We start from the raw sequence: 70,463 nt of genomic DNA on the forward strand, positions 1-70,463 counted from the left end.
TAAAGACATCGGGAAGAAGGGGAAAAAAGATCATTCTTATCTGGCTGCCTTCTTAGAGTCCCTCAGTCAAATTTTAACGTAGGAGCAATAAAAATATTCTATTATTTCCTGCTGGTCGGCAAAAGGAAGCTGTCCTGCAGAATCTGTTTCCTGGCCATCAGAAAACACTGGCATGGAAACACATCTAAGTTTGCACAAGAGAGGATTGATTAGTATTAATCTTTTTGCAGCTCACTAGTGTTGCCTAAATCCTTCTCTGAGTGTTGAGGAGTATTTCATTGAGTTGAAGTATAGAAATAAAATGTTAAAAAGTTGAATGTCTTTAATTACCAGTCTATTTTCCTGAACATAATTATCCATTAATTTAACTTCTATTCCTTGTGCCAGAGATATGTCAGCATGGACTCAGTCCTCACTTCAGCAAAACGTCTGTTTTCTTAAGTGGTCATTTTGCCTGAGGAGGGTCTAAAGGATTGTATCCTTGAAATTGTTTATCTGTGCTGATTACAGTAGGGAAACAAAAAATATCCATAAAATCAGAAGTTAATCTTAGCCAGGAAATAAGTAATATTGAGTCACTAAACCTGGCAAAGGTGGCTGTTTAACAGAAGCTGTTCTGAGCCAGTTCCTGTATATACTCCACTGAAGCATAGCCATGGCATTTAATTTAGGTACAAGAGCCAAATTAAACATTTAATTGGCTTTTCTTTTACAATGTTGCCTTAATTTTGGCTATACATTACTATAGGTACTGCTACAGATACTATTAAACCACGTATGAAGCCCAGACAGTGCTGGCTTCTGTGGGAAAAGAGCACCATTTTAATGTTATTCTTTCTGCTGTAATAAAAAATAATAACAACAAAAAAAATATCCTTATAGTATACGTCCACACTGAGAACTTACAGAATTTTTGTTTCTTTTCTACATCCAAGGGTGGGAAGTCATACAATATTTGGTTAATTCTCATTGTGGTGAAAATGCTTTTGGGAACATAATTTTCTATCGGGCAATAGACTTTGAAATCTGTTCTAACATTTTATTCTTGGATGTGTAAACAAATTCTGAGAAGCAGTCCTACTAAACCTTTCATTCCTCTGTCATCCTGCTAATGCATCACAGAGAAGTTATTCTCAGCTTTCACTGAAGCCATTGTATTTCTAATCCACTTCAGTCTGGGAAAATAACACCCTGCTTTAATTAAGAGAGCAACGAATGTAAACCGACTTCAGAGAAGAGCTAGACTCTTCCCCCCCCCAAAAAAAAAAATTAAAAAAAAAAAAAAATCATATGCTGATTGACGTGCAACAGAAATCCCTTATACCTGTCCTGGACGACATATTAGTGCTGACTTGCTATGAGAGGATGAGAGTCTGACTTCACGGGTGCATCTCCATTGAAGTTCACCATGATTTACACTCACATTCCGGAGAAGAGAATCTAGTCCCTGGTTTATCCACTGCTGTTCAGCTATTTTAAAAGACAATACATTTTACTAATCTATATCTCAGTAGCACGAAAAAGATTTTCTGTAAAGTGCATCCACAGGGTTTGCTCTGTTTCTGCAATTTCTGTTTGCTTTCCCTGAAGATCTCATAGTATTACATAAAAAACACTCTTCCTGGAATGTCTTTGGAGGATAGGAAAGAGTATGCACATACACTAATTCTCTGAATCCCTATTTGCAACAGGGTAGCTGCACATTTTGTGAGATGAGAAGCTGAAGAAAACATGACACCTAGTAAGGAAAGCTTAAGCAAACCTCAGACAGGCAGAATTCAAGCAGAGCATGGCTGGACCTCTGAAGTTGCTTTCCCTCGTCTTAAAAAATAAACACGCAGAAGTGGTCATGATAGCTGTTTCAAGTTTCTCCTGCAAGATGCTTCCAGGAGGTCACTGTTTCTTTTAGCCCCATGAGTTTGGTCCAGAAGCATTATGGGCAGCAAGGGCTGTAAACTGAAGCTGGCGCAGATCATGTACAGGTCACTTATTAGGGATCAGGGTGCAACAAGAGGCACTCTGTGGAAGGGGGAGTGGGTGTTCCTTGATATATTTACAGATACCATTCTCAGGTGTGGCCCCTCTCATCAGAGATGGATGTTGCCTGAGGAGGTAATTCAGGAAGGAAGCCTGGAAGCATGTGGGTGTGAGTCCTGCCCCAGGGAAAAAGGGGAATTGTTTATTCCAGCAGCAGGAAAAGAGCTGGCTCTCCATTAGGGTTAGGCCATTTATTTCCAACAAATAGATTATTCACTGAAAAACCCGATTTTTGTTGGCCTGAAAAATATCCTTGGATTCAACCCACATCTTCAGAGCTATTTAAGCTGTTTGTTTTTTCTGTCCTCAGAAGCAGACATGTATAAATTTGTTTCCTCAGGCCTAGGTGTGAGTTTGTGGATGGAGATGTCCTCCCCAGTCACCCAGTGATTTGAACCTTCGTCGAATCTGTGCAAAGCTCAGCTTCAGCTCTACCTTCTGCCTGAGGAGATTGGAACGTGTCAGTCCCATCAACCTGGTAGTTGACTCCACCACCATGCTCTAGGGCAGGGATTTCTACAGCACATACCAACCATAGCACAGAGGCTGCTTCACCATGACAGTGAATCTGGCCCAACAGTACATGCCCAGAGAAAGGGGGTTTGGGGTATGTATGCAAACAAAATCTCTGGGAGCAGCAAGGAAGGTGCTCCTGGTAAATCTCTGCTCTTAAGAAGGGATCCCACCACAAATACTGGCCGAGAGAGGATGGCTTCAGCCTTTGGGTATTCACTTAAGAGCCAAGGCATTTGTAGTCCAGGCTTTGTGCTGGTGGCTTTTTAAGTTGCTTCATACAAAATGAAATGGTGACATCAGGACCATCATGAGTGTTCCCCTCTGGCTTGGGAGCCAGGCACACTGTTGGGGCAGCAGGTCCCATCCCCTGCATATAAGGAAGACACAGTGAGCTGGGCGGCAAGGCAGAAGTAGGCTGCTCTCTGTCTCACCTCCTCCATCACGGCTCTGTAGGCTTCTTCAGTCTTGTCCATAGCTTTCATTTTCATAAAGAAGCCTCAAATGAAGCCACAATACTCTTTCATTGATGTGAAACAACTTTATACAGAAATGAAGCCTTACGGCATTTTATTTTTGGTTGATGGGGTTCAAATTGAAAAAGAGTTTTGTTTTAGTTCTAAAGTCTGAACTGTCTAATTTGGTGGCCTGTATTTAATTTCATTTGCTTCAGTGGCCAAACTGAAAAAAAAATCATGTTATACCCCTAACCACTGTATGAATTTATTTCCACTAAATGAGCCTTACCCAGACTCCACCATTTTTGTGCCTGGGTGTGCTATGCCAGCAGTCAACTGACTGAGCTTGTGTAAGAGTATTTTTCTGTAAGCATGTAAGATCTGCCCCCCCGATTTTTGGCTGCTGCTTGGTTTCTTGGCTGGATGTTAAGGTATTGTTGAGTTCTGCCTTACTGTTTCTTTCAGATATTGCTGACGTAACTATCCTAGTGTCACCAGAAGAATGCAAGCATGAGTCCCCTCAATTTAAAAGAGAGGAAAAGTTTCAAATACAATCTTTTGACCTTTAAAGCATACTACAAAGACTGTCTATTTCCTAAGGCTTTTGGGGAAGAATTGAGCAAATGAATGGGACAGGATATATTTTACTGCTTTGAATTACTAGCTGGCTAAGTTAATTTAATTTTGTTTCATGTGAGCTCTGTTGTGTTGGACTTGTATTTTAAATAACTGGTAATGTGCCGAAAGCTATGGATAGTCATTGTCCTTTGTATTTTAATTGTACTAAATAAAATGAGAACAATGGGAGCAAAAAAACCTAGAGGTGAGTCATAAATAAGTATTATTTGGTTTCTAACAGACGTGTTTTAGTTTCCCAGTTATAATGGGAGACATAAGTAAGGCATTTAAACATGTCCTGAGCAACTAAGAGACAAATAACCCGGGGTTCATTACTGTCTGAAATAAAGACTTTTTTTTTTTCCTGAGCAACTCATAAAAATTGAATTTTAATGTTCAGATTATATTTATTTGTTAATAGTATAGGCAAAAGAACTAATGACAAATGGAGACAAACATCTCCAATGGAAACTGTTGATATGTGACAGCTGGTCAGCTGAACACAGAGTTATGCTTTGAGCCAGCTGAGAGAAGCAAGAAAGATCATACCATATTTGACACTAACAGGAAAACAGAGAACAATGTTAGTGAATCTTCAATGGAGAACTTGGGTTTGAAATTCTACATTGAACCAAAGAGCCTTTCATGACTGGTATAGTGCAATGATTGCAGTAAACCAGCACCATTAATTTCCTTTAAGCTTTGCGTACAAAGCCAAATAGATTGTGGGGGTGGGTTTTAAGTGTTTTCTGAAGGAGAAAATACTGACACTTCCACCTGTCAATAATACCATTTTGTGGGCAAATTTCATCTGTTCCCATCTGCCATATTCCTATCTCCCAGCAGCCTAGAAGCATTAGGGGATGCTCCGTCTCCCTCAGATGTACCATTACCCACAGCCAGCTTGCCCTGACCTCTGTAAAAATCCTGTCAAGTCTGACAACAGCCTGCAGTATTGGCATCTTATCCTGTGTTTGTTGTACTTCTTTCTCTCAGTAATTTTTTGCCCAGATCATTTACTTCATTGAATCCCATCCAAGCTGGTATGATTTCATAGAGATCAGTTTTGCTGCATTGGCACGGAGGGTCCATACACATAATGGTTGCTCCATCACCTATGGAGGAAGGCCTCTAGAAATCCGTGTCTAGCACCTCTGACAGACTGCTTTGCACTTCCCTAGTGATTCTGATAGCAAACTTTCACATTATTTGTGGTCTTAAATTATTTGTGAATAGAATATGAGGACAAACAACTTATTGTGTGGCAGGAAATACACAGTCTGCATAAATGCCCTGAAGTTTTCTGTTGGTTCTTTTCATCTGGAGCACCTGTACACTGCTAAACAGCATATAAATCTTAAGCTATTTGCATTTTACTCCCAAAGTCTTCTACTGAGTCTATGTTTTATTTTTCTAAACATTTTATAAGCTGCCTGGAGGCTTCTATGTGCTGGCAGACATAATTTTTGGTTGAAATAATCTCACATTTCATAAAACAAAAAAAAAAGTTCCCCATTGATATTCTAAGAATGAATTTTTGTCTTTGTGACATGGCTCATCAAACAAATGGTTCCAATTCTCCAGATTTAATGCTAGACAGATGTTGCGTTAGACAGATATTACCACATTTTCTGGAATTCTACATGTTAGAGGATATATTTTTGCAAGCTGTACTGCACATCAGACAAAAAAACCTTGTCCAAAAAGATGTAAAATAACACTTGTGAAGCCTTAGTATTCCAAAATCAGAGATGCTATTGCACACTCCTGGCCAAAGTCAAATGAGAAGGCAAGCAGCACACTGGAGCAGTTGGGATTTAAGGTCCTCATTACGAGCTCAGAACTGTGAGTTCATTAGCACTCTGGCCCCAGTCCAGCAAAGCACTTAGACTGGGAAAGTCTATAGGAGTTTGTGTTTAATTCCTTCAAACCTATTCTGAAAATCTTAGCCTTAAGCATTTACTGCTGTAGGTGTATCCATGTGTCTAAATTAAGCAGGTTGCTGGCAGGGAGCTTGAAGTTTTATCACCGCATAGCTTCAAGTCCCATTCACCAGGCTTCTCGTGCGGTGGGGGGTGCCAGCAATGCTGACATTTTCCTGAAAGGCAGAAGGTCTCTTCAGGTTCAGCGAGGTGGCAGAGCCTGATGACAAGCACTGAGCACTAAGTGACTGTGCGAGGGAAGCAGAGAAGCTAGAAAGCCAGGCAAGTGAGGAGAGGGAATGAAAGCCAGGACTCACCCTCCGAGCTGCACATAACTTCCTGGCTGTCCTGATAGGTTTTTGAGGCAAGCAGTGTAGCTTCTAAAGATCACTCACACTCTCCAAGACAAGGATGCAATTTCTTTGTTTCTAACTCTTTTTTTTTGGTCTTAAATCATCCCTTATTTCATTGCTGTTTCCTCACATGGATGGAGCTCATCAACTCTGATGCCTTCTAAACTACAACCTGTTGCCCCCACATGCCACATGGTGACCAGTGCTCAATGAAATGGGAATTTTGCCTTCTAAACTACAACCTGTTGCCCCCACATGCCACATGGTGACCAGTGCTCAATGAAATGGGAATTTTGAAGCTCTCACATCTCCCCACAGTTGTTTGTTTGATGGGTGGGGATAAAGCCAGGATTGGTTAAGATTATGTCTGGTTACAGGCTATAGTTCTACACATGGAAGTGGGTCTTCTGCTTGTGAGTGTAGATGCACCCTGAGCGCACAGGCAAGTGCTCCTCTTTGGTGCAGTGCAATGCATGCATTGCTGTGGGTCCTTTTAATAGTTTCCCACTTATGAAATGGAAAGAAAATCCTAGATGGTATTTTTAGAGAAGGTAGCTTGGATATCACTATGTTACATTGCACTCCACTGAAGCTAATATATTCCTCTTCTCCCTAAGACTAATTCAGATATAATTCTGAGCTAGCAGAGATGCATAGCATCCAACACTTGAGTTAGCTCTTTCACAGGTAGCTCAGGTATCTCTACGTGGTGCTGAATTATGCTAGTGAGACATATTCTGAGATCCGAAGCAATACTTTTAAAATAAATTCAAAGCACGGAAACTACAATATGTAGATGCTATAAAGTGAGGCACATAGCTGTTGAATTTTGTCTAGATAATTTGATCCATACCCAGTTCAATTTTAATAAACTAATATCTATTTCCGAATTAGTCTCTTTGTGGCTTACAAAATCTGATCTAAGCTGCAAGATCTGTCTTCGTGAAACTAAAAATTAAATAAGAAATACCCACAGGAAACTTGCAGGTTTTTGCTAACATCTTAATTAAATCCCACATGTTGAGGAAAATTAATTGAAGATTTTTACCATTTTCCCCACTAACTTTTCTGACTCCAGGGATTCAAATAAATAGAGTTTACAAATTCATCCACTGTTCTGCTTTAAAACTTCATGGAACTTCGCTTTTTAGTAGGAAGTTAATTAGGAATAGTTCTTATTGTACCTTTAATGTGGGTAAGACTCCTGAGGCACTGTAAACATTAATTAAGCCCCATAGTACCCTCTGAAGTAGATAGTACTTACCCACAGTTATACTGAAAATAAAGCCTCCCCACCTCACCTGAACTGTTAATACACTCTATTCCAATATCACTAAACCTACTTTAAATACTGAGAAGCAAATATGTTGAAAAAAAGAGGGAAAAGAGCACTACAAAATATTTTCCTATTGGAGACCATTTTTGAAGGCCATGGAGGCTATTTCGTGCAATGTTATTTGCAACCTACTGTTATTTAGGTCTTGAGCATTCAAAAATTTGTTACCTGTAACATGACATTTTACATGTCTGTGTAAAATACAGCTATACTTCAAAAAAGGAGTTTGGATCTTTTTCAGTTCACCTGCCAAAAGTTATTTTGGATGGTCTAGACGAGGGGTCCTCAAACTTTTTAACCAGGGGGCCGGCGCGCGGATGCAGCGGCAGGCAGTCACCTGCGGCTGCTTGGTTTCCCCCCCCAACCCCCGGTGGGGGGGGGCGGGGGGAGTTCTGTAAATACCGGGGGCCAGATTGAGGACCCTGGGGGGTCGTATCCAGCCCGTGGGCCATAGTTTGAGGACCCCTGGTCTAGACATTTTCAGTCAATAGCTTGCAAGCTGAATGTTTCTGGGAATTGAATGTGTTCGGACCATTCAGGGATTCTCTGAAGACCTGAGTACAATTGTACCCATGTCTCTTCTGCTAATAAACATCAGTAGAAACAGGGATGTAAAGGTTAATACATCTTCATCACATAAATATTGTACTGCCATACTGGTGCAGCAGTGCTGTTGTAACACGATACAATCGGCAAATTGCAGTGGCTGTGAGACTTTCATATGGTTCTGGTGTATGAAAGCCATTAGTGTCAGCTGCAACTTGTAGGGCTTGTGAGCCTTAGGGAACAGCAAATAGTGCAGCTGATGCCTTCAAGTATTGTAAACTGCTGCACTATCAACTCCAGTGCTGCATTCCCCTGATAAGGAAAATAGATCCAGAACTGAGTAATCACTTTAAACTCCCACCTTTTCCATCCTAAAAGTTGCTTCCCTTAAATTTCATTGATTTAAGGCATCTCTTAGACAGTAGCCCACAAAGCATTTGTTAAAATGCCTGGTATACCTATATGCTTCAGGTAAGTGCCTTTGCTCCTCACAGAACTGATAGTTTTTGTGCTCCTTTAGGATTTCTGTAGCTTCAAAGACCAGCCTGGCTGAGCAATGGGCCTGCTCCAAACCCATTAACAAAAAAGGAAAGATTCCTTTTGCCTTCAGTGGGTTCTCAGCCCATGTTCTGTTTTGAAGCAGTAACTCCACCTAGACTTACAGGCTGCACCTATTACAGTAAATCACATTCACTTATACGAATTATAAATTTTATTCAAACATCATAGCTTTGGCCAGGATACTCTGAAGTTTATGGGACTACAAGCATAACCATAAACTGGATCAGATCACAGGTCCAGAAGCCTGTATCCAAGACTGTCAAATGGAAGATGCTTAAGAAAAAGCATAAAAACAGGGCAAGCATATAATGAAACTACCCTGGCCCAGTCTTGCAGCTTCAGTGATTTGTGGTGCAGGTGCTTCCTGAGCCAGCAGTAGTTTCTTTCTATTTAATAGTGCGAGATGGATTTTTCATCCATGAATTCATCCAATTTCTTTGTGAACTTGTATAAGCTGCTGTCATCTGCAGTGGCCTGTGGTCATAAGTGAATGAGGACTATCGCCTTTTGTTCAATTTGAATTCACTGCCTAGCTTCACCCGGTCCTTTAGTTTTGTTTGACACCCTGTAGATCTTGCACTGGAAGAGACAGTGAATTTTTTGCTGTTAGCCTCCTGCATCTTACCACTGCTTTTGGAGAGCTTTTGGAAAGAAAACAGAGCCATTGCCCTGCTCTAATTGCTGTGCTGTGCTGCAGGGCTTTGGACGCGTTGCTGCCTCCTTGGAGAGGGCAGGTAAGAGCTGACATTGCCCACCCTCCAGGACCCTCTCTCTGACCCATCACCAGGTGTGTGGGGACAGGGGTGCCCATCCTTGAGTGCTGTGGTGCACTACCAGCAGCTGCAGCTGGTGGGACCTGGCTCCTGGACCTGGCATCACCACCACTGGCGCTGGTGCCTCAGGTAAGAAACCCAGACTCCCCCCGAGATACTCCATTTCCCAAGCTGCTGTGCTTTTTCCAAAGGGGAAAGCTCTTAATCATCATCATTGGACAAAATCTGGCATAAGTACTAAGGCTTGGCAGAGGTTTTCATGAAATGCATTTTTCCCAAAAGCTCTGAAGGTGATAGGCTTCCATCAGCAAGGGATAAGCAATGCTTGGCACAGTGTCCTTGCCGTGACCTCTGATACAGCTGCAGGAGGTTTTGCACTCTGACTAGGAAAAGGTAACCGATGTACATTTTTCACCCACATCAGCATTCTTCCCTTTCTGCGTGTGTACTGCTTAGCCACAGAAAATGACAAAAAATCCCCAGCGTGAGAGGATTTAGCGAAAGTAACACTAGCAATAGTCTTTTATCTATCTGACTGAAAGTTAATCCATATATGCAAGAATCTGATGCTTCAGCTTACTGCGAGAGACAGACACATAATAGAATCTCTTGAGCGTTATCGCTTCACGATAACAGAGCTTTGTCATCTTTTGTCTGACTCTGGCCTATACAAGCCTTTTGGCGAGGTTAAAATTCCCAGCACAAACTGCACGAATCTACCTCAAAGCTGTTGTAGAAAAATGTATTAGATACTGACAAAAAAATTCTAAACAGGCTCTGAGGTCTGTCTCAGGGAGCCATGCTCATTAATTATTTGAAAGTAATGCTACGCATAGGCTGAAAAATCAAGAATCTAGGTAAGGATGGGGCTTTGCGCTAATAATATATATATTTGTAGAATTGTTGGCTCTTTCTCTCTTCTTTCATTGTAAACCTCATATTTCTTTTTTTTGTGACACTGGCTAGTTGTAGTTCATCCCAAATTTCTGATCCCTGTCTTTCATTTTTGAATCTTGGACCCTGCCAAATCCATACACACAAAGTGAAATCTGGTGAGATTTACAGTAGTCCATAGTTTAAGAAAGACACAACTGCAAAAGACAATAAGCCACTGAAGATACTCTGTAGCAAAAGGAGAACACCTTGCTGAGCTTGGGGGCAGACAGAGACCTAGTGAAAGGGTTTATTCTAGTTATTGCTACACCTTTGGAAGATGCACTGTGAAAAGATAGAGACTTCACGGTGTGGTCTGAAAACACAGAAAACCAAATTCCTGCCATTTTCTGAAATTTCTGTAAGGTGATGGGCCCATTTAGCCTATCTTGGAAAATAAGAGATTGGAGGGAGAAGGGTGGCCAAAAGCTTTCCCTTTTCTTGTCCCTAGTTCAGCATAAACTGAGCAGGCTAGAAGGAGAAAATATCAGTGGTTTGTAACTCAGCTGTACTGGAGATTTCTGTCATAAACTACACTCTACTAGTTTCATTTTGGCTATTTCTGCCAAACCCTACATTTTTAGCAGTGCTAAAAAGGAATACAGGAAGTCTTAACCAGAGGATTTTGTCAAGGAAGATGCACGTACAGATTTTTACAATCTAGATCAGCAACTCTGGTTAGTTTGAAAGTAGCTCTCTGCTGGTTCAAAAACATGAAATTTTCAGTTAATCTGATCTGAGTTTCAGATTTGCAGTGTGATCATCTCCCAAAGAACAATGGTGGCACTAGGTGTCACCTGTGGCCTGGCAGCAGCCATGTAGGCCTCTGGAGCACACCTGATTGTGGAACAAATTAAGAAGATCTGGAGACCTGAAGGTGTGGTGCTGATGGGCTGGTGTGACCTTTTCCATGACGCATGACACTTGCCAGAAAAACATACTCACTAATTTCTCCACTGTGCTCAGAACTCCCCTTTGGAGCTCTGTCATTTAGGAGAATGGATGGTCTTTGTCTGCAGGAATTTACTCATCCCTGCAGACGTTAGTTTAGTAGATAATCACTCTGGCAGCTAAAGTTCAGTCTTATTTCTAGACTGAATTTTATCAACATTCAGCTTCTAGGCACTGGATTTTATTATAGCTTTCTTTCCTACTAGATTGAAGACCCATCATCCATCAGATTCTACTGGGATATATTACTAAAATTAAGCCTGCTCCAATATTTGGCTCATACCTGATTTCAGCCTGCAAGCCTTACCACGAAGATTGCAGGACTCTGGCAGTAACAGCTTGCTCCTGTCTCACTTGCTCTTGCAGAGTCTTGTCAGCAAGGCCTGCCTCCTATACCAAGAAGTACAACCTTGAAGGATGGATTTTTCATAACTACTTCTACATTAACTTAATTTTTCTAGAACTTTTCTGTAACCCAGATGCTGATGCTGTTGTTACCTCCTTGCTGTCCCACACAGCACTAATAGTTCTTTTCTATCACTAATAGTTTAAGACATTCTGATTTCAGGTTAGCAGATATGTCATAAAATACAGGAGCTGCCTAAGTTGCCTGAATCAAACAGTCCCCAGTATGTATTTCTATTAGCTGAGACAAAACTAATTGGCTTTTCTGCATATCTGCGCTCTTACACTCACATCAGGTGTGCCCACAGTGCGCTTTGTGGGAGGCAGTTTCCAAAGCAGCATGTATCAAGCTATCTTTAGTGCCACACTGGCTGCAGCATCGTTCAATGACTATTAAACCATTTATCTCAGTATCCAAAGAGCGGCAATAAAAAAATCAGGTACCCAAAATGGGTGCCAGGAAATAGCTGGAGAAAATTCAATCTGAAAAGTGGAAAGAGACACTTTAGAGCAGAAACACTAAGGAGAGAGGCAACAAAGATACTGGGTGGTTATAAAACTTCTTTGAGTACCATTCCTTAAGGCAAATACTCTCTGGGAACCAGACTTGTGTCTGGAATATTTGGCCGATGTCCAGCTCTATATGTACAGAAGATATGGCCATTGATTCCCAGTCATATATTACACATCATGCTTTATCTTTAGAAAGTGGAACAGAATTTCTTTAATTCCACATGTGGGGGGAATTCTAATCATGTATTATGAAACCCTATTAATAATACTTGTAAGAGAGAGACAAAATAAAATAAATATCAGTGCTGAGTTTAGCAACACAGAACAGGATCAGTAGTACAAAACTGGATCATCGACTTCTTCATTGCTTTCTTTTGATTGCTGCTACAGCATATCCTGCCTGGGACAGATACGGTTGCTGTCCTTATCTACTTCAGATCTTACATATATCATCTTAGTAGCCTCTCCCTCACTTTTCAGCGCTGATCCTACTTTCCTCCGATGACACTTACAGTAACGGTGCATTATAATGCTCCAGCCATGCAGGCTATCACACAGAATTAAGGGGAAGTAAAAGGTCTTTTGGATCCCTAATATTTGCTGGAGGCCTGCCCTCTTTCTAGGAAAGTTTTTTTTTTTTCCTTTTTAAAAAAGACAGAATATCTTTTTCATAATATTTTTCTTTTCTTTCTTCTTAAATGTTAATGATGGAGAAACAGCCCATTCTTATAAAAATAAATAAAGGCCCAAAACCTGATCTTAACTATCAGCTTGTGTCACTGTGTCATGAATTTGATCTTGGACAGAGTTGGTAATGTTTCAAAATAAAGTAACTGATGATACATATTTTGATCTTGCATTTTTAAAAGGAATTGAAGCATCTGTCTCGAAAGGGTCTTTTGGCAAGTACAATTAATTTTTCAAATATTAACAATGAGTGCAGCTGGCACTTCTCCAACGTGAATAAAATTTCTGAACATCCTTCATTGCCATTCGTCTTGAACATTCTTCAGGAAGGCTTGGCCTTCCTCTCTAACCCTGCTCTTCAAATATATATTTTTAAGTGTTAAGTGAAGACAGAGGACACATTTCTGGAGATGTAGGAGGGGAGATTTATATTCTGATGGTTTAGTGAAAGACATTGATGGGTTTGTTAGTTCTTATTTCAGTAGCTTTTATGGACAGTACACACTACTAAACAGAATCCGAGATAATAGGGGATACCTAGTATTTTCACCTTCATAGATTTGCTATTTTCTCTTTGCTCACTTCAGGTCTCATACGGTGTTTCTCATCTTGTTGAAGTTGTTTCTGTCCTTACAAACCTCAGTGATTCAGTTAATAATGCAGTGGTCAACATTAACATGTATATAATTACCATTTGCAAGTATTTAAAGTTGTCATGGTACCTTAGCATAGATAATACCATGGTAACTCTAATCAGGCAGAAGGCAAAATTTTATATACCTTAATGGCGATGACTATTATTGGCATTTTAATAATATTTTTTATTTGTAGGTATTTACAGACATGAACTGGTTAATCTGTACAATAGCTTTTTGAGATCAGTATCAGAATCTCACATGGGCTCAGTCCAACGTTATATACTTGGGGGCTGGGGGGAGCTGGAAGAAAAATACCAGAAAATTAAAGATGTTTTTAAAAAGTGATTGATTAGAGCATTAATAAGGAGCACTGTAAGCTGCAAGCTAAAAAATCATTAGTCTGGTTCAAAATTCCTGCAACTAGCATAGGAATCACGGTATTCATGAGAGTAATTGTGCGTGTTTTATTTCCCTCTGGGCTCTTTAGCTATTAGGGTACACTTGGGTCTTGCTTCTTGTTTCTCTTCCCTACCAAGAAAGCTTGTAGCTTTACTTTGCAAGTAGAAGCTGAAAGTCTCGCCCACACATGCTGTAAGGAGTTGATGCTACAAGAAAAACAGCTAATATCACAGGTCTCACATAAAGCCGCAAGAGCTGGCAACAGTGAGCAAAGCAAGGAGGCTCCCTTTTGCATATTAGCTCCATTTGACAGAAGGACAAAGTTGCGGACGTGCCCTCACATTAGCCAAAACCACTCCTTTCCTCTGCCTGCCCTGTCCTGGAGGTGAAGCACTGAAGATACTTCTTGTCACAATAAAATACTGTTGTTCCCTTGCTCTCTACATCTTCCTCAGCTGTTAAGGTCTCATACCCTTTTGGATAGGAATGCCACCATTGCAGCACACCTATCTCTACAGAAGAAATTATTTCGAATAAAACAGAGGGCAGGCAACATGCCTCCAGTTGTTTTCCCCTCAGACCATGCCTAAACAGACTGACATTCTCCTAAAAGTTTTTGCTGATTCAGCCATAAATTTCTTTCTGTAGCAACTGGAAATGCAATGCTAAATAAAGAGAAACAAAACATTGAAACTGACATAAACAATAGCTGTGATACAAATACAAATGCAGTGAAAGGCACATATTTAGGAAGGGATGAAACTTATTCAGATGAGACTAATTTATAGAGTGGCTCATGAAATATTCAGCAATATTCAAAACAAAGTTTCTGTAGTGAGAGATAAGAAAACAGTGTAACAGGATACTGTTGAAATTCTGTTCTTTACAGCGGGAATAATAAGTAGCATCACTAATTTCTGATAGTTGTATCCCAAGAAGAGTCAGAATGTCTTCTCGATGTTTTTAACACTTATAACAAACAGCATAAGGAAAATAAAATAATCAAGCTTTTCTTCCTGAATATTGATTTTAAAGAAGCCTTCTTCAAAGAGGGATTTATTAATGCTGCGAGTGCTCTAGACTGACATCACTACAAAGAGAAAATTCTTTGCTCAGGTGCTTGGTACAGCTGTAACTTACAGCCTTTGCCCTCTTCTGCTGCACAGTGCTCCCCTGGTGTCACCAGAGCTGGTGTCCTGTGGAGGAGCAGCAGAATAGTGGGGCAAGAGAGGGGTTAGAAGACTTACAAAAGTCAGGACATACGTGGGGGTGTAGCGCTTCAAAGCCAGCTCCAGGATGTTTTTTGTTTTACATGAGACTACCACTGCCTAACCCCACCCAGTTCTGACACAGGTCTGCCTCTCCCATCCACCCCAGCTCCTGAGCAAGTATGTGACCTGCCAGCTTGTATCCCCAGGCTCAAACCCTTACTGACTAGGAGCTGGAAGATTCTACCAGGGAGACAGTCACGGTTTACCCATCATGTTCTTCAGGTCTTCCCAGCTCATCTACTGCTGGCCAATGTGTGTGATAGAGACACAGGGTTCAAGACAGACAGCTCAGGTGGTGGTGGGCTCCTTTGGGCTTTTCCCTAGGGCACTGTGCCTCCTGCCAGCCACCCCTGGACAACACAAAGGCTGGCTGGTCCCCTGGGGCACCCTGTGCTCAGGTGTTGGGCACATTTGCCAGGAGGGTGGCCATGTGTGGTTCCCCTTCTGAAGCAGAGCCCAGGACCAGTTGCCTGGCTCCACTCCCCAGCCTGTGGCAGGGATCTTGCTACAGCATCACACTATGGCATGCTCATCAAGGTCCTCTGAAGAAGGTCACAAAGACTAGCTTTTGGAAGCTAGGGACACTTGGAAATTGCTGCTCGTTACTTATATCCACAGATGAAGATAAAAACTTGGGAGAACTCCCTTGAAGAGTTCATGAGCTCCTCTGAAGACAGGAGAAGTGGAAGAAGCTGAACATGGTGGGATATGTTTTCTGAAGTGTTCTCCTTGCATAAAGCATATTTAGATGCAATGAATCAGCCCTTTCCTTGCCTCCAATAACCCTGACACAACATGCCTGAAGTATCGGTGAGGTAGACTGGATTCCACCCTCTGCTTTACTGTGTAAACACTTTGACTTGGCTGGCCAAGTCCTATTACTCATTGCCACTGATGACACGAGAAAGAAAACCAAAGTCTGTCAGTGTTTGCAGGATGGAGTCATTAGAGTGGGAGTGAACACATTATTTGCATGAATTTATATTCTTCCTGAGAAAATGGCATGGATAGATTAAGTGTTGCAATTTACTGTAGATCTGCCACATTAGTTTAGTGTGTCTCTACAGTGCTGTCAAACTGTTACAGTTTTATTGATCCAGATTATTTTTTTCTCCATTAATTTGAGGATTAAAGAGAAAAGGTTTGGGTTATGTGATGATTAATCACAGGTTAGATGTTTGCAGTTCGAGTTAATAGAGAGGATTAAAAAAATTGTGTCTTATATCCCAGTGCAGTATTTCAATTTGAACAGGTTTTATTCCAAGCCATTATTTCCACCTGTTCCCCATTGAAAGTGGAGATGTTAGTTTTTCTTTTTAAAGCTGATAATGCTGTTGTAATTGCAATATGCCAGCACTGTGTATATTATTTGATCATAACATGCCTTAGTATATCCTTCCTTAGCTAGAAGATAGAAAGTACCGGGAGTGTTTTCTGGACTTGGAAAGAATGTGTCCTAAATCATGTAGCTAACTGAAAGAAACTGGAGAAGATAATCAGGTTGTTTAACATCCTACTTTATTGAAATGCTCTTGGTACTGCTATGTTTTTAATTTCAGGGGGAGGCTAGATGCCGCATGACTTTTGATGATCCCTGCTTTGATTTGGGTGGGTTATGTCCTTGGGAAGTGTAATTACATATCTGATATGGATCTTTTCAAATGAGGTAATTCATAAGCTCCTTTAGATCCTGCAAAGCTGCCAGAGATGTCTAAAATTACCCTTTCTTTTTTCTGATCAAGAACATAATAATGTGCAGGCTATTTTGTATACAGACCATTGTCTTCTTCCTTCTGAAGAACCGGATGATGTATTCTAAGAAAATCTTACTTGACAATCACGGTGGTTTATGCATCAGGTTTTAGAAAACTGTAAAGCTTTCTTCCTTAACAGGAAAAACACTGGGAAAATTAAGGCTTATGATAGTTCTGTTTTGGATACAAATACATGTTAAAAGTACTCTAAAACTGCCTTTAAAAAAATCTTCAATTTCTTTTGCTGATAAGAACTTTTCAATCTCATTTAAGTGTTGGCCAAATTGTGATTTTCTTACACAGCAACAAATGGTTTTTCACCATTTGTCCTACTAATACCTACAGGATTACTCATGGTATAAAGCTTCATTCAGTGTATGGGTATCTCAGTCCTGCCTGTGGTGTTATCTGATTTCACACCTTGAGGTCTTTTCTTAGCCTACTCATCTTTGTCTTCCTTTGCCTTCCTTTTTTTTCCCTCTCTCTCTTTACTTGGGAACACATCTAGCTGGGGACATTCAGCAGGTGGATAGTCTGAAACTTGGGTGATTAGTATGGCATTTGTCAGATTTTGTCTTCGATTCTTTTGTTATTTAAAACTAGCAAATGCTCTCTCATTCCTTAAGGGGGGAGTGGGAATCATTTGAATTTGGTCTTAAATGGATAAACTCCAGCTCCAATTAGAGTATTAAAATAAAAGTTTAAATTTTAACTATTAGTTTGTTATGACAGGTGGGTTCATAACTGTAAGAAAAATGAGTGCCCTATGTGTTGGATTTACATGGCTGATTGACAGAGCGCAGTGTCTGCTCTGAAGTTAGAGACCAAACTGAGATTTCCGCCCACAGGGATCCCGTGGCATCTGCCAGAGAGAAGTCCCTGCTTTTGGGTTGCTCTCATGAATCTCTGATCACCCTTAATCTACAGCATGGCTTAGCGTCGACTCAGTCAAAGAAGCACACTGACTGCCAACATTTTCTTTTGCTGCACTATAAAATCCCATGAGAATAATTTTTGGCTGCTATTTCAGACCTCGTGGGCCAAAGGATCAGAGTACCTCCCCCTCCACGTCCTTCCCCCAGCGTGAACTTCACTGTAGTTCCCTGTTTCACTGTCCAGCTTTTCTAGTAACAGTGTCTCTGGGTGGTGGCAGCAGCGCAAGATTCATGTATATCTTCCAAGTTTGCTGCAGTGGCTTAACAGGCTGCCACCAGGGCTACTTTGACATCCAAGTTGTGTTTCGGCATCCCATATGTTCTCCATCTCCTGGCTCCAGCAGCTATATAAATACCATGCAGTTGTTCCTGGGAAAAGTCTGGCAGATTGAAAACTCAGAAGATAATGAGGCGAGGACTCCTGCTCTCCAGTGGGCTCAGCCAGCCCCCTGAAGGCTGCACACTTGCAGCTCTGTCTTGACTTTGGGGTATACACGATGTCTTGTCAATCAGCTGAGGCAGTTGTCTGTATTTGTGTTACACACACACCTGCCACGACTAGCAAATAATGGAATCTATTCTTGTTTCAAGCGCTCCTATTGTTCTGACAGGGGCTAGTCGATACACATTAACATCCCAGAGGACACTATCAGTGTCAGATCTTTGGGGCACAGTCTGCTTTTTTGTTAAACAAGATGACACACAGTGCAAGCTGACCCTCAGGCATGGCAGGAGGCTGTTTGTCAAAGCCACTGTGGTTTGCACAGTGAGCTGTGGTGTTGGTGGTCTTCCTTGGGTGTCAGCATGAACCCTGGCCTCTCGGAGCACAGCTGCCCTGGATATTTTCCCCGCTCCTTTCCACCTCTGTCTTTTTCTTCTCCATTGACTGACAAGTAGGTGGAGGAACCCCCTGGTATCAACACAGGCTGGGAGATGAAAGGATTGAGAGCAGCCCTGCGGAGAAGGAATTGGGAGTACTGGTGGGTGAAAAATTGGACATTAGTCAGCAATGTGCGTTTGCAGCCCAGAAAACCAAGCCTATCCTGGGCTGCAGCCAAAGAAGTGTGGCCAGCAGGTCAAGGGAGGCCTTTCAGTACCTACAGGGGGCTTATAAGAAAGATGGGGACTGACTTTTTAGCAGGGCCTGTTGCAACAGGACAAGGACTAATGGTTTTAAACTAAAAAAAGGTAGATTCAGACTAGATATAAGGAAGAAATTTTTTATGATGAAGGTGGTGAAAGACTGGAACATGTTTCCGAGAGAGGTGGTACATGCCCCATCCCTGGAAACATTCAAGGTCAGGTTGGACGGGGCTCTGAGCAACCTGGTCTAGTTGAAGATGTCCCTGCTTATTGCAGGGGCCTGGGCTAGGCGACCTTTAAAGGTCCCTTCCAACTCAAGCTATTCTATGATTGTATTCCAAAAGAGACCAGTGCTTGTGTTGGTGTCTGGTATATAACGGTATTTCATGCTGGCCAGAGACAGCTTAGAAGTTCCATGCAAGACATTAAGAGGAAGAGTCCTGACTTATTTATTTATTTATATGTTTTTAATTCATCCATTTTTAACATAATCAAAGGGAGAAAGAGGAATCCCTGAAGAGGAGAGCTGAGACTGCCAAAGTCAAATCTCAGTGTGAAATTACCCCCAAAAAAAGAAGATTACGGAGACGATTTAGTTTGGCTAAGGTGGGCAACAACATTTGAGGAGCAGGAATACTGTCCTCCTTGACCTGTTTCACCACACAAAATAATCTTTCTTGTCTGTTTAGGAAGAAAAGGGTACCACACACACTGACAGCAGTGCCATCTTGGGAGACCTTTGAGTTCTGACAAGATGCTATATAGGGAACTTTTGAAGGTGCCATATGGGGAACATACCTGTAGGAGAGGCATGAGCACACAATGCCTCCAATAAGGACCTGGGAATTAGGCATTCCTGGCCTCTGCATAGCCCCTCCATCACGATGGCATCTGCATCTTCTAAATGTACATAAATATTGACTAGTTCTCAGAAGAATTACAGTTTCATGTGATTTTCCAACACTGCATTAATAAACAACTTGTAATCCAGTTAGACAAACTGTTAGTACTGCCAGTCGAATCACTCACATGGCAGCAGCATTGTAACAGATTCTAACACAGCAAAATTCTTTACACAAGATCAACAATCTAATTTATACACAGATCTAACTGCTTTTATGGAAACATACTAAGTGTATCTGACCATCCAGGTTATTTTATGATTTTCTGATGCTATTGTTTTTTTTTTTTTTAAAAATAGGGAATATAATGCTTTTTATTTGGTTGACATTTTGCCCCTTCTGTCAGTAAAACACCCCTGCCAATCCACAAGCAGTGGTAAAGCACATCCAAGTCTAAACTGAAGATGCAACACAAAATCCACTCCAGGATGAAATACATAATTATAAAATTATATGAAAAGTGAATTCATAATGTTTGTAAATTTTTTTTCTCTTGTAAATGTTATACTATGCTAGTATCTTGTCTGCAATACATGGAGGAATTACCTGTTCTAAATACATCTCCTATGGTATCAGCTGTCTCAGCTGGTTGAGGACAATGACTTGAAGCCTTTCTCAATCTAAATTCCAACTGAGTTCAAAAGCATCTGGTTGAAACTTGTCTTGTGAACATTTGGTTGTATGTTCATCAGAGGATATGTGCAAACTACCTAACTTAGATAAGAGACTCCCTACTTTCCTAAGTCCTAGGTAGCGGGCAGAGACTTAGCTCCTATAGATTGTGAAAGCCTAACAGCAATTCTGAATTGCTGCTGACCTGATCCTGCCTCTTGGTAAAAGGATAAGCCTAGGAGACAAAAAATTAGATGCTTAAAATTCAGTATAACTAGTAGCCTTGCAATGTGTTCACCCCTTCTAAAACACCTTGCAAAACCAAAGGACAAATTCTGTAGCTTCCAGCAACATGGAAGCTGCAGAATTTCAGCTTGTGCTTCAGTGGCCATGATCAGTGACTCAGGGTGGACTTCAGAGCCAGTAACAGCTCTTGGCTGTGCAGGGGATGAAAAGCCTGCCAAGGGGTATCTCTATTGCATGATCCAGAGTATGCATGCTGCGCATAACATGATGATAATCACACTGACACACACACACACACCCCAGTAAGACTGTATTTGTTTGAATTAGCATGTCTTTTAAATACATCTCTCTGCCTCCTGAAGTCAAATTTGAGAGTTCACTGTTCATGATCATAATGTGATTTTCTCTGGTCTCCAAGCAAGTGTTTCTGTGCTAGTCTGTTGCAAGATATGCTGAGATACGAATATGAAACGTTCCAGACCAGTAAGATTGACTGAAGAAGCATGATCAAGGTCATAGAAATCACTCCAGGAGGTCTGAGTTGAACATCTGACAAAGCATTACAAAAAGTGTGTTTTTTCCAGGAAACACAGCAGAAGAATTTAGATTAAGTTGCTGAACTGGAAATCAAAGGTCCCAGTGATCCCTCAACCTTGGGAAGTCTTGTTGAGACGTGATAAAAACAAGAACAAATCTATTAACCTTCAAACAAGGGTAGTCTATGGTTTAAGAGGGGTTGCTGCATGGATAACTGAATGTACACCATGGTGGCTAGTACTAATAGGAGGTAGCTGAAAAAGCTCCTCAGGCTGACAGTAAATTAGCATTTGACACTCCCATATCTGCAGGTAGAGGAAAAAAATGACTCATACCATGTCTGCTGCTCTGTGGAGGGATATGGTTTTGGCTTGGGCTCACCTGAACTCTGTAGGTTCCAAGCGAACAAATGCGAGCAAACTTCATGAAAGCCTCCATTATAGGTGTGTGGCTTTGAGATTTTCTGGAGCCTTGAGACTCCAACTTGGAATGGCTAATTGACAGTTGCCAAAAAATTTCAAAGCAGTATGCTGACTGCATCAGAAATCACCCGCTAAAGAACACTGGTGTCAAAAGAGGAACAGCTAACTTTGATAGAAAGCAGCAAGTTAACAGAAGATACCTTGGTGGGCAGAAAAGAAGAAAAAGTCCTAAAAGGTGTTATAAGAAGCCTTGTTTACAGGAAGAGAGAGGACAGTGGGAAAAGCATCAGACAACTCAGAAGAGAAGGGATCCTTCAAGTCCCCAAGAAAAAATTTGCCTTTTCCCCCTTTTGCTCAAAATTGTGGGCAGCAGCTGACAGCATCGGATCTGCCTGGGAACTCAAGCCAGGAAACTAAGAGACAACCAAGAAATTTTGAAATGCTGTATTTTAATAAAGTTGAAGAAGTTTAAGTCAGGAGAACTTTAATTTTACTCATGGTATAAACAGCAGAGGCCCAATTGCCATATTCACTGAACATTGTTACTCAGCTTTGGTCTGGAATCGTGCAGTGAGCTGAAGCCATGGCAGAAAAAAATACCAGAATTCCAAGTGTGTTCAGCCTAGTGCTGTCTGTGCTACTTGAAGCTCATTGTGCATGCCGTTCAGCCCAGCTAGCCAGTGTCAACAGGAATTTCTCTGGGGACTGTAGGCAGAAGGAATCTGGGGATTTGTTGGGGACACAAGCCCAAAGAGGTCTGCTAAGCAGTGGTCAACTGAACAAATTTCTGCCACTGGACATGGCTACAACATTGTCCACTGTCCTTGTTTCACCATCCTGTGGCTGCAGATGCACATTATGCAGAGATATATATGGTGTCTGCAGGGAGATAAAAATGAGATAACACTACATGACACCAGAATGAGCTCTTGCTAGCACGGCAGTGCTTATCAGGAAGGGCTTGGGTGGTTGCTTTGGTAAATAGGAGTGTATTTCTTATCTAAGCTAGTAAAAACCTAAAGGTAAACATTATCATGTTGGCAAATACATAACAAACAGTGGCAAGATAGCTTAGTTTGTTTGTAAGACTGATGAATGTAGCACAGACATAAGCAATTTACCCTGTACTGCACCTGTACTAAGAGGGATTCTAAACAAGTGTTTTCTAATACACAGCTTGCCCAGAAGATGCCTTCCAGAATGACAGGCTTGCAAAATGCTAGAAGTGACTATCCCGCTGAGGATTTTTACCTCTTAGAAGCATGGATGATCTTCTATCACAGATTTGTTCCCTACCTGGATATCCTGTAATTCTAGTTGTTTTAAAATGTTTTCTTGATAATTATTTTCTTTTTCTTTGCTAGATATTTACCTGTGAGCGTGCACCACCCCAAAGGGTTTCTGTGCTGATCTGTGTCCGGGCAGCTCCGGCTCCAGTGGCAGAAGCGATGCTGGGAGGAGCGGGGGCTCGCTGCACTCTGCAGCAAAGGCTCCCCTCACCCCTGCTGCCCGTTTGTGGCCTCGTGCAAGGGCCTCTCCCCCTTTGCCCACCTTCCTTCAGCATCTGGCTTGTCTGTTCGAAATGATCTTTCTCTGGGGGGAGTTTCTTGGTGTTGCTGAGAAGTAGTAACGAAAATGTGTTACGGATAGCATTGGTTGAATCTGACAATAAGCAAGGTTCACTTTTGCTCAGCCTTAGATTTTCCCCTTGGCTTTAACTGTTCCATTTTCATACAAAAATAATCTTTTCAGAAAAGTGGATTACTCGTGCAATTGAATTACAAGGACTAGGGTCTGGCTTTCAGTTCATCGCTTAGTCTCGAAGATATTTTACTGTCTGCTGGAAAAAATATTCTTTTTCAAATGGTACTTACTTTCAGGCTCTTTGACTGAAAGAGCACCCACAGTTAATCATCTTATAATTCATAAGGTGCTTTCTTCATAGCTTTTGTACTCCTAAAAAAAATAGAAAGCTCACTTTTGTACAAAGTCAGGTTCTGTTACCTTAAGTCAAGTGGTATTTTGGAACTTGCCTGCATTTTTTTAAAGATAGCTTATAATACCTAAAATTATCTAAATTATCTAAATGAAAACCCTCAAATTTGTCAGGATCTGGAGAGCCAGCCAAGCAGTGATCACTGGATAGGGAAATAAAAGGCTTAAATTTACTTTAGATTATAGATAGGAGCATATTTATAAGCTTGCATAAAAATGGCTTTGGTAAGGGAAGAAAGTCAGTGAAGTTGATTCTTGTGGGTTTTGATCCTGTAACATGCAATTCTCTGTGATCAGGATCAGCCACTTAATGAGATGGAGCATTCCAGGACAAAGCAAGAGTAATTGAAAAAATGCCTTGGGCAGAGCACATCCGCGTTTGTTTTTAGTAGTAAGGAGTTTTGGTGGCCAGCTTATGAATTAGCAGTTATTGGAGACCTACTTTCACTTTGCACTAGAGTCCATCATTTCATTCTTAACAGTTTATACTTCTGATTTAACAGTTCTTTACAATTAATCCCTTGACTCTGCAAATTCTTCTTCAGCTTTCTTGCCTAGTATAACATAAAATTGTCCTTGGGATTTGAACACTTTTGAGACAGAGTTAAACATTGATGATCCAAAGATGTTCAGAGCTGAAATTCCCATTTATTTTAATACAGAGCTAAACCCCAGCTTTGGGATCATTGCAGCAGAAAGGAGCTTATAGGTCAGAATGCATGTGCATGTGTGTGTGCATGAGTGTGTAAATACCTCATAGAAAAAAAAAGGGGGAACTTTCAAAACAGAATACAGACACAGAAAAGTAGTCTCATACAAAAAGCACAGTAAATTGTGTTAGGAAATTACAGATAGTACACCAGACAGGAGGCCAAAAACAGGGGGGAACACCCCTCTCCCTCCAATCACCTCAAGTTTCATCAGCCTATATAAAACAAAGTAATCTGTAGATTCATATAAAAATTAATCCAGAAAACATACTGAAAAAAAAACAACCAGAAAGCAAACCTGTCCATCTCTGGATCTTAATATTGCTCATAGAGCAAAGAATCCTGCACATGAGTTACAGAAGAAAAGCATTGTTATTCAATAGACAAATTCTTATAAGTATTAATGAAATTTCTAAGTTAGGGTTACTTCATAAGACTCAAAACAGACCCTTAATATTAGGTGAAATTCAGGAATACATGTCTAAAATAGTTAAATCCTTTTTTGTTATTAGTTTTCTGATAAAAAAGTAGGTTTTATAAACATGAATGTTTTATGGGGACTTTGGATGGAAATATAATAATGTGGAATACAATAGAAAAGCAAAATTATTTTCTTTTTTAAAAAGTGAATACTGAAGTGTTACTTTTTTATTTAAAAAATGTCATGTAGCACTATGATATATGTTGTGGCAACATAGGAAAGAAAATCAGAATTAATACTTGTCAGGGGTGATAGGTGAGTTGAAAGTAAAACTTCTGTCTGTTAAATGGCACTTCATGATTTCATCACTTCCTTCATTATGCAATTGCTATCACCTGGTGCTTTGGAACAGCCTTTACTCATTAGTCAACAAATAATTATTAGCTACACATAATTTTGATGGTATATTGTAAACTTTCACCATATTCAAAGGACAGTCAGTTTCAAACAATGAAAACTTACAAAATAACCACCATCAGCTTTAAAAGACAGTATGTTTGTTAATATACTCACTGGGGTCCAGGTAATTCTTGTGTAATTTCAGATGTACACTGAAGTGTTATAGATTTATTAGAATATTTTTTAGCATAAACTACCATCACCATAGGGGTTTTTTTTCGTGTAGTTATTAATGCTTTCTAAATTTTCAGGTTCAAAAATTGCCTCCTGAATGAAGTGAGGTTGAAAATCTGGCACATAAGCACTGGAAAAAAATTTTGGACAGAATAGTGCTTGATTTGGCAGCTCCCTGACCTCGCATAGATCCAGCGCTAGATTTCCTGAAATATTTCATCTTGTTGAAAGTCACATTTTAGGCATGCACTGGTGCAGTCTGCAATTCATGCATTTATGTTATCTATAATGTATTAACTATGTATATATACTGCATATAAAGAAACAGAAACTGTTACCAATTTGCTCTGCAAACATTACAGCCAGAGATATATCGATTTGTGCAGAAGTATGGGTGTGCAGAGAGAAGCTAGGGGTTTTTTTCCCAAATTTTGGCTCTGTGATTCTTGTACCCCAGCCTCAGCTCTGCAACAGGCCCCTAAAGGATAAGGAGGGAAGTGGATAAAACCCATACGCCTCATCACACCCTAATTTAAGAAAAGTAAACAGAGAGTAGCAACTAGGAAATGTAAACTAGACCTACAGTATATGACAGCGACCGCTGCCTTTAGTTTCCCTACCCAGGGTGTGCTGACGAGAGGCTGATCCAGCACTTGCCCATGCCCAATTTCTTTCCAGACTAGGTTTTTTTTGTATTTCAGCAGCAAGTTTCTGTGTTGCTCCATATTTGCACCATGTCACAAAGGCGAGTATTGTGTCTTCCCGCCATTAACTGCTGCATTTTACAAACTCTGTTTATTTCAAACAGCATTCTTCACATTCTTGCATAAGCAATGCAGGCCTCGGGAAGAGAAAGATGCTTTTATTATTGTTTGTTCATGGTTATGTTAAAATTATAGGGTCTTATCTCAAAAGCTTAAAGAATTTCCTATATCTGAGGTTATTCAGTCAAACAGAAATTTAAGCCTGAACTTCTCTGAATCTTCCCAGGCTCTACATAAATTTAATCCTGAATCTCATACATGCTTAGAAGAATTGAGTGTGTAAATAAGTGTAAGATCAGAAAAGGAGTCGTTTCCTTCAGACCTGTGCCCTGGACCATGCAAGTGTGTTTTGGTATTCAAGTAAACGTCATTCAGAAAGAATCCAGTTAACAGATTTTTAGGAGTTGGGAACAACCTTATCCCTTAATGACTGACTACATTTTTGTTGTCAGTAGTAAATATTTATATGCGTTTTGTCACAATATCAACCCAAGACCAGCTGAGAGGTTAATGTTTTAGTTATCCCAATGGAAAGCTGCCATGCCTACTGACACAAGATACTAAAACCCTTGGGTACTGAAGCAATAGTTTAAGTTTAAGCTCATCTTAAGTCAAGAGTGACTCTACTGAAGCTACACACGTGATTGATTACCTTGCTGAGCTGGAGTAATTACAGTAATTAATGGTGACATTATACAACTCTTTCAGATCATCAGCTTTATGGACAAAAAGTATAAAGAAGCACCCTGAAAAAAGATCTAATTTTGTTGCTTATGTGATGGCAATTTAATTTCCTTAGCCAATTATTGGGCTTTGTAAGGATAAATATACCCTTAACATATAGTCGGATTTTTGAATCCAGCAGCATGGCAACACATGCGGTGACCAATGCCATCCCTTTTGTAGGAAGCTATTTCCATGTTGTAAGCAGCTAAGATGAAAGCAACCCATAACTCATTGAGGTAGCGCTGCAGACAGACTCAGGTTAACTACAAAGGGCAGCTCAGCACGTCACCCATGGACTCCTGAAATCCTTCAGCTGCCTGTCTGCAGCTGGAGAGGCTTTGTAAACTACGGATAAAAATAGAGATAGACAGTATTCCCAGAACACTCTGTAATGCTTGAAAAGCACTTCAATAATGCTAGGAGGAGAAAAAAAAATATTTTCACCAAAATTGTTTCTGGACAATTATCTCGCACAGTTTGCTGGTTGTAAGCTATCTCTACTCCCTCCTCTTCAAACAATCTCTTCTGATACAATATAAATAGTGCCATTTATTTCATAGACCCAGTACAAAACACAAATCCAAGTCATTATAGTTTGAATCTCATTCAGAATAGTGTTACATGATAAGTTTGCTTAACACAAGAAATATGATGCCAGCTTTAGCATAGTTTAGCTATATTCCCATTCAATGCAGCATATGTGAACCATACATCAAACTTTCTGTGAGGCTTTGTAGAAAATGCTTACAAACATACAATTCTTTAGCTAAGCATATTTACTATTACTATTTTATCAATAAATGAAATGCCATTTCCTTAAGAAAAAGTAGGTTTTGTCAAGTATCTGATGACAAAATTTTCCGGTTGCTCCTGCAAGATAAGTCTCTCCTGCTGTTGTCACTTTTAATTTAGAGCAAAGTTGCGTGGGTTTAGCTCCAACTGCATATTCACTCAGGCTTATTGCACCACCGAGCAGTGAGTCATGACTGGGGCTGATAAAGGCAGATGCCATACTTTTCTTTCTGTGCTGAGATTAGTTTACATTTTAATTATGTTTTGATGGTATATGTGGCCTTTCATTAGCGTTACAGGGCTGCAACATCACCCGAAGGTGGAACCAGCGCACACTTTCCATCACATGTGGGTTTCCTTTGATACTGCCCTGGCAGCGCTATGAAGGAGTTGCATTCTGCATGCAGGTTGTAAAGGAGCAATCCTGTTGGGCTCCACTGGGCTCTGCGTCTGACAGCCTCCTGGTACTTCCTCCTTCCCATTAAGGCATAAAGGGATGAAAAATGCAATCTAAGCGTCTGCACAGGTTATTCATATGCACACCGTGCTGTGGATAGATGCTGGAGTAGTCACTCGCCCCAGCTGCTGAGTGGTGTTGGGTCATCAGGTGCAAGAACTGGTAGAAACTTGCTGATATTATCACCAGGAAAACAAGACGTGCAGCAGAGCTGGTGCGATGGGGAGAGCTATTTGCTGTTACAGACAAGCAACAGTACTTTTTCCTCTAGATCCACAGAGAAGAGAGGTGTGGTGGCCAGAAATCTTTCCCTCCCTTGAGCTCTCCTAGTGCAATGTGCCGCCTTATTTTTTCTGGGGGTTGCTTTAATCTTAAATGATCACGGAGGTCCAGCTCCACCTAGTCATCCTCACAGACTGCTGCAAAGAGCTCTAAAAGCAGCTTAGGATTGTTTTTAGAGAGAGGAATTGTTGGCAGTGTATATAGATTCCAGCTTTACAAATCTCAACTAGCTTAATTAATAAAACCCATTCAAAAGTCTTGTTCTGTTTTCCACATGTTCAATGTAAATATCTGTACCCTCTTACTTGTATGGGATTTTCCTGCTGAATAATGCTATTTTCCATCTTCCAATAAACTTGTTAAATACATAAAACATAGATATTTTTGGTAAGGCTCAGGGATTCAGATGGAGATACAACATGAGGCACAACATTATTTTCTGCATTACAGAAATTTCGTTATGCTACAATTTAAACTGCATTTGATTAGACTGGATTTAGAGCCAAATAATGCAAGTTAAAAATCCATTTTGTAAAACTCATATTCAACACATCACTCACTGCATTTTGCTCTTATGAAATAATCTGCCATCTGTTGGATGCGTTATTAATAACTTTGGATTTGGGGTGTGATTTTTAACAATCAGTGGCAGTGAGTAAAATCACAACAGAAATTCCCCAATGCAACCTAAAGTACAATCTAGACAATGGAAATCTGCATCTAACATTTGTCAAGTTGGACACGGGCCTTCTATTGTCTGGCTGTCTGCACACAGTTTGTGCTAGGCAGGATTCAAAGCCTGCTTGTTACCAACCGGACTATCTGCAGAACAGATTCTTTTTAAACTGTGCCTTAAAATTTAAATAAGAAATGTGGCTGAACTGGAAGCAACAGCATATTTGCAAGAAAGTTTTGTAATGATGCAAATTGTGGCCCTTTTAAAAGTACAAGGGTTGTCATTTAAAATAAAAAACCTGTATGTTCAAAAACAGCAAATGGTTTTCATTCTGAGAATCAACTGATAAGTTAGATAAGAGAAATTACACAAACACCTTCTGCTCTCCTGAAATCCTGTAGACGAGCTAATGCAGAAGAGCTACAACAGTCTGTCATGGAAAATGCAACAGGTCAGTGCACTGGAGGCTATACCATGGAACATCTCACGCTCATGAACTTTGAAAGGCTAAGTGGGAGGGAGGAGGATGCTGGAAAGAACAAATCTTTAAAATAATGATGATATATGTGTTAAGAGAAAAATATTTGGAATACCTCTAAGGAAAATAGGAGCTGCATGCTTTTCTTCAGATGTGAAAAAAAGAAAAAAGGTTGAACAGTAGCCCCCTAAAAATGGAGAAGAATTACTGTAAAGGGAGCACATAATGCTGAAGGAGGAAAGTATCTGCAGGAAAAATCTGTACAATCACAGAAATAAACCCCCAGAAAATTAACATGTGCCTTTACTTGGACTTGACGCTTGAGACAACAACAAACTCAAAATTAACACGGGAAATCAAAGGCAATCCTGTTGCCTAATGAGAAAAAAATGCGCAAATGAATGACCACTCAGGTATCAGGAAAACCAAGGAAGATTTTCATCTGTTATTTATGCAAGAGTTATGAACCAATAACAAATGATTTTTTTATGCTCTAAAAAAAAGGCTTGTACACTTTTTTCTATACCCACTGTCCCCACAGAGAAAACACAGCTAACCCTACTGACAAAATGGGAAGAGAGCCTGCTTCAAAATAACCTGTTGACATATGGAGAATGATGGAAACAAATGCTGCTGAGAAGTAAGCAGAAGGAACATCTGAAATGAATCATTTGAAAGCTGAGCATATGTAGGTGGATCTGGCCAAATTATACTTTGCTAAAGGGGAAAAAAAACAACCTTTGGGAAAATAAAGGAGAAAGCAGAATGAGATAATTGTTAGGAAAGATAGTACTGTAATACTTATGGGGAATGGGAATACTTCAGTTTACAAAGCAAAAGGCAGAATAAAATCCTCATTTGGGCAAAAAATCTGCTAACCCTCTTGATTTAATTGCAATTCTATTAGGTATTTTTTAAGCTTAGGTAGCCTGTTTACAATATGTATAGACTTATAAAAGGATTTACAGATACACATTTTTTGCCAAAAATGTAAATTCAAAACATATTGTGTTGTATGCAGGAATCATTTAGTCACCTGTGCCATTAGCTTGACTAGGTGATTGTTCGCACAATGCTATAGCAGTTCCTGGTTGCATGTCACGAGTGACTGCCAGGACGGCTGAAACCCCCAGTGCCTTCAGCATCAGCACAGCAGTTCTGTATTTGGCTACAGATAAAAATATTTCCTTTCTGCAGTAACCCCTGCAATAAATTGCAAGAAAACTGACCTAATTTTAGTTTCTAAAAATTCTTCTTAAGTTATTCTGAGGAAAACAGTATTGGCTGGGTATATATAGACATGGATATATTAATATGTAGTTTTGTGGGTTTTTTTCTCTGTGCAATATTTACTCACAAGGTATCAGCTAATATGAAATTTATTAGAAGGCAAGACACAGGATTTTGTAATGATTTCATTCAGTGTAACTGAACTGTATAATTTTTTCATGAAGTTTTACATAGAGATTAGGTCAATTTCAAATGAACTATGCAGAATAATTTATTGAGTTGAAGCAGCAAATCAGTGCAAATGACACAAATACAGAACCTTCTAAGAACCCAGTTTGAATCATTGCATCTGGTTTCCAGAATAGTATACTCTGAGAATAAGGTTCTTATACTGTTATTTCACAAAAGTTCTCTGAAATTAGTTTAGTAAATTCCTTTCATATTGGGTCTAAACATTTATAATGCCTGTAATGTCTCCAGGAAAGCCATGGTCATATTAATCAATGTAATTTCAAATAGGTTCTGCTTATATCAGGTATATGAAATCTGCCCAAAAAAAGTGGACTAACAAGTCAAAAATGAATATTATTTCATTCATCTTTTGAAACATTGGTTGGAAAGTGGCTGCCACTTGTTAATAAAAAAATAATCTTGTTAATAAGAAGTCCTCCAAAAGATATGAAAAAAGACATGCAATTTAAAAGTTATCCAAAATATAATTATTTTTTACTCTTGCAGTCGAGATATACAGGCAGCATATGACACCAAACAAAACTGACTGGAATGAATGGAATTAACTCTCATTTTCCAAACATGAAGCATCTGCTACAGCCCTGATCTTTTCTGACATCTTGAAATGTAGAATTTTTATCTAGTGGACTCTTGAACTCTGCTATCTGCCAAGAAGAAACTTGGCCCTTTGAGTTTTCTTTCATTCTAGAATAAGATCTCTAGATGTTATCTAGGTAGAATCATATCCCTATCCACCCTTTGGAAATCTGGATAACAGATTTCAGGAAGGTGTCTGGTGCCAATTTTGTTATTAAAATGTGAATTATAACCACCTGAACCATCTGCACCAGTTATAAATCCTAAATATCAGCTATTATTTTTCTTTTAGATTTTTATTCCACCTGCATAATATCACAAGCTTAAAGTGCATGAGTTTTGCTGAGCTCTTCTGTGAAATGAAGAAGTTATTCCACACATGCATTAACTCTCACTTCAAATTATCCAGAACTTGTCATACTGCTTAATTTTTTTGGTAAAGTGTGAATTGCACTTTTGCAGCGTGTGATAGTTCTAAGACTTCCCATTTGGACAAGAGTTTCCAGGTCTGATGTAGTCTTTGATCCAATAAAAAACATTTTTCCTCTTGGTGGTCTGCAGTGAGACTTTCAGAGACCTCCACCTCGTAGCAGGAGTAAGCTTCTACAAAGCTGCAACTAGACCTTGCTCAGCATTGTTTGAAATGATTGATTCAGCATATTTCAAAACCAGGTTGGCTCCAGTAGGTATGGATATTCACTCTTCACCGAAATCTGTACAAATGCGGCTTTTTTCCATGGGGGATCATTGAGATGATCACAGTTCTTTGTCTTGAATAGCTATTATGGTCATTAACTTGCTACTAAAGATCTGCATCACAGCTTTGGTAGATCACAGGAGACAGTGACTACCTAAGTTTGCTGGAATTAACACACTTTCAGATGCACATGATATGAAGGCTTAGGTATTTATTTCCACCTGAAAAATCAGTCATGTTTGCAAAACTCCATGCAAAATTACTAGCACTGCACAGCCATGTAGAAGCATTTCTGAAATGAGAGGAATATTTTAGGGAATGAGTGAGCAAGTGAGCAGTAGGCAGCATTCAGACCAAAGTCAGCTCCATAGTGCAATACTTTGTTCAGAAGCAGAGATGAAAAATAATCAAAATTTATATATACTTAACTAAGTTAATGATGTGTCTTTTACTATTCAATGGTAGTTTCCAAAACTCCAAGCTACACTTTTCTTTTTTTTTTTTTTTTTTTTTTGTGTGTGTGTGTAAAGTGTTCTTTCTTGTTTCTTGAACAGGCAACACCGCTGTCCCAGATGGAGCATTAAGACATGCAACATGGTGCTGGACTGCTTTGAAAAGTCATTTTTGACTTGAACAGTGTCTAAGAACATTAAGCTTCTCTGAAAATGAGGCAAGATGTATCTGTCCAAGGAAATCCTAGGTTGCAAACCGGCTTTGCTTGCAAAATTTTTGTGGGAATCATCCCAATGTGCTCACACTGGAATAGAGTTTAGTCTAGGGCTGTTCCAAAGTATGTTAGTGTGGTGAATTCTAAATGACTGGGTTTTCAGTTGTTTCTGTTACATTATTTCTGATGAAAGTGGTTTTCCAGCAAAATTTACCATTCCTTTACTGACATGCTTTGTGAACATCTAATTATGTCTTCAGAGTAAACCTTTATCCCTAAGAAATCATTTGCTCTTACCTTTCTCCAGATCTCACCAACAGACATTCAGTTTTCCTCATTCAGTATTCTTATTTCTGTTACATATTCATTTGTTTGTTTTGCTATTTTATTATAGCAGTACTGTTATAATGGCTACTATGAAAATATACTGTCACAATTCCTAATCCAAAGTGGGTTTGATGTAGAAAAAACAAAGACAGAGAGTAGGAAAAGTTATTTAAGCAATCAAGGTAAGCTTCATGCATTGTACACATTTGCATCTGTGGATTGCCAGTTTTGATGGCTCCTTGTGGTTGCAAGGAAAGAGATGAAGGACATTACACAAGTAAAAAATACAAAGCGACAGGAAGGGAATTAGGTGCTGGAGGATGGGAAACAGCAGATGGAGTGAATGAAACTGAACAGCTGAAAGCTGAGAAGAAACGTCCAGCAACCAAGGTCAGTGGCACAAATGTTGAAAAAATACAGGGGTTTTTTCATACCCAGAGGCACTAAACCATGGAGTAGTAATGCAATACTACATTTGTAATGCAAATGGCAGGATCTTTCAGGTAACAAGAACTGACAAAATGTGCAACTAGTGACTAGTGAGCAGAAATATGTCTGTTTATTTTCCACATTGTACTCTCCTTATCGACGTCATCCTTTAGCACACTCAGTGGAAGTGCAACCATGCAGCTGATGCTCTGTGTCCTGCATTCTTAGGGGGTGTCTATATCTTGGTAGGATGCTCACCTAAACTTCTTCCATTTTTTGCAGTTCTGCTTTTGAGACGCTGTGCTGTTAATGTTTCATCCAGGAATTTTTTTTTATAAATCTCTCACGTACTTTCAGCAAATGCTTGTGTACATTGGCTGGCTTCCTGGAATAGTTTTAAATATGTTCCTTCTGAAGGGCATCTCCTTACCCTTTAAAATGTGTCTTATAACAATAAAACTGCAATCTCAACTCTTACCTTCCTAAAGGATCAAATGTTAATCTCACTTTATTGATGGGTAAATCCCAAAAGGGAATTCCAGAAGGCCTGGAGAGGTCTAGAATTATTTAAGGGACTGTAATGTTGCATTGGTTGCTAAGTTCTGCCACCCTACTTTCCAATTAAATGTGTGTTTCAGATTTGTTCTTCCTGGTTAGACATAACTGAACTACAGTTATTGCATGACAACAACCTGGAAACCTTCCAGCTTTCACTTATCCATTGGAAGACTAATTATATTGTATTAAAAGACAAAATGGGCCTGTCTGTCCTCATAAGCAGAGTTCGTATGTTGTATTAAGTGTTTAACCTCATTCCAGTGTTCGTCAAAATCAAACACATGAACAAAATGGCCTGCTGCCCTATCATTCCTCCCCTCTCAAATGAACCCATTGACATGCCAGCACGCAGGTTAGTTCAGCAAACATCGCTTCTGACGGCAGCCAGCCTCCCCCTGCTATCTCTGCTTTTCCTCATCACGGCTCCTTGGGTGCAGTTACTTCAGTCACACCCCGTCAGTTGCCGGTGGGTTGTCAGCTTGTCCACCTTTTTGCAGAGGTCCACCAGGCGCGCGCCAGGGGAGCCTAGGGAGCAGCCCTTGCCAGAGGCTCCACGGCATTAACCACTGGAGGCTTCTGGGGCCAAGGCATGGAGCAAGAGAAATCTCCTGCAAGCAAGTGGTAGGTTGTCCATGAGGATACCCTGTAGGTGGAAGGCAGCTGAATCATGGTCTGTACTGTGATTATGACTGCTTTCACAGCTGCCTGTAAAGAGGACTTGAGATAAACCAAAGAGCCCTACATAATGTCTGAAGCAGATGCATACAAGTAGACAACCAGAATAATAACCCATCTCACTGCAGCCAGGGCTTTGGAGCTTCTCCATATCCCAGGCAACCAAGTCTTCCATTTCCTTCTAGAGAGGGCCCACATTTCCCCCAGTCTTCCTTTTATCACTGGCACGCCTGTAGAATCTTTTCTTGTGGCCCTTGATGTCCCTGGCCAGACTTAATTCCATCAGCGCTTTAACTTGATCCCTGACTACTCAAGACAGTTGCTCTGTATTCCTCCCAGGCTATCTGTCCTTGCTTCCACCCTCTGTAGGCTTCCTTTTTGTGCTTGAGTTTGTCCAGGAGCTCCTTGGTCATCCACACAGGCCTCCTGGTGGTTTTGCCTGACTTCCTCTTTGTTGGGGTGCATCGCTGCTGAGCTTAGAGGAGGTGATCCTTGAATATTAACCAGATTTCTTGAGCCCCACTTCCCTCCAGGGCTTTATTCCGTGGTATCCTATTGAGCAGATCTCTGAAGAGGCCAAACTCTGCTCTCCTGAAGCCCAGGGCAGTGGATTTGGTGTGCACCCTCCTTGATGCCCTAAAGATCTTGTACTACACTATGCCATGGTCACTGCAGCCAGTGCTGCCCTTAAGATTCACATTCCCCACCAGCCTATCCTTGTTGGTGGGAGTAAGGACCAGCATAGCACCTCTCCTCATCAGCTTCTGCATTGCTTGAAGGAAGTTATCATCCATACATTCCAGGAATGCTCATGGTAGAAATCTAGGGTTACTTGCAGCAAGATCTAGTAACGCAGCTCAGGAAGGACACACATGTGGATCTCACTAGCAGGAGGAGGTGAGTTTCCTGCAAGCCTAATCAAAGGAGGAGAAATCACATGATGTGATGCTTATTACACTTGTGCTCTGTGAAAGAAGAAAGCGTACGCTTTGTACTCAGCTTGGAGAATGATGTGTGTGAGCAGAAACAACTGTGCTGCAGCTCCTCATTGTCTGCTCACTAGGACTCTGTTCAACACAAGATGATAACAAGGTAATAGGTATTTCCTGCTTAACAATTACATGAATAAAAAGCAGAACAGCACATGCCAGACATCAGCAAAATGTGGCCAGCTCCCATCCAGGGAAATACACCCTAGCAACAGATCATAAACCAAACACAGGAACAGCAACATTGGTGACCACAGAGAGGCAAAAGCTTGTGAAAGTAACTGAGACATTTTGAATACTCGTGTGTATTCACACACCTTTAAGTTGACCTTTAAGTCTACCTTTAAGATGGCAACTACCTCCTCTGTAACTATGAAACCAACTGACAACTGACTGGAAACCAAGCACAGGAAAATGCCCAGGGTTTTCTTTTCAGGGATAAGAATATTATGAGATAGCCCAAGTCAAATGACTACAGATGGGAGAAAACAGCTGCACCAAGAAAAACAAATAGCTTCCTCTCAGCCCCAAACCGAATGGCCCAGCACATGCTGTAATAGCATCCCAGTTCTACCATCAGGATTTCTTTTTTGTATTTTCACTGTATCAAAGAAGTGATTTAAGAGGTAATGCCTGCTGTCAGTAAACGTACTGGGTCCTCTTCCTTGGACTAACACTGACTGAAGCTGTGGCATAACCTGAAGCAGTGATTTTGAGAGGTGTGAGTCTCCTCTTTTATGGCTGTCCAGTGAAAATATTTAGGAAGTTAAATGTCATTAACTTGTCACTGCTTAAATTCTGCAAAATGGCAGAGGGGAAATAACAGGTAGGGATGGAGGAATGATCACTGCCCTGATACTGCCATACAGGGAGAAGGGAAAGCTCCTTTCTGGGTCTGTGAATAACTTCAGTTGAAAAAGTTTGAACATTTTATTTCAAGAGACTAAAAATAAATATTTTGATATTTCATTTTGAGATGGCATATTTCCTTTTGAAAGAAACATATATCTTATGGAAAAGAAAAACATGCGGAGTACATCAGCAGGAAACCCAAGCAGTATTATAAAATGTTTCACTTTAGGTCTGGAAAAAAAATATTACTGTGCATCTTTTCATTGACATGTCTGAAATGATACTGGCTATTAATTTTGCTTGGGAAGAAAAGAAAGTGTCCAGAATATTTTTCAAATTAAGTTCAGTTGGAAAAAATCTTTCAACCATTTCCTTCTAATTTTGCTACAAGACCTTTCTTTTCCCAGTTTTAATGGAGACCTGAACAACTGGGTGTAGTGACACATTATCCAAGGCGTGCACATTTGGAAGAGAGATGCTGTTTTTCCCATATTTTTTTTTTGCACCAGACCTTTGCCCAGAAAAAAAACCCAGCAGACCCTACAACCTCCCCAGTGCAGAGCATGCCAGCTCCCTGGCCAAGCCCAGTGACGCTGTCTGGGCAGCTGATATTTTCGTCTCCATCTCTCCTGCCCACATTGCCACCTGGGGCCGGTGCCTGAACCAGGCAGCCCCATGCAGGGGGGCCATGAGCAGATGGGAGAGCAGGCCAAGGTGGGCCAGCCCCGAGCCTTATCCCGAGGAGCAGACCGAGTGGCAGGTCTCAGTGAGGGGGGGTAGCGGCAGCGGGGCACAACAGGCAGCAAGACCATGGAGTCACCTTGACGTGCCAGGGCTGCACCGTCCACCCTGTGCTGTGGCTCCTGGGCAGGGCAGTGTTTGTAAACCAAGCTTGCCAGGCCCCCACTACCTTTCCTCCTTCCTCCACAGCTAAAATGGCAGTGTTAAAAAGGACAATGAAGAAGATGGTAAGGAAAATAGAAAAATAAGTAAAAGCAACCAAAACCCAGCTGATGTTCTCTGATCAGCCAGGAGGACCCCTGACCACCAGTTTTTCCTGTGCTCTGCATTCATATGTCCAGCTGCTCCTCTTGTGCTCTCTGGTCAGAAACACAGCCAGCGGGTAGGTCCCCAGTGGGACAGTGCAAGGACACTGCTGAACTTACCAAATTGGGACTTTGGAGACCAGAACCCGCCATTGGTTCACTCATAAGCTTACAAGTGGCTGCAGGCAGTTTCCCAGGTCTCATTTCATTAAAGTCATTCCCCTGGAGCTGAACTTAATTACTTCAGTAGGATTCACGTATGTTCTTAAGTATTTTCCTGAATCAGGACCTTAATTGCTCTGTGCCTTTGCTCCCCATCTGCAAGATAGGTTTAACATTCGCTTCCTCCTGCTCTCTGACTGTTTAGATTTACATTCTCCCAGTCAAAGCCTGACTTGCAGCCCCTGCCTGCTCAGCACTTTGTCTGATAAGGCTGAGGTTTCACTCGAGCTGTTTTTGGACCTTGTCACATTTCACACTTACAGAAGCCACACTGCAAAACCTGGTGGCCTTTGTGTGACTTTTGTGTCTCCAACAGTGGCAAAATAAGTTGCTGGTTGATTTGGGAGCAAAGCAGCAAGCAGTCTTTTTTCCTGTAACTCCATTACAAATAGAATAATTACATGGCACTTTGAGACAATTTGCTAAAGATGCTCACACATTTCAAGAGGGTAAAATTACTTTATCCAAAGCAATTACAAAATAGCTAATTAGTGAAACTGACTGTGAGCTCTTAAAAAATGTGTTCTGTGAGATGTTGCTTCTAATGTCAGACAACGAGCCTCCAGTTTATGAGTTATTTTCATGTAATGAAGAAACTCTTCCAATGCAATAAACATGTGGTTTTCAACTGAGATTTTCCTTGCCAAGACGTGCAATAGATCCCCAAATCAATAAGTCAGTGTTCCTGCCACATGCCTTCCCTACAGCCTCATCACACTGTAACTTTGTCAGGTGAGTATAAGATAATTACTGGAGCAGCTGGGCAGCAGCTCCGTGTAAGGGGCAGCCAGGACATTAGCACACTTGTCATAAAACAGAATTCAGGTACCTCCCACATGAATGCACTCGCTGCTGCACTCTCCCCAGAGGAACTCCACTGCTTACTCCAGGACCAGTGGCCACAGAAAGCAGCTTTGAAAAAGCTTTTTAATTCTGATATAAGCATTAATTGCCAATTAATTCTTTCTGTCATCTCCCTGCAAGTTGACAAAAGACCTGTGAGGAAGAAAGCAGTTATCTTGGTCCAGCTGGTTGTTAGGTGGCTTGCCATGTGAGACAGTGGGATCTGTGAAAACAAAAGAGACTGCACTTCAGTGATTCATGTTTCGATTCCACTAGCTGATAAAAAAAATGAACAGATTAAGTACAGCATGTGTTCCACAAAAACACATTTAAAATTCTATGGAGAGAACAATCACGTGTGAAGAAAAAAGCAGTTTCTGGGTTGTTAGAGTTTTTCTTATATTTTCAGACAAAAGGTATCTATTATGTATGAAGTAATTGTTACAGGCTGTGAAATTAGTCTTAAGTGATGGACAGGAGTGACATAGCTTTACAAAGTTAATAAAATACAAACCGGAGATAAAGTGAGTCCCAGGGTTTTTTTGTTGGAGAGCTGTTAAAGCAATTGCTGGCAGAACATTACACCTCAGTGCAAATCTAGTGACGTTTTGCAATAAATAACTTTTATAAAAAAATCCAGACTGTGAATTTAGCATAGAATTTTAAACCATCTGTGCATTGTCACTCTAACACCGAGATCTCACTTATTTGTGTATTTTACCCACATGACCTAAGTAAGTGGGAATAGGAAGGAAATACTAAAGACTCCATTAAAATGAGAGATAACACAGATAAGCAGTTCATTCTTTATAGATATAAAATTTCTTTCATTTCATTTTAAAACCACATCCGCATTTAAGCTCCTTTTTATCTGTGTCATAAAAGTTAGAATTTATGTTTATAAAGACACAATAGCTTAGATACTTTGTACATGAAACTTCACAAAGTGGAAAAATGAACAATTCTGTTCCTTCTGCCCATACAACTAGAGAAGAATGTGCAGTATACAGTTGTGTTCTTTAGGTATAGCTTATGTTTTACAAGTTCACTTGTTTTTTGGATTGATCTTTCTCTTACAAATCAGTGAAACTGTAGCAGATCCATTTCAAAACCAAATGCCCTCATTTGGCTGTCTCTTACTCTGGACGGATCTTTGATAGCACTGTGTCAAGGCCATAACTGAAATGCAAGAAAATTATGCAAATCTGATATACAGACATATAAAAAATTCATGTTCTTAATAACTGAGCACTCCAAATGTGACCTCCACGTTCCTGAATATCCAAATTGTAAGACAGATCTGAGGTGAATTCAGTATATGAAAACAGAACAAGATGAACAAAAACCAGATTGCTCAGCATGACATGTTAGCTCTCACCACTGACACCTCCCTTTGATGGTTCAGCTGCGGCTCCAAGCAGTACTGTAATAACGTTGCTTCCATTAAAGCATTCAGTTACCTTGGATAGACTCTGAACTTGCTTACAGTTTGCATATCTTAGACCAGAGGGAACGATTTTTGCAACCTGCTGCTGTTTTTGTAAAGAAGACCTCACTCATTTTTAAGTGCATCAAACAACCTTTGTATAGTATTTGGCTATTCAATTTATTTAAGAATCCTCAGTCATGATACATAAATAGCTACATATTTCCAGATACACTACTAACCTCTCTTTTAAAACTTTTTGCAAGGAGCTGACCTTCCCACCTGCCACTGTACAGCTGTATTAAGTAGCATAGCTCATCCCTATTGACAGCCATAGCATGATTTCCAAGCAAGACACGTTGACTGGTGGGCATCAACAGCAAACTGTGGTCTAGAGGATTTTCCTCCCCAGTTTCTTACTGTCTTGGCAGGTTTTTTAACTAGCTGCTGATAAGAAGCAATAAATCTGCTTGAGTACTGACAGGGATAATCCAGACAATTGTTGCTCTCTGAGTGAGGTGGAACAGGTTTTCTTTGGTTTGTTTATTTGTTGAACATAGTCTAACACTTATCCCCTTCTGCATGTGAGAAATTTACTACATGTTCCCCTCTGGCAGATGTTTGAGACAATGTCATCCTACACAAAAGCTGTATATTTGGAGATACAGCAGGGTCCAGACTTGGTAATCACCGTTAATCTATGTGTCAGCCTGTGTTTTATGTGCACGCTCCAGCATAATAGATACTCTCTCATCCAGATGGGAGGCCCAGGAGGCATTGTGCATCTAAGTCCTCTTAACCCTAGAAGATCACTAAGTTACAGAGATGCTATACCTGCTAGCTCTTTCCTGTCAGTCATGGAAAAGATAGAGCATGTGATGGTCTCACAAAGCTAGTGTTCCTGCTGCCATGTCCATAGCTAAGGCTACCTCTTTCCAACCCCTTTTCAGGTGGCCCCATCATGAGAAGGGTAGCTGGTAGGTAGAGGAAGCACATCCCTGTGCCTTATTCCTGGGTGGTGGGTACACACCTTGCAAGTTCTCTCCTTGACACCTGTATAAAAAATGATGGCAAAATCTTCAGATTGAGTGGTTTGTGTTCAATAGATACGTCATTGCAATGGTATATGATCATGCAAGTACAACTGTGTATGTCACAGCACTCTCAAAACTAAACTATCAAGCTACAACAAGGCTTTTACCATCCCATACCAGGTTAACTTCAATAAGTAGCTCCCACACCTTGCCCCAGCACAATCACCCATCCCCCACAAGGTTTCAAAGGTTCATCTACTGTCCATGCTGTTTCCTTATCCTGCTCAGGCCAGTCTACCATGTTTCTTGCCTCTGCTGTATCCTTCTTCTTTTCTTTCTTTGACTCTCTCTCTCTCTCTCTCTCTCCTCCCTCTGCTTCTTCCCAGTCTCTCTTCATTGGCTGCTCCTCTTCCCTACCCCTTAGAGCTATTTAACTACTTAGCAGGAACCTGCCACAGCTGCACATTATCCACATCAGCCAACCCACCGCCCCTGAAGCCAGCCCACAGCTGTATATTGTTAATTAACCCAGCTTCATTCCTCTACAATTCCTCTGCAATTCCCCCCCCCCCTCCTTTTTTTTCTTTTTTTCTTGTCCTTCTTAATATTTAATACTTTATGTTTTTCACAATCATCACAACCTTTTCACAAATAAACTTTTCATACAGTCCTCTATAATTCCTCTACATGTATATAGCAAGTTAACTTAAAATTACGTTAAGGTTCTGGACATATTGCATCAAAGGTAAGTACAGTTGTGTGCCATTTGTAAAGGTGTACATCCATTCTTGTGCTCATTTGGTCACTATAGTCTCTGATTTGTTGGAATTAAACCTACATCATTGTCAAAACTGACCATCTTTGTGCCCTTCTGCTGTTCCATCCTATTTCTGCTTCCCATCACTCACCAAAATGTGCTACCATGGGATGCAAACAGCTGAAAATATTTAAGCAATACTCCCCCAATTACAGATGCTTCTGACAAGATAATTAACTGTAATGACAGCTGAACACCAAGGAAAAGCATAAAAATAAAGATGGCAGTCTTTGACTTCTGTGGGAAATAAGAAACATTTGCTGCTTTCTGAGGATTAGAAAACATTCTCAAATATTTTGGAAAGAAAGGCTATTATTTTTTTGGAGAGTGAAATTGTCTCCTCTTTCTAGGATACTGACTGTGTTCGGGGAAATTTCATGGAAGGAGAGACTGCCTGATGGTGAGATGCCAACCAGCCAGCAACACCTCACTGCCAGTTATTTAGGCACATCTGATTCTAAAAATGGGATTTCCCCAAGTGTCCTGTTGGCTGCTAACCTCTTCTTTGGTACCATCAAAGTGTGTGCCTGAGTTTTACCAGCAAAGCTCAGAAAGCCTGAATTTCCTGCTGCTGGACACAAAGAAACTGCCTGAAGGTGTGACAGCATTGAGAAACCAGGTGGGTGGCCACCTCAGTCTGAAGCCTATTTAAAGTGTATCATGCTCATCCTTCCCATACTGGGCAGCTCAGCACCCCCTGAACTGGTCTTCAGGACAGATGACTGCTCCCTTTCCCTGCTACATGGTGCCCTGCATTTGAAAATTCAGAGCATTCACCTGAAGCATAGGAGACACAAAAGTTCATCACTTGGTTATAAAGGCGGAAGTACTATTTGGAACAATAATTAGTATCCAGGTCTCTTGCAGCTCAGATAAGGGCTGTCCCCCCAGCTACAGATTCCTACAGGCTTTGACCCAAGCTAGTTATAATGAATGGGTAATTAATCCATGCATAATGAAAGAGGGACTACAATCTGCACAGCTACAGCCCAGCTGTTAGTAGGTAGCAAAGAAGGGCAGTGGGGAAGATGGAAGGAAAAAGATTTCAGCTTGAGTTCTACTAAGGAAAGGATAGAAATCTAAATTTTTGGAACAAAAGATGATGAGAGGGATCTTTTCTGGTTGCCTTTTATAAGAAAGGCTTAGCAAGAGGCCTAACCCCTAGAAGAGGCTTGCACATCTGAAAACTGCACTTGGTGGAAGGATGTGCTTCCCTGCAGTCTGTACTCAGGGATGTGACTGTCCGGAGCTACTCTGTCCTCCACAGCGCTTCCCACTGGAGTGACTAAGAAGATCACTCATCCCAGCTCAGCTTGCAGATATTCGTGTATTCTGTCCGTATTGCTAAATCCTCCAGTACACAGTAGGAATCCTGACTTAATCTATAGATGACACTGCGAACAGCATATATAACAGCAAGGTGCTGCCATGCTTCAAATAGCAAGGCTGAAGTCTTTTTGAGGACTAGCCCAAAACATAATTTTGCTTATTTTTTCAGTAAGAACGTCTAGTTTTTCCAATACCAAAGATTTTTAGCTTCAATGGTCTATAGAGCCTAGCTTGTTGTTTGAACTAGTGATGCTGACATCATTTTTTTTCCAAAGTAGCTTAAGGTGATGTCTGCAGCATGACTTCTTCCCTTTCTCTAGCCATCCAAAGTACTGTTGATTCAGCCCTACAAAACTGAACAGTCAGCAGCACGATTTAACCCACATGCAAAGGAGTAGCAAAATGTGTACAGTACTGTTAATATTCGTTATCACAGACAGGTAATCTGTTCCTAAGCCATTTTTTTCTCTGTGTTATTCTGTGCTTTTTTTTTCTCTTTCTTTGGAATGTGATAAAGAAATTGGGAGTTAGAGCCACTACACTCTGTAAGCTTCTTTCTTTTCTAGTTTAAAACAAACAGAACTTTATTTTACTTTATTTCTAGCTCAGAATAGCAACCTCAGGCTCCACTACTTTGTCACACTGCTCTACAGTGGTCTAAATATCTACTAAAACGCACAATTATTTTTTAATTATTTTAGAGCTTGAACTCCATTTTAATAAAGAATATGGTTTGGCTCCTGTTTTTCACATAAATCAACTGTTATAAATTCCAAGTGTCGTTTTACTGAGTATTTTTATTTTTGCAAGTACTGCAGTAAAAGCAGCTCAGATATCAGAAACTGCATTCCGTTTCATCACCTTACAAACGCCAACAGCACATATGGATGTTCCATAAGCTGCTATCACCAAGGCATTCGTCTGTAATGGGTTGCCTTGTAAACACAAGTTGTGTGTATTTTACTTTTCAGATGTGATTTACTGTAAATAACTTTGATGTTGCTAAGAGACAAATTTCAAAACAAGTCTCAACCACAACAGAGTTAATATTAAAAATCTTGAATAAAGATGTTCTTAGTGTGCGGAACATACTTTACCATCCTTTGATAAGGCCAAGAAACTTGAGGGAAGCTGACATGCCAACACTGGCAAGTGAGAGGGCAGCAGGTCTGATGTGTCCCATAGTGTACCTGTCACACACACCTGAGGGATCCCTGCACTCACAGTAGCTGTTTCTCGTGTGTCTAGCAGCACAGGCTGCTGAAATCCAGAAAAATGGCACTTGAGCTGTCTAGGAAAGGATATGGCATTTTACACATTAAAATTGCTTTGATGTTTTCATTGTCTTCAAAGACAAGATTAATCTCACCGCTAATTCAGGGGATCATTTGCTGAAATAAGGTTCAACACAAAGTATGGGAATCAGACACTGAAAATACAATGTAAGAGTATTTCAGTCTGAAGGACAAAAAATGCTACTAAAATTTCAAGCTGGGGGCATTAAATATTGCTTTTTGGTAAAGAATCTAAAAAACAGTACACCCTCATTTTATCCCTTTCTCTTTTTCCAACATATATACAACCTCGCCTGATTTGGGCAGAAATAAGGAACCACCTTTACCTGAGTTATGGTTACAATGTCGATGCTATCCAGGGAGATACAAACAAGTTTTCTAAAATTAAACTTCTGAATAAGATGCATGGTGAATAAGAGACACACTCTGGTGGGAAAGAGAAGAAAATGATGAGCAAGCTTTCTAGGTGTCTGTGTGAGAGTCTTCAAGCGATATGCGCTTTATCTAGCACCATGTTAATTATGTATTCCCTCTTTTTTCATGTATCCATTTAAGTGTAATGGAATAATGTACCTTAGCAGTTATTTAATTGACATAGGTGTGGTTTCAAAAGACACTCATTTTAATTAATCCTAAGGTGGTAATTGGTTCTCAAGAGAATGAAAAATTAACTCATCTCTAGGGATTTGGGAGAGGATTGAGGAAGCAGAGTGCTGAGAACCAAGAGAGGTTTCCTGAAGTCAGGCTGTGGGCACTTTGAAACTTAACAATCCTGATATGTCTCAGTTCTTTTGGGGAGTTGTTCACACTTGACCTACATTGTGAACACAACCCACTTCACCCTGTTAGTTTCTTCATGGAGCATAGAGCTTGAACTTCTAAAAGAAAACAGACATTTCAAAATTAACGTTAGTGTTAAGGTGGGGCCAGGCGGCTAACATGGATGCTGGCCAAGGGATGGTGCAGCTGCAGACACGAGATCTGGGGAGAGTTCATTCCCCTGTCATGAGAACCAGCACACGGAAAGGGTTGTATGGAAGATGAAGGGAGCAAAGTGATGAGAAGGAAGAAAATGGTAAGAAAGGTATAAAAAGGGAAAATGGGAGGATCAGACCACACTGTTCATTATTTTAATTACACTTACTATGATAATAGTGAAATTAATTGGCAGTACATGCAGCTTATGAACTTTAGATTGGCTTATCCCTAGAGACAGTGAAGCAGAGGAAGAAAAAGATATATGTAGTTTTAGAGTGCTCAAATCAGGCTGCACATAGTACCTGAAAATCCTTGAAAATTACAGTGGCTTTTGCTGCAACTACAAATTTAATTTACAGTGTTCAAGTCAGCTGTGAAAAGACGGGAAGTAAATGAACCCAAGTTGTATAATTTTGGACAGATCTGCTCTGAAGGACCTTTCTGAGCTTTGGCAAGCTTTGGTGAGTAGGTACCTCTTGCAGCCTGTTGCCCACAGCTGTAGGATGCTGGCTACACTAAAGTCTTGTGCATCCCTCGGCAAGGGCTCCTCCACCATATGAAATGTTCAGGGTGTTTTTGAATGAACAGGATTTCATGACAGTAGCAATAGGAATAAAACTAATTACATCTGTTTGATGGTAGGATATACTTTAATATAATTTGCAAGCTCCCTAGGGAAGTTTTCCTGTTTGAAGTGCTTCTTACTCCAGGGTTCCTTTTTGAAGTAACTCCCGCTCTGGATTGCTTTTGAAGTGCTGCTTTTCCTTTTCTTAGGTCTTCTTTGGGTTCTGCTTTGTTGCCCCTTTCACATTGGAGCTTCACAGCTGAAGATTGGTGAGTAGAAAGGGAGACTTTGTTTTAGACCAGTTTCTCTCTCACGCCGTGCAGGAAGGCCTGCCTGCATCTCCCCAGAAGTTGCCTTACAGGGAAGATTAAGGAAGCTACTGCAATTCACTCACCTTGTCACTGGCACCAGCTCCATGTCTAAACTGGCCACCATCCAGACTGAAACAGAAATGTCTCCAGCTGTATAAAATGCCTGTTTTGCATGGGAGCAGAACAAACCATTTTTTCTTTCCTCTCTCCCACCAGCTCAGAGATCAGTCCTTCTCCTCTCCTTCCTCACATGGTATAAGTCTCCAAGTACCACCTGGAAAACCCTTAATTCTGAGGGAGTTCATAAAGCCATCAGCTGTGATGGACAGTTTGGAAACAACACTTTGGTAGTGATACGTAACCACCACTAGGAAAGTACCAGCTCCCACACCTTCATCCTGACCTGGGCTTTCACATGTGCTGTGAGCAGAGAGAGAGAGCAGAGCAGCTGTGAGGCTGCAGGAGGCTTTTAGATCAGATGAAGCTGAGATAAGGATGGGGTCAGGAGGCACTCACTAATCAGGGCTTAGTAGAAATACAAGAGGTCTACCACTGACCTGAAAGAAGCTCCTCTATCCCTTCAAAGTGCCCTATCAATATCTCACTACATGCTGTGGCACTGGCCCATAACATTTGTGTCATGCTGCATTGCGTTTCCACCAGCTCTCATCCCAGCCTTTAAGCCACAGTGATTTCTGTGATTTGGAAACCACCTTTTTGTCTCCAGGTGAGACGTCCCAGCATGCAGTTTAGAAGCCTGTATCTGCTTGCTTCTCCTAGAGTAGCAACCAGCTGTATGAACTGCTGCTCCCCTCCATGACCAGACACTGCTCCTGGCTACCACTGAAGCTGATCTGGGACTGGAGGCAATAGACATTGCTGGTACCCTGGGGGCAGGGGTGGCAGGGCTTTTTTGATGTGGCCAGGAAATATTTCTGAGGGAGAATTTGGAGACAGTTCCTCATGGCTGTGCTCCCTCCCTGAGGCATGTCTGTAAAGCAAGGGCAGGTAAGAAGGCATAGATGCTACAGGGGGATAGTGATGGGCAGCTGTCCCCTCAGGGCATCACTTCCCTTCCTCTTCCCCTAACCCTGTAGAGCAGCACTCCTGAGCCGTGCCTCCCCCTCCTTAATGTGATCATCAGTGTACGGTACCGACCATCTAATGGTGGTTTGGGCCCTGCACCCACAACCATGAACTGTTGTGAGTGACCGGTTTCTTCTGATGCTTGTCCCAAAGTGCAAGGTTAACCATGGAAGTGGACTGATACTGCTGACACTGAGCACTTTGCAAGCTGCCCTGCAAACCTGTCTGAAATAGAAATGCATTTGTTAAAGATGAGGGTATAAATGCTCTTTGAACAAGGAGCTGCACTGACCACCTGGCAAAATGGCAAGTGATTAGGAGAGTCACCAACAGCACTTTTCCCAAGTAATTTAGGGAAGATTAAATCAGGCTCAGCAGTCTAGACTGTTGGTGTAATAACGTAAAAAATGCATAGCTGGCTAATGTTAATTTAAGAATGCTGTGCTGTCCAAAGCAGATTTTTAAAACCTAGAAAATTTTTGCATTTTAACAGGGTCATAATTGAAACAGAAACAAATGTGCCCCATGAGCAAATCAGTCCAAAAGAAATGAGAGTGGGAAATTTTTTTGGCTCTGCAGAAAATCAGGTTAAATTAAATCAGAACAGCAGAAAATTCTGAAACAAATGGTGAAGAGACAGTTTAAGCCTTATTTAAAATTATATGAGATCAGTGGAAATCCCTCCGAAAAACTGTCATCCTCATTATCATACTAGTAAAGTGTTATTTTTAAATACTGGGACCTTCGAAACATACAAGGGTACTGACAACACCACATTGTGCCTCGGTGTAGGCAGCCTTCCCTTTTTTGCCATATTGGTGTCTCCACTAACTCACAATTGAGAACCTTCCAGTTCATCTTGTTAGCAATCATATTTAGCACCAATGTAAAATTGCAAATAAGTTGTATCTTTTTACCACCTTAAATCCTTTTTATTAGGTATTTCTATGGCTATATGTCATAGAAAGTTTAGTCATTCAGGCTCGTGTATTTAAACTCAGGCTCTAGTTTCCTGCTATGATTCTCCCAATACTAGTGCTAATGTGAGGATAGTATTCCCTCCCTGTCCCTGTCCCTGCCTTCCTGCATCCTCACTAGGCTGAATGAAATGTTTGTTGGTCCACAAGTAGGTCAGTTGAAGCGATCCGATGGTTTGAGGTTGGGGGCAGTCTGAAAAACACACAACTCTGGCACTGTCACCAGAGAAAACCTCATATGAATCCATAGCCTTGGAGATTATTCAACACTCTCCATCAGAGTGTGTCAAGCAGGGGTGCGTGTGTGTATTATGAATGAATTACCTATTGATAGTGAAATGATAACGTTTCCTGGGCCACCCAGGGTGTGATAGAGTTTCAAAAGCATTTTTGCATATCAAAAGCTAGCATTGTATCAAGGAGCTTTTCACTAGTGAGACCACAAATTGATAGCCTAATTAAACTAATTATCAAGTCTTTGGGCTACAGGAAATCCCCAGTGTGGCATTTACACTCGGTCGAATTCCCAGGGAGAGGATGTGTTCACAGGGCTTTACCCTGAGTACAGGAGCTTGACATTGGAGGGATTAGGCTGTTTGGGAGCTGGCTGCAGGTGCCTCCAGGCTGGCACACAGCTTGCTGCACGGGAGGAAGGCAGGCATCCCTACCCTCAGTCCTGTGCCCACCACCACGCTCCTCACTGCTCCCTTCCCCAGCCATGGTACCCACCAGATAACCTACCAAACCAAACGACCTCACTGACACTTCAGACAACCACTTACCTCCCTTCTTTCTGCTGTTTCAGTGAGTTAAATCAGCTCATGAAGGGCTTCAGCAGGGTCCAAGGGTCCAGAGCCGGTGTAAGGGACACACAGATGAGTGGCCAGGGGCAGGCATGGGGATGGGGTATGTGAGGTCAGAGCAGGATCTGCCCTTGGATTCTTTGCACCTGTTTTCCAAATTGAGCAGGCTTTTTAAAATGGTTTCTAGAGTAGCAGAACAAAACTTGTTTTGTCTTTTTGCCTCAGGGGAGTAACTTGTGAAATGCTGAGATGTCACCCTGCACCAGGAGCGATGTGCAAAGAGGAATCCCTTTGGGAGTGCTTCATACCCCATGCAAGCCTTGGGTACTCCGGGATTTTCCTACTGCCAGGCTGTGAGGGCCTCCTCAGAGGTCTCTGACAGTGACAGCCAAGTTGTGGGGAGCGGGGCCTCACGGGGAAGGCTTAGACAAACTCAGTGGCATGAAATCAAATGAGTAGTGACCCCGAGCTGCTATCAGGATCCACCTACATCCTTGTGGCACACCTTGATTAGCTGACAGATTGCTCGAAACGCTGCTGTTGGCCCTCCTACATGCTGTCCTTGGTGTTGCTAATACAAGTTGTGCTGGATCAGTAACAGCAATAGGAAGAGTGATGGCAAATCTTTCTCACTTGCTGGGTAGGACTTGCCACCCCTAATTTGAGCCCATTTGGGACTAAGAACCTGGTCCGTACCCCTTGCCTCAGCTCCCCCAGGCACTTGGAGCTGCAGGGCCATGGTCTCTCCCATTAACTGCCGAGGGCACCTTGGGGGACAGATCAGACTAGATATCTGCCAGAGGTGCCAGAGACCATTTCCAGCTGATTCTCACAGGCGTTCCCATTCTGCATCTTCAAAACTTCTACACTGCAACATAAGCAAGGATAAGGCAGAAAAAATCTAACATAGTCTTCCTTTTACCATCGTTGACACAGAAGCTGAACCAAGTTACAGTCATCACTTGGACAAGGGCAGCTAAGCTCTAGATAGTTTCAAAGCAAAACAGAAAGATCCTGGATCTTTTCCTGATGAGGAAATTATTTGAATTTATGAATTCCAGTTATTTCACAAAATGATTCAAAATGTATTTGTTATTTTTCTCAAAGTACTGTGAATCAGCCAGGAGCTGACACAGACCCTGAGATACATCGCTTACCCGGGCCAGAAAAAGTTGCAGAACAAACAGCAGAACTCATAAACCATATCCATTAGGCTCTGGCCAAACAGTGACTGTGATAAGGGAGGTGACTGAGTGGGAAAATTAGTTTGATTAACTTTATCAGCAGGAAAGTGAGGAGTGGAAAATCACTAAGCAGAACAAAGGGGCAGAGGTGACAGAGCAGAGGTTTGAAGAGCGAGACAGCTTTGGGCAAAAAGGAGGAACAAAGGCACATGCCTTCATGGAGAGGGCTTTTCTCCTCTGCACCATCAGCCAAAGAAACAGAAAACTAACTGGAAGGGAGGAGACTTCAGGGAGGGGGCAGGAGGAGACAGTCTATGTGCTTCAGGGAAAAAAATCACATGAAGGTTGGGAAGAAAAGGTAGGTAAAGGGATTTTCCCAGGCATGCCCATTTTTCTTCTCTGCCCAGAAACGTTTTCAGGAGAAAGAAAGTGCTTTTTGAACTATTAAAGAAGTCTGGCCATGCAAAGAGAAGGAGAAATAATGCTAATAGAGTTGCCAGACTTCTGGAAGTCCCAGACACGTGGCCATTGCACGTGGCAGATTGACTGTGCAGCACATAAAATGTGATGTTGGGGTATCCCAGACACATTGAACTTCTTAAACGGGCCCTACGTGGTTACTCTGAACATGCACTCACCACCAGTACAACTCATGCTCCAGAGTGTAGAGGCATCACGTGAGTTGTCCTGGCAGAGTTTCAGAGACTTTTCCAAAGGATGCTCCAGGAAGGTGCTGAATCCCAGGTGTCGTTCTGTTGAGATCTGTTTCTCCTGTGCAGTCTATGCTTAAGTAGCCTGGGTGCCATCACTAATTTCAAATTATTTCAAATACCATATTGTTTCAGACAGCAATCCTCTTTTAGAAGCTAAATTATAAATTAAAACTCTAATGCTAATTTTTTTGGCAAAGAGTGTATTTGCCTATCAAGGGTACTACAACGGGACTTATGATGGACAGAGTATTACGGCTCATTTTTATGAGGACTAAGAGACACAAAAATTGTGCCCCAGAAGTATGAGAGATGCACTAAGAAAAAATAAAAAAAATTGTGCCTCAGTGTATCTGCAAGTGTGACAGCACATAGATCGAGCATTCTCTCAGCAGGCAGCAGTCTGACAGGTAACTAGGAAGGGAAACTCTACTACAGCTTAGCTAATTGCTTTTCATCACAAAAATGTTAAATATCTCTTCCTACATATGAGGAGACCGAAGCAAAGAACTGGGAACAGACTCCTCCAAGGTGACCCACTAAAAAAAAATGACAGAGATAAGAATAGCTTCTGCCTCCCAAATCTTCACACAGGCTCACCTGCAAATATCCATCACTTGTGCAATCACCTTTGCAAGGCTGAGGACACCTCAAGGTCACTGCAGGGAACTAGAGGTGCTTTGAAAGATAGTACTGTGTCTATTGAAGCACAAGGCTCAGGGATTTTTTTAGGGATTGCCATGAAAAAGGAGATCCCAGGATAAATGTGATTAAAACAAGAATGGACTGTAGTACCTTAGTACAAGAAACAAATAGAGGAATATGGAACAAATGTGCTGGCGAGAGTGAACCTCTATCACGATGACTTAACTTGGTACAGGGGAAAGCAAGGCACCACCCAAGGTAAACTGTTGCTCTGTGTCTTTCTCCAAGGTAAACTGATTCCGTGTGCTGTGTCTCAAAAGCACCTGGGCAATCAGGCAGGTTCCCCATCTGAGGAGGACACTGGTATGTGGCCAGTGATGCTGTTGTGTTTTTTCAGCCAGCTGTTAGGAAAATACATTGTCTCTCACCCTGTACAAATGACCACAGCACGGTAACTACCTCACTTTGGTACTTTGATGTTTCGCCCCTGAGTTGTTCTTAACAGGCCGTGCACATACCTCACATTCATCCCAGCTCACGTGTTGTTTTCCCAAACAGAGCTTTTTTTGGCATAGCTCTGCTTGTACTGAGGGGTAAATTTTGTGCTCTGCCACTGCTGAGAATGAATCCTGGCTTTGGAGACAGCAAGTGCCAGACAATTGGTACAAAGCATGACTGAGTGAACAGTAAAAGCAAGAATACATTCAGGACCGAGACAAAAACTAGCAACAGCCAGCCAGCAGCAAGCCATGACAGTATGGACAGACATAGTGCTGTCTGCAGTTTACACCTCTGTGGCTCCTGTGGTTGTGGGAAGACATCTAAAGTGCACGTAGTTGTTCTCTGGTTTTGAAAACATGGATTTTAGTCTTAAAGGAATGCAAAAGCACCTAAGACCCAGGTTAAGGGTGGACCTTAAGAGACCGAGGACAGCAGAATGATGGAGACCATGAGTCCCTCAAGACAAATCAGAAAAGTAAATGACTGGAGGAAGCTGAGGCCTCCATCACCTCACAGAAGAAGGAGATGGGATTTGAAGTCTCCACACTGTTCATCAGACGCAGCACGCACTGACCTGCAGTCCAGTTCTCTTTCAGTAAACAGATCGCTTAGAAAGGTTGTGACCACTTACTGTGGGAAGGGAGTGCGATCATTTATTCCAGCACTGTCATTGCGTGCCACCACAAGGATAGGATTCCTGCAGCACAGTCTCTTTGCAATACCATTTTGTTACCAAGCATCATAAATCTTTTTGATGAAGGGCAAGCTATTAAATGTGTGGAGCTTAGCTAGTAAGGCGCTAAAAGTGTATGGGTGGTGTTCACTGCTTCCTGAGCTCTTCCCTGGGATGCCTGTGTAACCTTTCCGAGTGTCAGCTTTCCTTCAAATTTGCAGTATCTTAGCAGCAAATAAAATATTGTGGGGTGACTTTATTCATTGCCTTTTACCTCTGGGAATCTACAGTTGAATTTGTCTCGAGTCTTTAAAGACTGTGTCCTTGGTGGATGGATGGAGAACAGGTGTACTAAACTCACCCTGTTTTCCTTTATGTGCTTTAACCTACAGCTGAAAGTGTTCAGCTTGGAGCTGTATGTCAACATCTCAAACCACGAAAATCTGACAGGTTGGGAATCACACACACTCCCAGAATAATCCGTTAGACATGGTGATTATGTATGTGCTGCAGCTGGGAGAGGGAGCTACAGGGACAGACTTTGGGAAGCGCAGATGGTCTTCTAGGAATCACTCAAATGCACATTTCATTTCAGCTAGCAGAGCTAGTGCTGATGAAGGAAGTCATTTTAATGAAGGCTTTGGCTTCTAAGAATGTGATCAAATAGTGAGTCCAGTGCCTTGGCCCAATGCATCACTTGATGTACTCTGGTTTTGTCCGAGTGAGTACATAGTGGGGAATGGAATCTTACCAAGAAGGATGGCAAAAAATAACTAAAATATTTCTTCTAATGTCTTTCAGCTATCCTTCCATATTGTGCAAAACCAAACGGATTAGTTTAAAGCACTGGCACTTTCTGTTTTAACCTCCTTGGCTTTGCACTGGAATGAAATAGATACAAGTGAAAAGTGGTTTCAGAGGAAATTTCTGCCCCATAACTATTATTGGCTGAAGTTTAGCACAGCTTGCTGTCCACTCTGCACATGGGAAGCTCTCCCCGACAGGCTGGCCCTCTGCTGATGCTTGGCTCCTGCTTACTTAGCAGGCACCATGAAAGTGAGTGGCAGAGTCAGGGTTTGGAGGCTGAGGAGCGTATTTGGCTCCGAATCAGCAGCTAAGATAAGGCTTAACCAACAGTGTGACCATCCCTTTAGCTTTCAGTGAGCTACAAACATGTGTGATTAACAGGGATTTGTGTAAGAGTGAGCCGGGCTCTTGCAAATGGAAATGGAAATAAACAACCATAAGTAAACCTTGGCCAGCTGCAAAATAACACAGAAGTGCTCAGAAAACCCTGCTTAGACATTGTTTGTTTATTTCCTTCCCTCAAAAATTAAAGGAGATGCAGTGGGTCCTTCAGACAGTATTTTTCCTCAGTTTTAGCTTTAAAATTACTTTACCTCAATTAAAAGTGTTCCTTGCCTTCATAGTGGGTCAGGTCTTGCCTGCCTGCCATTTAGTGGGCTGTGTGGTTCTGGAGGGGTGGGAAAGGGAAGGAAAACAAGAAAAAATCTAAACCTCCAAGATCAGCTCAGTCTTCAGTATAAAACAGAAGAGCTGTTCTCCTCCTGATCCTGCTCAGGTGATCACCAGGTCATAGAAGTCACCCATATTTTTCATCTTGAAATGGAGCTGGCTGTGGGGATACACTGTATTTGAGGAGAGGCTGAAAGTCATCACCAGTGTGGTGTTTAGAGCCGTCTAGATAAACTTATAAGTCTTGATAAATAATTTAGATTTCTAGATAAAATAATCTGGAGATTTATCTAGAGTAAAATCATCTGTTCATATCTGCTAAGGCCACGCACGTTTGCCTGCCACCTCTCTGATCATGAGTTTGGACAGTATATTTGCTTTGAAGGGAAACATTAACAAATTCATTTAGAACTAGCCACAGCTAATGTAAGAATGAAATTTTAAATGGGAGCACTCGTATTGAGTAAAACAAAACCAAAACTATCATCAGTTCTACCTTCACATGGTTTCAATGAAAGGCCTTCATCAGTCATTGAGCACAGCCATTGCCCACTTTCCTGTTGCAGTCTTGCTCCTGCAAGGTCACAGGGCATTATGCAGACCTTGGGAGGTACTGCAGGGAGCCCTGCATGACGTGAGCTGTCTTGTTTCTCCACCGCCATCTAATTTATAGTCCTTCATTTCACTTCCAGCCTGTGTTGCGTCTTTAATGCAGCTGAGAGCAGGGACTGCAAAATTTTAAATTAAGCCCATTCCAAAATTAGTTTTGTCTCATTTTTTAAAATATTAAAACTCTATCAATACTTTAAAAATCCATATGCTTTCATTCTTAGCTTCTTGAATGTTGATTTTCAAGTATGCTGAACTGATAATATGACAGCATTGCAGCTGTGCCAAAGGAAGATGGTTAAAAATAGCTCAAGCACTATATCTGCAAATAACAACCATTCTCTCATCACCTCCACGTCCAGCATGACAGCGCCAGGCCAACTGCATCATTTCAGTGCCAGATGCCTTGTGCTAGTGTATGCTTGTGCTGAATGAGGAATTGAGTCCTGGAGAACAGGGGATCCTGCAGCTGAGGGTGGGAATTGCACTGCGGGAAGATGAGAGGAGTGATTTGTGCAGGGAAGGTGCCAGTGGGAAAGCAGAGGCTGGCGCTCGGCAGAGGGCAATGGCAGACACACAGGGGTGGGGAAGGCAAAGTTCACCTACTGCAGGAAGGTCTGACTGGGAAAAGGATGGCCAGAGCCAAGGTGCTGGGGTTTTAGTGTCTGTTCCCATGACAGGTCCCCCACGTGCCTTAGGCCTTAGACAACTTTGGGATGTAAAGCTCCCTGTCCAGGTGGCTCAGGGTCTCACAAGTCTGTGACAGCAGAGGGGCATGAAATTGTCCCTCCCTGGGCTGAGTGCAGCATCAATAACCACCAGACCATCCTCCCTCTCTACAAGAGCTAACCGTCATTTCTTGCTTTACAGCTTTGTTAAGTAATTGAATTTTTTAAGCAGATGTTCACGTGCTAGCTTCAAGAATGGTCACATATATGTAGAAACATATACGGATAACAGAACAGCATTCATTACATTGCTTGGATATGACACCCTTTTAATGGGCTTGAGTTTTGTTTTTGTGTTTCCTGCCCTTACTGCTCACAGTTCACGGCTTGTCAAAGCTACCACACTGTTTAAAATACTAAAACTTTGAAAGCTGCATGCCTTATATCTAATGATCTAACAAACAGATCATTTAAAAAACCCTACTGTACACATTTGTGTTAAGGAGATGGAAATTGCAAGTACATCATTTGCATTTTTTGTTTTGTCTGAATTGAAAGTATTCCCCTCCTCCTCTTTAAACACCAACGAAGAAAATGCATCTTATTGTCCAGATATCAGACAGTAAGGGAAGTTAGCTGCTGGTCAAAACCCGCTTAAAAGATTTATGTCATCAAATACATAACGAAGGAGCTTGGGGCAAGAAAATGATGAGTTGTAGGAAAGGGATGGTTGTAAGAAAGTGTTAACACATTTATTATAGCTCTAGGGAAAGGTGTACTTTACATTCTTATCAGACCAGCTGCTAAACTATAAGGCACTAAATTTTGCATCTGGTTTTGAAAACCCAGACAGAGTCACATGATTGACACAATACTGAGTCGATCAGATCTATTTTTTAACTATAAAACGCCTTGTTATATTAGACATAGAACCAAAGACTCTGGTCATTATGACCTACACACAACAGTGGTATTTCGGCTTGTATTAATCTTGTTGTCAAAGATACAGCTGTTGTAGGAAATATTTTGAATTTTTGGTACCATCTGGTGTGCTGAAAGAAGAAGTGCTTTAAATGTTGGCATAAATCCATTTTCTAAGTGGGTAATATTGGTGCTTTGAGAAAGGGGCTGTCAGAAAAGGAGATGAGAGGAGTTGTTTATGGGAGCTGTTTTCATCATTCTATCGCACTACAAACCCTACCCTACCTCAATTAAAACAAACATGTTTATGACTCTTACAGGGTCCTCAGAATGGGCCATCATCACTAAACACATTTGCATTATCAAATATGTTTATTCAGGGTTCAACATTTAGCTAAACTGAGAAATGACAGGCTTGGGGATTACACGAGGCAGGGAGCGGAGGAAGCTGAGGCAGTTGTAGTAGCCCCCCAGCGGGGGTGAGTACCTGCTTGATGACCCCTCTGTAGTGCTCGTACCTCTGTTTGCCTCTCCACACTGTTGACGTAAGCAAAAATCTTGCTGGTTTAGCCTGCTTTTGCTGTGCAGATAACTGATCGTGAGATCAACGTTTGTCATATAATTAGCTCAGAGAGAAATAACTGAGCTTCCATAGGAACGTTAGATGAGCGCCTGTAGTTTATATGTAATGTCTCCTACCCAGGAGTCATTTCCTATTGTGATGACTTGGGTTAGAGGAGAAGCAGCAACTGTGATGCAACAGTGTGTTTCCACATGGGAGTCCTGAAATCTTCATTCATGGAGCCTGCAGTATAACTGAGCATTAAGATAATCTTAACACCACAGAAACTGCAGGCGACAAAAGCAATTTGTTCCAGGGCAAAAAATCAGATGAAAAGTCTCACGTGCAAACATTTTCATACAGTCACCAAAAGTCCTTTTGGAGGTAAAACACAGACCTTGGTATGCGAGTGCTTAAATCTGTAGAGTCAATGTTATAGGTGTCTTTTCGGTAAGGGAAATTTCGCAGTTATAGGCCATCCATATTCTCAAATCCTACAGACCTTTGAGGAAAAGCTGCTGTAAACCCACAGAGGCAAGGAACTGTGTGTGTGGAGGCTGCAGTTCCACTGTGGGCTGCACATCTGTCTATCCTGGGGGCCACTCAGAAGCAGTGTCACACCGAGCAAGGGGAGTTAGAGAGACAACCACTTTTCTGTCAAAAATATCAATGTACATTTTTGGGAGAACCAAGCAAAAAGCCATTTTTCCTTCTTTCCATAAACTACTGGGTTTGTACATCACCTTGTTGCACCATTAATCTCACCAAACGATTATATTGGTTTTTGCTGAAATGTACTAAAACCCGTTAGCATCATCTCTCACTGTTCTGCAAACGTTACTTTGTGCAGACAACCGGTTTCCTGAGAGGCATCAACTTATATCCTGCCTCTCTGTGGGATACTTTCTGCTTCACCAGTACTGGGTTACAAGTTATTGAGTCTACAGTACTGAAGACATTCAACACTTAATGGCAAGCATATATATTTTATTTTTTCCTTCTATCCCCCTCCTTTACAAAGCCATACTTTGGAAACACATCATTCTCACGCAAATATCTGTGGTGGGGTAGAGGAGGTGTTTTGAATACCACTTTTAATAAACGTTAGAACTGGATGCTCTTACTCATAAGCGCTTGGTACAATTTAAAGTCTGCCCAAATGAGAGCTGTATCACCACACCGTAAGAGTGGAAATCAAGTCCAGGAACAGAAAACAGAGCTGAGACTCATCATAATTATCTCCACTTGGAAAAGTACTTGGTTTTGCTCTGGCATTTTGTAGCAGCAGGAGACCATCCTGTGATGATATGCCCTTCCACCAACATTATCACTTAATTCCCTTCTTTTTGAAGGTTTTTATAGGGATTGGGTGCAGCTGTTTTTCATCAGTCCCTTCTTATTAGAGTTTCTAAGAATCCTGATTAATTTAGAGCCTGTTTCAGCTGCTGCTTAAGGACAATGAACATTTTTCCCTCACCCTCCTCTGCCTGCTTTCCCAATAGCTTTTAAAACATTATGGGCAGTATTACGAATTTCCTTTTGCTGTTTATGGGCAAATGTATGCATAAGTTTCTCTCTATTTGAGTCATTTGTCTTATTGTCAAGGGCTTAACTGTTTCTTACTTCTTCCCCATCCTTAATTTTTTTAAATGTGTCTAATTTGTAGAATAGTACAAAAATGTGTGGGAGTAAATTTAAGCCCTGAGAAGACTGTTAGGCAGCCTGATGCCGGGAGGGGCTGAGCAATGCTAAGCTCTGCCTGAAAGCAGGTCACTGGCAGTACTTTGCAGGACTTCCCATGGTTCTTCCACATTCGGTTGCCTATGAGTTTTCAGGGATTTAGTCTGAAACAGCTCTTAGCAAAAAGGTTGTCTCTGAAATAGTCATTTAGCTATCCTGTAAAGTATTTCAGACACAGTTTTGTGTTACTTCTCTGCTGAGCAGTTATGAGCTCCCTCTTTTTGGAAGTTGCTGTTGTTCTGCTTGTGGCAGCATTGCAACCAAGCCTGAGGACTCTCCGTTGCAGGGCTACCACCTCCTGGGGCCTGAGTCTGGGCACATTCATGATGTTCTGTGAGCCTCCTTCTCTTACTCTTGAAGAAAAGGGGCTGAGTGGCACAGGAAGAGACAAGTTGTCAGAGGCAAAGAGCCACGAGGGGATGAGAGCACGGCTGTGTGGGGTCACCGGGCTCCCAAGGGAGGCTGGTGGGTGCTGTGCTGCATCTGCTCCTCTGATAGCTTTTCAAGCATACACAGATAAGATTCTGGGCAAGCCAGAGGCTTTGTGACACTGAGAACATAGCTCCAGTGTTAAGGAGTTAGAAGAGCAGAGGATGGTGCCTTGAAGACCAGGAGGGCTGTGGCTGAGTGAAAATGTAAAAGGGAAATCTTTGCAAGCGTTGAAGAGGGGATTTTAGAAGGCTGGTTGCCTGGAAGCAGGGACGTAAACCCTAAATGACTCTTCTCTGTAGCCTATGAGCATTTCTAAAGCCTCTTTGCTTGAAATGGCAACTAACTGTCCTAAAAAGAAAAAAAAGACAAGTAGTTATTTTGTTGATTTCCTGCAGGTAATTATAGGGATGAGGAAAGAAATTTCAGTCTGATAGACTGAAGACTTCTGGTTTGGTCCTGTTATGGTTTCTTAACCTCAGCCCTTAGATATGTTTCAACAAATGTAATTTCTTTTCTCTGGAAAAAGCCTCTGATGCTTAGTATGGCATGGCCTTGTTCTCGACATCTTTTACAGATAAGACAAATGCCTCCGTGAGCCATCCCATGAAGCCTTTTTGAAGCATTCTGCCCAGACCTCAAGAAGATGGTTTGAAACCTAGTTGGCTCCTGGACTGCGTGAACTTTCTCTGAAACCGCGAGTAAATTCACTGTTAAAATGCTTGAAGGATTCATTTATCAATAAATTTCAAGTGTTGTTTCCTTGTAATAAACTATTTCTGCTATTTTTTAGTCTGGTTTTGAGGCAATGTGAGTTTACAACAATGAATATGAAGGTAAAACAAAGCTGTCAGAGAAAAAGGTTGAAGAAATAACCTAATTATTAAATATGTGATGTGATGGAGCCTATAGGCCTCAACCCAGTTGTCTTCTACTGTATAAATGCTATATATTTCATAACACTCCCACCAGCTTACTGGGGGAAAAGAGTGAATTAAGGAGAGAACAGTTTTCTTCTTAGGTTAATGAAAAGACTACGCAGAACCATCACAAGATTCTTGTTTTATATACTATTTATAGTTTCCTTAAGTGATCCATGAAGTTAGTAATATCTTAGTTATATACAGGGTATCTTATCAGTCTTACACAGCAAATGTGTTATAGAGGGAACATACATTGCCTGTAAACTAGGGGATAGGATCATGGAGCCTGAGGTTCTGTAACTTTTTCGGTCGCATTTGGTGTTTGTAACTTTCAGTTATATAATTTCAGCCTGCATTTTTTTCCCCAAACAGGAGTTTATGTCTTTTTTATAAAGCGAGTGCCCCAAACATCTCCGTGTTACTGCAGTGTTACTCTCATTTTCTCATTGGATCGCTCCTCCCACTTTCACATCCCTGTGGAGTTTCCGCTAAGACTCATGGAAACCAAGCGATACTCAATTTAGAGTTACATGTCCAAACCCATCTTGTTAAGTCAGAAAATTGCTAAAGCAAGCCTGATATTTTCCCCTTTCCAAAGGGAAAATGTGACCCTTGAGGACATTAACACATTTGTGGTTAACATGTTCTAGGGAAAAGTCTGAGGTAGGACTTTATTTTCAACAAGAGTAGTTCAATGAAAAATTTAATGAAATAAAATGAAAATGAAAAAAATGGCACATGGCCATTAATTTTTAAAAAATCAGACCTACAATGATACCACATATATTCTGTACATTTCTTTGTCTTACCTAATTTCATTCTCAGGTAGTGATTTGGTGCAAGGTGTCTGAAGTGACTAGTGAAACTCGCTTTGAAAATTGCAGTCTTGGTTTTAATGAGCAGCCTACAAAGCTGCAGTGGGGAACTGATGATTTTCAGAAGTCGCTTAGAATTCAGGTTTCCTTGTGAAGAAGGTGCATTTCACAAACCTCAGCCAGTTACTTTATTTTTGTTTCGCTTAGTTGTAGCATCAGAAGATCTTCATTTGTATACAGCAGAGTAAACCTCTTGAAGAGCCTGGAACAACAATGAGACCAATGGGGGGAAGCCTACAAAAGATAAAAAAGACACAACCATGACTCATTTTACTGGAACAAAAAGAAAAAAAATGAGAAGAGCTTGGTTGTGAGCTAAGGGAAGAGAGGGGAAGCTTGCCGAGCAAGGCAGAGTTTCTGATTGACTGATGTTTCGCTTAACTGAGCAAATGAATGTAGTTTTTAATAAAAGAATTAGTTATGTTTCTGATAATATCACTGTCTGGTAATGTAGTTAAATTGTGTTAGTTAAAAGTTAATTCACAGTTAATTGACTCTGCTCTTTGCAGCAGGAACATGGCTCAGTTCCAGGCAGGGTGCCCACAGAGAAATGTGGGCAGCAAAAGGGTCTCACAGTGGCACAGCAAACACTGTGAGGGTTGCACTTAGTTGCTGTAACATGCTTTCTGCTCCTTACAGACTTTTGCAGCTAAGGTTGTTAGATGATATTTATAATGCATGATAAACTATTTTTTTGAGTAGCCTTGGATTTTCTGCTGCTAAAAACAAAGACAGACCATAGATGCAGAACTGATTTACTAACTGGATGTTTATTCTCCCTCCATCTTGTTTTACTTTGCTATCAAAACATATTTTGTTTCTGCTAATCTAGAAAATTAAGCTGTAGTAATCTAAGGCTATTTGCAATGAATGAAACTATTCACGTGGAGCTTTAATATGCTATAACTTACATAAATTGACTTCACACCTTTAGCTGATTGATTTATTTAACTTTCCTGAGCAACCTAGTGTAGGTAGCTCAAACCGTTTCATTAGTAAAATGAGGACTGCCCTTCAGGCTGTATCTCTTACAGCTATTCTCAGCCCCTATCCTGCCCTTTTTCATTGCTCTGAAAGCTTGCAAGGGGCCTGAGGCCAGCCTTAGCTCACTGCTGTGGACTACACTTTAGGTGGAAACTGTCTTTCACGCCCATGGGAGCTTCAGTTCCACCTCTGCTTCTGCAGCACCTCATCCTCCAACCCATGCGGATTTGCAGTCAGGCCTCCCTGCGCAGGGCACCAGGATGTCTTCTAACACTACCCACAAGACTTACATTTTTCTTCTTTCCTTTTCTGACAAATTGTCTGCTCCTTTGTGATGTTATGTTAATTTGGTATTTTTTCCTGCATTTTTTTTCAGCAAGGACTCTCTCAGATACATTTCTTACCAACTAACACAGCATAAATCAAAAGCCCTCGTGTAGGAAAGGCGTGAGTGCCCCCTCTCGTCTGCTCCCACGTCAAACAGCTCCGTCACCTTTTCCGTGGAGGGAGTAGAAAAAAGTAATTTTGCTTATGCGGTCCATTTGCATTTCTTTAAAGAATGAAATGGAATAAAATGGAGATGTTCACAGCCTGATAAACGTAGATGTGTGCACATGCTTGCAGGCTGAGAAGCTGTGCTGGTTGTTTTTTCTTTTGGTGGGAAGGGGGTTCAAAAGTACAGGCACACATATTATTGAATGAGCATTAGGTTTTCTGCCTACTCCACATTCTTCATTGTTTTCTCTGCAGACAGAGAAATGCTTTTGGTATTGCTTTGATCAGAGAGATCATAGATAATAAAATATTCCCTTTTTTCTCAGCACTGCTTGAACCTTGGGATTCACTTTTCCTTGAAACAGGCTCTTCAAAATGGTTACGCCGTGATATGAGGAAATCTGATTTCCCAGCTAGTCAGACCCATAAATATTAACATTTTTAGAGCCCCTATAGAATAATTCAGGAAAATAATACATGTCTGTCCTCTTGAAACATCCTAGATGATGAAAATGGAAGCGGCAAACGGAGGCCACACAAAAGATGGGTCCACCCACAGTTACTGTAGCTGTGCTGTCATCTTCAGGACAACCTCGGAGCCAGCAGGGCTGCTGTCAGGGCACGGTGCTGCAGGGTGGGTCTGGACAGAGAACGCTGCGCCGTAGGATCCATCGGGAAATGTATCCATGCAGTGATCTATATGCTCAGGGACAGCCCCCAGCCAGGAAACCATCAGCTCCTCACAGTTAGACGAGCATGGAGGACTTGAACATAAAAAGCCTAGTCTGTGAGCTTGCATGTTTCCCTGTAACAAGCCCTGAAATGCTTTCCAATCTTAAACTGAAGGTCTCTAACACAGCCTGATTTTTTTTCTCTTCGCCTTGTTTTTGTTCTCCTCCACGGCTTTTGGTTTGCTGGCTGGAAAGTGACCCCTGGAGACAAAGTTAATCTTATTTCAGGAACTGTGCCCGCAAAACAGGGAGATGATTGTTGAGTTCTGGGGGATATTAAAGAAAAACAAAACACAATGCTGCATTAAAGTCCATGCGAAGGCAGTGCTTTGCGAGCAGCACCATGCTGACAGTTACAGACAATAAAGGCTCTGGGTAACATGCAAACCAAGTGCCATGTTATCCCGCTAACACATCTAGGTATCAGGGCTGTGTCTCTACCATCTAATCAATATGGCACTGTGCCTGGCCTAATTAGCTTAATTTCTTTAATTAGGCCAGGCAGGATGCTATGCTGATGTGGACATGTGGCCGGGGGACTGACCTCGGTGAGTGTCTCTGCAGGGCACAGCACCACACCGCATGGACCCGTCAGCTTGCTGGGGTCTGAGGTCCCACCCCACGCTGCGCGGGATGCGGCGGGCATACGCATGGCCTGTGCCCAGTGCTCAGCCCTTGCTGAACCCCCACAGCTGAGCAATGGCTGAGGAGCTTGTGTGCTTTGTTCATGCCGGAGGGCTCTCCTTGGGAAACGAATGATCCTGGAGCAACTGGTGGGCCCTGCTCTGCAGAAAGCACGTTTCAGGGCTTTGCCTTATTAATCTCCAAATAATTGACTCCACAGTCACAGTTTCTGTCTCCTGGATGGATTCCACTGAGGAGACAGTTCATGCCTTGCTCTTACTAATTATAACCGAGTTAAAAAGTCAGTCATCCATGAAACACAAGCCCACCAGAAATGGGGTTTGATGAGTCCCAGAGGCTTGAGAAGGGACATCTCTCCCAGGCTGGCTGGCGTGGGGCGGGCTGACACCAGCCTCTTCCTCCTCCTTGTTGCCCAAGTCACTGGGTGAGGAGATTCACTTATCTCCGATCTAGTCTGGTTTTTCATTCAAGACCTTCAACACTAACTTATTATTTTTATTTTCTTTACAGCTTTGGGATATTTTTGCCTTCCTAGGATACTGTTCCCAGATGAGACAACACTGTATTGCCTCTGATCTCTGCCAGAAAGAATTACAGATGTTTCAAAGGAAATGTGCAGAAACCATGCGGCTGAAACAGAATAAATTATGCTTAAAATCAAGGAAATGTCCCAATAAGTGAGAAATGCACCAATCTCTCTGAGAGCTTTTTTCCCCTGCCTCTACCACCTGTGTTTATTTTTGGTTTTTACTTTACTATGTGGTACAACAGCTGGTTCTTCCACATGAAAAAGTCTGCAGTAAGACCAAACTTTTAAAGGATTTTTAGAATTTCTGTGATTTTCTAACTTCAGAGTACTGTACTACGATGTGCAGATGTATTTCTTTGTCTGTACAACAAGAAAATGCATTTCTGGAGCAGCTGTTAGAATTACAAGCCCTCCCTGACAAACTATAGATCAAACACTTGACTCAGTCGCCGAGCAGAGCCCCAAGTGTTGGCAGAAGTGTTCCCACCTTGAACCAGTGGAGTGAAATGAGTCCCTGCACTCAGCTGGGTGACACGTCTCATTTTCTGTTTGCAATGTGCTGTATTCAGAGAGGAGCATTTCTAAATTTTTCTCTCCCCCATAGCTGTATCCCAGGTGAATCTGTAAACTTGAGTAACGTGCCTTGGCTCCTGCCTTTCCAATGAGATTTTTCCTTACTTAGCAGTGCCTGTCACCTGCACATACACATACTCCAACAATGTAAAATACTTCTGGTCTGCTAATTTTAGGCTGTTCTTTTTTTACTAGTTTCCCCTTGGAAACACTCAAACAAAAACCCAGTTTGAAAAGCCAAGCCCAAAATCTCAGAAAACATGGTCCAACAGAAGGTACCAGAATTTTACACCTTCCTTGCCAAGTCACAGCTATTAATCAAATATCTGATGGGATCTTCACATAGTCACCTGTTTCAACACTTGCTCATTGCCTTCAGGTCCTTCTGGAGAAAAGGCATTTCCACCAGTTTCAGGCAGGAAAATACATCTTAAAGTTTATCTGAAGAGGTAGAAGGTAGTTTTCTATACAGTTGTACAGTTTGATGGATTCTCTTGTGTGTTTGGTTTCTTTAATTTACCATACACTCATACTATCTAACCATACCTGAAGCTCACTGTGTCTTCTGAACTTTCCGGGACAACTGTGGTAGTCACAGTAATAACGTTCATGAGATGAGGTCATCTGGCCGTTATGGAAGAAATCTGTAATTCCACAGGAATTTTATTGTAATTTAGCATGCATTTATGTCTGCTTATTTAAAAGTTTATCTGGATAATTAATTGTATCCCTTAGGCATTCCATAATAGTTCTTATTTTAGTAATACTATATCTTCAGTGCATTTCTAATACCAAAAAGTCCTTGTCAAGCAAACTGATCAAAACTGAACATAGTTTCCTCAGCGTAACTTAGCCCAAATTTGAATTCCTTTCTAGTTATGTATTTTAATTATGCAAACTAGGGACTCAAAACAATTTTCCCATGTTAATTGAAAGCACAACAGATTTTCCCATTGCTGAAAGATGCAAATCTCAGCCTTTGCTTGGCTCCCAGATTTAATGTATTTTGATGCATCTTTGTCCTTAAAGCTCTGTTGTACTACGTGCACGACATTGCCTCTCATGAAACTAGGATTTCACTGTCCTGAGTTTGGTTTGTAAACATGTAGCTTGTTTTTTGTAGTTCATGGGTAAGTTATAGCTACTCTCGTCTTTTTTGTAACATGGGATCCCTTGTCATCTGGTCTGTGTTTAGAAAGAAGTTGAGCTTTTTCTCACAGAAGACCAAGGTGTTTGAAACAACTGAGTCAAAATGAATCACGATCCTGTTCTCTATGCTCCCCAATTCATAGTGTAACACTAACCAGTGTACCCAGTTAGGGCTTTTACACCACCGTGATTGGCACGTGATCAATACTATTCCATATCACTTTGCACACTGCGACCTTTTGTCTCCCCATGTTGTCCCCGCTCCCAGCAGCTGCAATCACACCTTCCCTGACTGTGCTGTCATGACCACACAGATTGTTTTCCTTCAGACTACAATAAGTCAATTAGAGCAGGATTAGCCTCTGTGAAATGAAACCGGTTGCTCCCTCTCTCTCAGGATGACAATCTTAAATGATCTGTCCAAACATTTTGATTTCCTTCCTCTTGTTTCTCCTGCAATCCAGGGAATCCCTTCTCTTGTAATTAGCTTGCCAGTAGACATCTATCAAATGTTTCTCTCATTAGCTTACAGCCAGAAGAGTGCTTTGTAGCATCTTATCAAGGTACAGCCAGGATTGATGTCTGGTAGAGCTGGAAAAGAAACCACCAACCCATCCCACCCCCAAAAAAGTTCTGCCTGACTCCTTGCTGAGTTTTCACACAGGAACAAGATCATTTTCCTCCCTGGCTGAAGCTCTCATTTCACTCATCAGGCAGTTGGGAAGAATCATGGTGGAGTCCTTTTTTTCTAAACACCAGCATGCCAGTGTTTAGACAAGGAGACTACACTTCTGGTCACAGTTTTCATTTCCTGGATTAAGACAGGCAAAAAAAATGTGATTAGCCCATATAAATGAGTTTTGGCCTTGTTCTGCATTAAAAGGTAAGCAAATTCAAAGTATCAGCCAGCTTGCTGTGCCCAGAATTTAAAAGATCCGCACTGGCTCCTTGCCACCCCATCCAACCCTTGCCCCAGCCCCAGGAAAACCCAATCCTCCTTCTGCTGGCCAGGCTGGTCTAGAGGTAGAGGGCAGTTGGCCCCTCAGAGCATCATCTGTACTGGAACGCCCTTGGGGTTAGGAGTTGCCCGACTGTGGTTTCCCAAGAGCCTCTGTACCCCCAGGAGCAGCAGCTGAGACTGTGAGTGGCAGCTACAGGAAAACCATGGAAAGATCCAGGAAGGTACTCCAGCTGTGAGCACAGCTGTGTGAGGTCTCCCTGCATTCCCTGCTGCTGCTCCAAGCCACGCAGTGGCTTCGTCAGGGTATTTATAGGATCCCTGCACTCATGTTACATAGGAGATGCAGGATGCAGGTTTTGCTGCAGGGCCACAACCATTGATAAGGCAGAAGAGGAGGCAGAGCGGGACAACAAAATCTGCTAGCAAATAGATTTTTAAGGATCTGTAAGAAAAAAACCCTGGAAAGACCCTGGAGCCTGGTTGTGGACCCCCTTTTTAGGTGATTCCTCTGAGCCCTAGAAAATGCGCATCTTGTTTCCAAACACATCACTGTAACTGTAGTACTGTAAAAAACCTGTCTGTAATGTGGGCCTTGATTCATGCAAAGAATGTATAGCAGAAGAGTTTTACATTAAAAGAATCACAGCGTGGATTCCCGCAAGCAAGGCTGTTGAGAAAAGCTGTTGGTTCTCAAATCCAAAAATGCAGCTTCTGCTTTTAGTTTTTCTACCTGCTGTCTGCTGCTTGCAAGGAGCCTGCAGATTTAGCTGGATGCTCTGCTTTGCATGGTACTGTGCTCCAAGTTGCACACTCATGAATCTTCATCTTCTAAACTGCAAATCGTGTCCTATATTTTATAGTTAATAAAGCAAATGCCCGTTGACAGGGAATGAGACGTTCATGTCAGATGGAGCCAGTAAGAGAGACGAATGTAGAGACGTGCATGCAGAAAACATTCAGACAATCACCAAGCACCGCTTAATCTACTCCGATGACGACTTTGCATATGATGTTCAGCAGCACTAGTGCCCAGCACGGCTCTCCCTGCCAAAATGCTCCCAGCCGTCCTGGCTGGACACACCATGCATCAGGCTCTTCTCGGCATCCTCCTCCTGGCAGCCGGGCTGTGATTAACAGCGTGGCCAGGCTGGGCCAGGGGCCTCTTGATAAATTCAGTGCTTTAGAACAAAGCCATCATTCTCCAGAGCAGCTGAACGTGCTGTAATGAACTGAAATAAGGCAGAATGTAAAGGCAGGGAGATACAGGCACTCTGCTGGAAAGCAAAGTCATTAAAAATAATGAGCAGTCTTTCACTTCCTTCTTTTTATTAACTTTCTGCAGAGGACAACCTGGCACTTTATTTTTAACACAGTCTCCACTTTACTAATATCCGTTAGACAGATGGCTAAAATTTTTCCACAACATACTCCACAATATTTAGATTTTTTTTTTTTTTTAAAAAAAAAAAAAAGCAAAACTGAGCTCCCCTTCCCATTTATTCTTCTCTATACTCCTCAGTGGATTATTTTTTCAATAACCTCTCAAAATACAGCAACTCCTGCCACACTCTGTGGAAATCACATGAAAAGTGGCGCACAAAGGTACCATGCCCAGGAGAGTCTGAAGCATGTGCATACTAACCACCTGTAACAATTAGTGAAAATTTGAATGAATTAATTTTTTCAAGCTCTTCCTTGGGATGGAGGCATGTCTGAAGCCATTGACAGAGGCCTGGCATCCCAGTGTGGGCTAAGTAAATCCGTCTTGCCCTGCAGAGCAGGGGTGGTGTGGATGGTAGGACCAAGCATTGCGTAGCTCAGGCTGTTTTCGAAATGGCCACACAGGCACCTCTGCACAGCTCCCTAGAAAGGACTGTTCTCCAGAAACCAGGCTGTTAATTGCTCTAGTGGCTCTCTCTTCATCTATAACTGCAGTAACCTGCAGCCCCTGCTCAGAACCAGAAGGTCTGATCCTGCTCCCATTCCCTGGACCAATGCCACCTTTGGGCTCCTCTACTCATGCCAGCTGCCCAGGCTTGTAATGCGGAGATGCCCTTTGCAGATGTGGAGGTGCCAAGTATGGTGAAGACTGAGCTTAGTTACAAGCAATGCTAAAATATACCATTACGATAATCAGACATGTGGCTCAAATTATTGCCCCAGATCTTAAGAGCCATTGAGTGGGATTTAGGCTTCTAATTTACACTCATAACTTGTCTTTGTTGCAGCTTTAAGCTGTTGGTTTTTTTTTATTTATTACTGAAATTCTACCACCTGGGTCGGGGCCTCCTTGACTGCTAAAACCTAAAGCAGTTCCCCAGGCCCCCTTGGGTGAGATGGGTCCCTGCTGCCCCCCAGAGCTGGGGTCTCAATTTCTACTACCTCCCTCCCTGCACCCACACATAGCACCTCTGCACTTGGATTGCAAAAATCTGCAATGAGGCCAGAAATGAGAATTTATGAAGGGTGTGACATAAAGTGCATGTAGCATCAAAATAAATAAACAACACATTTGCATCAGTCTTGAGAAGGGGGTGGGTGGGCAGGTAACTGGCTGGAGGTGGAAAGCTAGTTGCACTGCCTTACACTACCTGCTGGCTACTGCCTGAAGCGCTGGGAAAACCTTGGAGGTTTGGGTATGGGGAGCAAATGGAGACATGAGTCCATGTTAGCGCTCTCCAGGTCTGCTCAGGCATGTACAGACCCAGATGAATTTAGCATCAGCAGACTGCACCAGCCCCGCAGCCATAGGGGCCCCAAAGAGCATCCTTCACAAGTACCTTCACAAGCAGTTGCGCGGTGATTTGGGGACGGTGGTATAATGGTCTAACGAGTCTGTATAACTTGCACAGTCTTTGTAATTTCTCTGGTGCCAAAGTTCAGAGAAGTGACTGAAATACTGTGGCTGACCTTGGTCTTTGGCCCAGAAGCTGAAGTAATTGATGGTAACACTTATCCAGAGGTTTTCAACTATTCTTTATGTTGCTTTGACATGTCAGTTCCTCTGTACCTTACAAACCCTGGGTTGTGTCTCCCATCAGTTGACCCATGACAAAGCTCTTGCTGGTGCTTAGCAGGAGGAGTAAGCCATAATAGAGGAGTAAACAATTTCAAAGCCATGGGCTGAGGCCACACTTGCCACACACCTTTCTCTGAG

The 70,463-nt window shown here is 41.6% G+C and overlaps 1 long non-coding RNA gene across 1 annotated transcript; it reads right to left on the minus strand.

The window, feature by feature from the left end:
* Positions 1-32,581: 32,581 nt before the first annotated feature.
* LOC308065367 lies at positions 32,582-60,747 on the minus strand. Its single transcript, XR_013928751.1, has 2 exons — positions 41,422-60,747; positions 32,582-41,181 (listed from the first exon to the last, which is right to left on the minus strand). It is a non-coding gene; the product is annotated as an uncharacterized lncRNA (long non-coding RNA).
* Positions 60,748-70,463: the final 9,716 nt, after the last annotated feature.

The sequence above is a fragment of the Falco punctatus genome (assembly GCF_963210335.1).
Source record: "Falco punctatus genome assembly, chromosome: 6".
In the NCBI taxonomy this organism is placed as follows: Eukaryota; Metazoa; Chordata; class Aves; order Falconiformes; family Falconidae; genus Falco; species Falco punctatus.